Below are 72,089 nucleotides of genomic sequence, written 5' to 3'. Positions count from 1 at the left end.
TAGAGACTAAAAGAACTTTTAAGTTTGTAAAATATTTTATATTGTAGTGTTATTAATGTGTGATCTTGGGGATGAGCAAGAAAGGAAAGATTGTGGCTTAACAGTGATGTGTTTGTGTCAAGTTTACAAAAGGTCAGCTGTGCTGGATAGTTTCATGTCTACTTTACACAAGCTAGAATTATCTGAAAGGAGGGAACCTCACATGAGAAAATGCCTTCATATGTTCTGGCTGTAGGCAAGCCTGTAGGGCATTTTCTTATTTAGTGGTTGATGTGGGAGGGCCCAGCCCGTTGTGGGTGGTGCCATCCCTGGACTGGTGGTCCTGGGTTCTATAAGAAAACAGACCAAGCAAGCCATGGGGAGCAAGCTAGTTTGCAGCACCCCTCCATGGCCTCTGCATCAGCCCCTGCCTCCAGGTTCCAGCCATGCTTGAGTTCCTGCCATGTCTTCCTTGATGAACTGTGACGGGGAAATGTAAGCCAAATCAATCCTTTCCTCCCAAGTTGCTTTGATCATGGTGTTTCATCACAGCAATAGTGACCCTAACTAAGGCAGCATTTGGAGGATGTGTCTTGTCCACGGCCCTTCTTAACCTCTGTTTCTTATTGCTGGCTTGCTGTGCCCTCTAGCCTGCCTTTGTGCCATGTCATTTCTACTAAAAGTGTAAAATTAACAGAGCCAGCAAGTCATGCACCAAAGCCTCTATAACCATGAGCCAAAATAAAGATGGTCTCCCCCCTCTGTCTCTTTTTGGTCATAATGACCCAAAACTGACTAACGTGACTCCATCTGCCTGACTTGCTGTGTGTCTCTGGGCTAATGAAGTCCTTGATTTTGTTTCCTCACTATTAAAAATGACAGCCTATCTGCCATGTGCCTGTGGAGAACAAAGATGAGATCTGTCTAGGGGTCACTATGTGGCATTGACCTGATGTGACACTTGTCGAGGGGGTGTGATGGTTTTAATAAGAATGGTTCTCATAGGCTCACATTTTTGAATGATTAGTCAAAAGGAATTGGCACTATTTGGAAGTATTAGAAGGATTAGGTGTGACCTGGTTGGAGGAAGTACGTTCCTTGGGGTGGGCTTTGAGGTTTCTAAAGCTCATGCCAGGACCAGGCTTGCACTCTCTGAGAACAAAAACAAATGGGACCCCATGAAAATGAAGAGCTTCTGTATGGCAAAGGACACCATCATTAGGACAAAGTGGTGGGCTACAGAATGGTGAAAGATCTTTACAAATGTATGCATCTGATAGAGGGTTAATAGCTAAAATTTATAAAGAACTAAAAGACTGAACACCAAGAAAACAAATCACCTAATTAAAATGGCATATAGAACAAAACGGAGAATTCTGAAAACCTGAAACACAAATTGCTGAGTAACACTTAAGAAATGTTCAACATTTTTGGTCATTAGGGAATTGCAAATTAGATCTACTTTGATATTTCATCTTATACTAGTCAAAATGGCTAAGATCAATAAAACAAATGACAGCTCATGCTGGCAAAATGTAGGGGTAAGAGAACACTCATTCATTGCTGTTGGGAGTGCAAACTTGTACAGCCACTATGGAAATAAGTGTAGTGGTTCCTCAGGAAGTGGGGAATGGATATAACTCAAGATCCAGCTATACCACTCTTAAGCATATATCCAAAGGACTCTACATCCTACTACAGAGACACTTGCTCATCCATGTTCATTACTGCTTTATTCCTAATAGCCAGAAATTTGAAACAACCTAGATGTCCAAAAGTAGATGAATAAAGAAAATGTGGTACATTTACACAATGGAATATTGGTCAGCTGTTAAATAAAAGAAATCATGAAAATTTCGGGTAAGTGGATGAAGCTAGAAATAAAATCATCCCAAGTGAAATAGGTAACCCAGACCAAAAAAGACAACTATGGTATGTATTCCTTTATATATGGATGTTAGCTTTTAAGCCTTTGATAGGAATGCTATTATTTGCATAATCATAGAAGTTGGATATACAGTAAATGATTGAGTGAAGGGATCTCCCAAGGAAGGGGAAAAAGAACATATAGTTATGGAGAGATGGGAGGGGGACTGGAATGGGAGAATTAAACAGGAGGGAAGAAGTGGGTAAGGGAGGGAATATGGTGAAGGACAGCTAACAGGGCCACTGGAGAGGTCATATGGAGACCTGCTACAGTAGAAGCTTCTTTATATATATATATATATATATATATGCAAGAAATATAAATGGAATCACCAAATAACGGGGGAGAACAAAGCCCCAAATGGACATCTTTCACCACCAAATGCAACCTCCAGGGCCAGAAATGTTACAGCTAATTGAGTTATTATGCAACAAATAATTCAGGTTGATGCTTGTTTGCTTGATTGCCAAGCCTCTTGGTTGCTCTCTACAAACTGCTAGTCCATACAGCCCTATTGCTGCAGGCAACACCTACGTATCTCATTGAACCTGGAGAAGTTGAACTGGTGCCTACCTAGAGCCGTCACCCCTTCCGACTAGTGTTCGTGGTACTGGAAGATAGTCCATGTGCTACCAGGGAGAAAGCTAAATGTCAGTCCAGTTACTGAAAGGGAAAAATCAGTAGCCATCTTGAGAGATGCTTCCCCGCCCCCTCCTCCAAAGGTATTTGCTGACCAGCAGTTTTAGAAGTGACCAGAAGTTGAACTTATAAGGCTGGGACAATAAATCTATGTATCTTGGACTTGGCAAAACAAGATGTGTGGAGTAATGGGCTTAACTGACCAGAAGTTGACCTTAGAGGAGAGTAGGACTGGAACAATAAACCTGAATGTGTATATCCTGGGTTCAACAAAAGTAGGATATAGGGAGTAAAAATTTATGTCTCTGTAGTTACCCTGAATCCTGTTAGCCATCAGTAACCTCATGCTTATAGTTCAGCCAGTAACTTCAAAGAACTACCTCACCCCTAGCCCCCTCGTCCAATCCCAAGCTGCATGTAAACCTTTCCTATATAAACCCCTTAAAGTGAGTGCTCGGGGGCATTCTCCTCCACCCGCTGTGGTGGATGTTGGACGCAGACCAAGCTTGCTTGTTTGGTTATTAAAAACCTCTGTGTGCTTGCATCGGATATTAGCTCTGTGGTGGTCTTGCTTGGGGGTCTTGCGACCTGGGCACAACACTACACACCCTGCACTCTACAATGGTGACCTGCCTGCATGATATGCTGGTGCAGAATGGCACAAAAGTTGTGGGAGTGACCAACCACACTATCTGACTGTATTAAAGGCCCACTCTGTGAGATGGAACCTATGCCTGACACTGCTCAGGTGGCCAAGAATCTGAAACTACATAGGCCATAGACATAGGGGAAAACCAAATACTACTGTCCTCCTAAAGGAGCAGAGCAATAGAATGACTCCTACTGACATTCTGTTATGTCCATGATCAGTGTGTCGCTCAGCCACCATCAGAGACACTTCCTCCTGCAGTAGATGGGAACAAAAACTGAGACTCAGAACTGGAAAATGTGCTGAGAGTGAGAAACTTGAAACACTCCATTCTAAATGGAATGTCTTTCTCAAACCTCTCCCCTCAGGGCTCAGGGAGCTATGCAGAAGAGGAAGTGGAAAGACTCTAAGAGTCAGTAGGGATGGAAAACGCCAAGCAAACAGTGTCCTCCAGACACAGCAGGACTGATGCACATTTGAACTCACAGAGACCGTGGCAGCAAGCACAGGTTTGCACAGGTGCAAGCCAGATGGGGCCTCAGTGCTGAGAGGGGAAGCAGACACGAGTCCTCATTCCCTACCAAGAAGCTATCACCACTGACTACTGCTCACAAAGGAAAAATTAGTTTTCTCCAATGGAGTTTCACTGGGTAGACAAACCACACTTGAGGCCCCATGCCCATCAGTAGATGGCCAACACAAAACAAACTCAATTCAATGGTACTTTTGGAGATTTTTTTTTTTTTGGTCTTGTAATGCTTTGGGTGGTTTTTTGTTTTGTTTTGTTTTTTAACCTTACTGGTATTTTGTTGTGGAATATTATTTTAACGAGGCAAAGATGTGTTACATTTGTTTATGCTGCACAATATTACTTTAACTGTGTAAAGCTGTGTTACTTTTGTTTATGCCATAGTTATTTAATTATGTAAGGATGCGTTGCTGTTTTACCTGGCCTGCCTAAGGCACCTGACTGGTCTAATAAAAAGCTGAATAACAATAGCTAGGTAGGAACATGATAGGCAGGGCTGCCAGGCAGAGAGAATAAATAGGAGGAGAAATCTAGGATCAAGAAGAATGGAAGGAACGAGAGAGAGAGAGAGAGAGAGAGAGAGAGAGAGAGAGAGAGAGAGAGAGAGAGAGAGGAGAGATGCCCAGGGCAAGAAACCAGGCACACACCAGCCAGCAGACATAGAGAAGCCGTGAAAGTAAGATATACAGAAGTAAGAAAAGTAATAAGACCTGAGCAAAAGGTAGAGAAAGAGAAACAGGTTAATTTAAAATAAAAGAGCTAGCCAGAAACTGCCTAAGCTAGGCTGATCATTCAAAACTAGTAAGTCTCTCTGTCATGATTTGAGAGCTGATTTGTGGCCTAAAAGAAAAAAGCCTGGTACAATCTTTTCTTATATATTATGGTTTCGATTTTGTGATTTTATGATATGTGTGTGTGTTTATATGTTTCTCATGCTTTTTCCTTTTTAATTTTCTATTTTTTTGTTTTTGTTTTATTGTGGGTCATTGTTTTCCATTTGTTTTCCAAAGATAGAAAAAAGATGAGGAGTTGGATGGGGGTGGGGGATGGGAAGGGACACATGAGGGAGCAGAAGCTGTGATCAGAATATAATGTATGAAAAATTATTTTCAATAAAAACATAAAACATAGGAGGGAAAAATTAAAAAAAAAACCACACAGACACCAACAACACACATACAAATAAACAACAAAAACCCCCAAAGCTCTGAGCTTGGACCTAGGGCTCACTGTGGGTGGAGTTAGCAGGGAAAAGGCAGTTAAGGAAGAGGACGCAGGGAAAAAGAGAAACTTCTCACACAGTGCTTGGACTATAAAGAGAGACAACACTCCCACTTGGGAGCTGGGATTATCTCTTAGAGTCAAGGACCATCCTGGCCGAGGAGATGTAGTGATGGGAGAAAGAAAAAACAGGGATCCAAAGAGGGAAAGTCTAGGGCCCTACAAAAGACCAACCCAGAGTCCAACTAGACAGTCCACCAACCCTGGAGACTCGACCCTTCTCGACAGAGAATGTTCTGCTCTTTGCTCTTTGCCTCAGTAAACAGCTGTTCGAATTTTCTAAGTCCCTGGGTGTCTGGTTCTTTCTTTCCCTCAGGGAAAACCTGGACTCCTGGGCAGCTGCTCTATGGCACCGACACCCCTGTTACAGCTGGACTTGAGCTACCCCACTACGTACTCCACCAGCTATGTTTACTTGGGGACCCCTCGTTAATAGTCCTAGGTCTTGTCTTAGGAGCTTCTCAAAGTCCCCTGAGAGACAGGAGGCCACTAATCTCTGGCCAGAGCAAGGGTGAAGAGCCAGCAGCCAGAGTTCTGGGAGTGGAGGGGGGGGAGGGGGAGACGAGGGCTGTGGATTCACCAAGCAGCTGTTCATTTAAAGATGGGCTGGGAAGTACTGAAGCCTCCTTCCTGCCTAGGGACCACCAGTCAAGAGATTCTTGGCCCTACCCACTTTAAAAAACAGAACCCCCAAACTGCTGGGGCTCTGGGCTCTGCAGAGTGGCCGAGTGGTCTTCAGTGTTGAAGGGGTACACACCTCAATGGCCTGGAGGGGCTCTGCTCACTTCCCCTCCGGAGGGTTGGGGTGGTTTGCAGCTTACCCCATCATTCCTGCTTGCATTTGCTTTTAACCCATTGGCTTATTTACCATGTACCTAATTTTTTTCCCCAAAATTGCACAGAAATTAAAAGGAAGTAAAGGATACCTAAGCAAATGGGGCAATACCTGTGAGCAGCAGGACCACTAAAATGTTCTCCAGACTTGATCCAACCCCTATATGCTATGCAGGAGGCAGCCTCAGTCAGGCTGGTGATTCCAGACTTCCCTGACAGCATTCAGCTGAAATCTCTGTTGATTTCCAAGAAACTTGGTGCGTCTGCGTGGCTTGGGAGTCCATCAGTGGGCTGCCCAGCAAATGGGATTTCAACTTGAAGTTGAGACTATACTTGGGTCATTTAACACTAACTACAGAACCCAAATTTGTGTTCTTAGGCCTGTGTGTGTGCCTATGTGGACTGCAGAGTTGTCTGGCATAGGAATGGCTTGTATGTGGCCTTGGTCACACACATAAGGCTTCTTACCTTCCTCCCCAGTCCCCTGTCAAGTTAGATGAAGGCCGTCAGAAAGTCAGATGCTGTTTCCTGTGGGCAGGGGGGTGGGGGGGAGTGGGGGCAGGTGTGGAATCAAGCCGACCTCTAACCAACTTGTTCTGGAATCCCGAGCACTGTGCCTGTCTACTCCAGCATCCTTACTTCCCACTGGAAAGATGAGACCATCTAGCACCTCACTCAGAGGTATTCGTCTGGAGGCCAGGTTTGCCCTCAGGCTCCACCTGTGAGATTGTGTACAACAGGTAGTGTGGGGTGGAGCATGGCAGGCTCTGTGTCCTGCTGTGTGGAGCAGCTGGAAGCAAGAAAAAGGTACCTCCCATTTCAACTCCCATCCATGGCCTGAGCTCCTTGAGCAGGAGGCATGCCCAAGGCCATCCTACAATAAGGTTGCTGAGAAATCACTCATGAGGAGCACTGGAGCCAGGACTTTTGAGATGCGTCTGAATGCGATGGTCATGCATGGCCTCTCTGGCACTGGTCAGCTGACTATGGACTCCTGGTCACCTTTGATGAAAGATTCTTATCACACTCCTGTCTCCAAGGTCTTCCTCTGAATAATATCTGTTCCAGGCAGGTCACCCTCTGGTCTGGGCTCCTTCCCCTCCCACCTTCAGGTGTCCAGGGTTAGGCCTGGGACGCTGGTCATGTGACTTCCTCAGGGCTCTGACCTGGGCGCTGTCTGCACATCTGCCCTCCAGTTTCCAACTCTGTAAGGCCACTCTTCCTCTGCCTTCGTAGGACTGGGCCCCCAGCCACATCCTTGAATCTCCCAAGCCATTTAGCATCTAGCATCTGCCAAAATCTTGGCCCCTCAAGTCCAGGCAGCACCTGGGGCTGGTGTGGCTAAAATGTTGGTCTGTGTTGTTCTTGCTTTATGGAGGTGATGTGTCCTGGAGGAACAGACAGCTTGTAGAGGGGGAGAGGTACAAACACATCCCAGATACACTGAGGACTTACAGGCGAGTCCACCTCTCTGTATTTTAGTTCTCTGATTTTAAATGCAAATGAAGAAGACTCTATCTCTAGTAGCTGTGAGGGTTAAATCATAATGTAGACACACTGATCCTGCTACCTGGATGCTACATCAGTCAGCTGAGATACTGAGATCAGTACTCAGACACTGGACTCTATAAAGGTTTGGGGGGAGGAAGGAGCTCTCAGTTATAGCCACTAGCGTGGAATACTTGTTAATGGCCAGAGCTCTGGAGTTGGTCATCATGGATATAAAGTCTCTGTTACATGACGGACCTTTTGCAGCCTGCCAAAGCGCCCACTACTCATCAGTCAGCAGGTGAGTTCTGACTTTGTGTATCCTCACCAGAGGACACTCTGCAAGAAGCTGTGTGCCTGGCCCCTGGTGGTCACTTCAGAACAGGTGTCTGTAAGTGAGTGAGTGTGGCTGTTGTTACTGTAGACGAGTGTGTGATGAGCAGCTATCGGTTACTGTGATGATGAAGCTGCTCTCTGGCGTTTGAGCATAAAAACTGTATTTCCTATCATTCTTTACAGGCTGAAGTAGCCATGATGGTTCTTGTCCTTGGAAACTTGTGGAAGCCACCACTTGGGTCACTCCCCTTCCATGCCCTTCTCTCAAGTAAGATTATGGAATGGAATGGGAAGACTGTGGTCCATGATGGCCTGGTGAGCACCATGACAGCCTACACTACCCACCTTGGGGCTTGTTTTTCCAAAGGCAAGGAAAATCTCTGAGTTTTGGTTTGTTTTCCCTAGTGAAAGGACACCAAGCATTCCATTTCCTCATTGCCCTCCATTTCTTTCTTAGTCCAAAGACTATAAAAACTCTAGGCCAGAGGATAACATTCGAGATCACCGATTCCCTTCAGAGGCTGGGATAGAGGCACCACACCTGCCCAGCCATCTCCCGAGCCCTGTCCAGGCTGCTCTAACTCCTCAGAAGAGAGTCTCTCCTCCAGGTGCCAGGGCCCAAGCCCAGGCTCCCCGGACTCCTGTGGCTCTCCTGAGCACTGTCTCTAGATCAATGCTTCTCAGGATTTCCAAGCTGCTCTGATTTGCCAGGGGCATTTGGACATGGAGCAGACATTGCATTTCCCATCTACGAAGCAGAGCTGGACAACTAAGAGAGACCCAAAGAACTCAGACAGGGAAAGTCAAGGTCAGGATGGTGACAGCTCCTTCAAATAATCAAATAAACCAAGACTAGGATGACATGTCCAAGGGGAGGGGCATGGCAGAGCTGAGCATTGATGCCAAGTCCATTGAAGCAATGTGTTGGGTGCGGGCATGGAAGAAGCAAGAGGGACTGGAGTTCCAAATCCTTCCGACCAGAGAGAGCGCTAAGATCAACAGAACATGCACCTCAAGAAGGGAGAGGACTGATGTCTCTTAGTGTCCATCATCTTGGGGACATCTTGTGACAGGTGTGCAATTGGGTAACAAACCCGTGTAAAGTGAGTAACTGTTTCAGTCCACTCAAATTTGTTTATCTTGTATTAGATTCGAGTGAGAATAAGTTTCACACATTTAATTTTAAACCAGCACGCTCAGCGCGATCTTTGCTATTTTTCTTTTCCTCCCTCCTACCCTCACCCTCATCTTTTCATTCTCATCCTCTCTTCCTTCCATATTATGTCTATACACATGTCTGGAATGATACTACTTAATACAAATTTGGGGGTTGAGGTAACGATTCCTTTTCCTGTTTCACTTTTGCAGTAGAGCTTGAATTATTTTTTTAATTTTAATTTTTTATAAATACTTTTTATAAGATCTTTTTTCTTTTTTTATTAGTTCTGTGAGAATTTCTTACACTTTATTTTGATCATATTCACCTCCCTCCCCTTACTCCTCCCAGACCCAGCCCCTCCCCTTCTCACCCAACCACATGTTCTCTTTTTTTAAAATAAATTTTTTAATTAAAAATTATTTTATGTGTATGGATTTTTTGCTTGCATGCTTGTCTGTGCACTTCATACGTATCTGGTACCCAAACTGTCCCCACGGAACTGGAATTACAGTTTGGAGTCACTATGTGAGTGCTGAGAATCGAACCTGGGTCCTCTGGAAGAGCAGTCAGTTCTCTTAACCACTGAACCATCTCTCCTGCCCCTCTTTTTTGTTTTTAAAGCCATCAAGCAGAATCTGTGCTGCATATACACTCTTAAATGTCTGGTCTTCCACTGGTTGACCTACCTAGAGCTGCAGCCTTAAAGAAAACCGACTTTTCTTCTTCCGGCAGCTATCAGTTCCCAAGCTCCTTAGCTAGTGCTGAGACTCCATGCCCATCTTCCCTTTCCATACGAGGATTTTGTCGGTTTGAGTTTGTAAGGTCTTGTGCATGTTGTCCCAACTGCCAGGAGTTTGTGTGTGCAACCACTCTACAGCATAGGGAAAACTTTTAGTCACCCCTGCCTCTGACTCTTACAGTCTTTCTTCACCTCCTTCTGCAATGACCCCTGGCTCTTGGGAGAAAGGTGTGGATGTCCCATTTATCTATCTATCTATCTATCTATCTATCTATCTATCTATCTATCTATCTATCTATCTTTTTATTTTTTATTTTTTTATTTTTTTTGAGATAGGATTTCTTTTGCGTAGCTCTGGAGCCTGTCCTGGAACTCACTCTGTAGCCCAGGCTGGCCTCAAACTCACAGAGATCCACCTGCCTCTTGCCTTCTCAGTGCTGGGATTAGAGGCATGTGCCACCACCTCCCGGCCAGATGTCCCATTTATATCTGAGTATTCTGAAGTCTCTTATTCTCTTTATCTTTATCAGTTGTCTCTGTGTTAATCTCCATCTACTGCAAAAAGAATGATGATTGTTGAGGGACGAGGTTTGAGTAGTACACTGATCTGTGGATAGTTGTCCTTAGGAAGTGATTTAAAATGCTCCTTTAGCACAGTAGTAGTATTAGATTCTCCCTCAGAGCCTATGATTTATCTACCTACAGGTTCTTTAGCCCTGATACTTGTGCTAGGTATAGATTTCAACTTGTGGAGTGGGCCTGAGTCTAATCAGGTAGTGGTGGGTTACTGTCATAGCATTTGTGCGGAAATTGCACCAGCAGGCATGTCTCCCTGGCCTGTGCATTGTAGTTTACAGGGTTCACAGCTATACAAAATTAGTGACTTTCTCCTGTGGTGATGTGCATAGCCCTTTCCATATCCATGAAAGGTAGTTAGTCGGGATGAAACTTCTAGGTCAGTAACAGCTTGATTTCCCTACATTCTATGACTCAAGTATGTGGTGTCCTCAGCAATAGGGTCTTACCATCAAGTTTGGGGTAACTAAGAGCATTACGATACAGTGTCATGTTTTGAGGTCTATGGGACACCACTGGCCAACAACTCCAAAAGAGGAAACCCATTTTTGGCACAGGGATTTTTATTTGTTAGCCTGTGGAGTATTGTTGCTCCATTATAGGATAACTCCATAATATATATTTTTGTTCCAATATTCCCCTTAAGCACTTTATACCACTGCATTCTGTCTTTCTTCCAATCCCCCAGTCATGACCCCTTATTAATTTCCTAACTTCTCTGGATATTCTAAATTGAACACACATATCTGGAGATTCGAAGTTAACATTTACAAATTAGAGAAAACACATAGAGTTTGTCTTTCTGTGTCTAGGTTACCTCATTCACAATGATTATTTCCAGCTCTATAAGTTTATCTGTGAAATTCATAATTTCATTCTTTTTAAGAGCAGAATAATATTATTAAGTGTATCACATTTCATTATCACTTCATCAACTGATGGACATCTAGGCTGTTTGCATTTTCAGGCTAGGGTAAATAGAGCAACAATGAACATGAGCGAGCAAGCATCTCCAGAGTAGGATAAAAAGTCCTTTGGGTATATGCCCAAGAATGGTATGGCTGGCTCATGTGGTAGATCTATTTTTAATTAGACAAGATTTTACTTTGTAGTGCTATCTGGCCTGTAACTCACTATGTAGACCACGTAGCTCTCAAACTCACATAGATCTGCCTGCCTCTGCCTCCTGAGTCCTAGGACTAAAGGCATGGCACCACATTCTGCTACTTCTAGCTTTTTGAGGAGCTCCACACTTATTTCTACAGTGTGCACCAGTTTGTACTCCCAGCAACAGAGAGCAAGTGTTTCCCTTTCCCCACATCCATAGCACACCTCATCTCAAGGACAGACATCGCCTTAGGGTAAAAAGATATAAGAAGATATTCTAAGCAAATTGAACAAAAAAATAAGCAGACATAGCTATTCTAGTATCTGGAAAAAATAGATTTCAAGCCAAAACTAATCATGACAGGAAGGACACTACATACACATTAAAGAAAAATCCATCAACAGGGGATTACAGTCCTAAACATACATGCACCAAACACAGGGGCAACCAGTTTCACAGAAGAGACACTAGTAGATCTAAAACCACAGATTGACCCCAACACAATGAGAGTATGATTTCAATACCTGACTCTCACCAATAGGCAGGTCATCCCCCCAAAACAAACAAAAACAAAAGAAGACAACAACAATAAAATAACAACTGTAGCATTAAGTAGCATCATAAATCAGATGGATCTACAGAAAATTCCACCCAGACACAACAGAATACCCATTCTTCTCAGTAGCTCATGGAACTTTCTCTAAAACTGATTACATATTAGGACAAGAAGCAAGTCTTCACAAATACAGGAAAATGGAAGTCACATTCTGCATTGTATCTGATCAAAATAGAATAAAGCTGGATATTAAAAGAAATGGAAACTACAGAAAGTACACAAACTCATGGAAACTAAGTAACACAGTACTTAATGACAAATGAGCCAAGAATGAAGAAAAGAAGGAGATGACCAAATTCCTAGAACTGAATTAAATTGAAAACACATCATACCAGAACCCATGAGACACAATGAAAACAGTACTAAAGGGAAGGAGTACGGCCTTAGGTGCCTACTCAAGCAACCAACCAACAAATAGAATGAAATCTCTCAAGTTAATAATGATGCACCTGAAGACTGTGGAAAAGTAAAAACAAGCAAGTCCCCCCAACAAAACAAAACAAACAAACAAAAAACCAAGAACAAACAAGTTAGTCAGGAAGAGACAACTGAATCAGGGATGAAGTTAATGAAATAGAAACAGCAACACAATGCTCAATGAAACAGAGTTGGTTCTTTAAAAAGATTAACAAGATTGGTAACACTTTAGTCAAATTCATTAAAAGAAAGAGGAAGGCTGGAGAGATGATTCAGCAGTTGAGAGCTCTTGCTGCTCTTACAGAGTTCCTAGGTTCAATTCCCAAGATTCACATAGTGGTTCACAACCATTTATAATTCCACTTCTAGAGAATCCAAAAGCCTCTTCTGGCCTCCATACGCACCAGGAAACTCATATGGTACATAGACATACATGCAGGTGCAATGCCCACACACATAAAATAAAGTTAAAAAATTAAAACTCTGTATTTCACCAAACTGAAAAATCTATAAGAAATGGATACATTTCTAGATATATACAGCTTACCAAAGGGAAATAAAGATGAAATAAAATTCAAATAGATTCATAACATCTAATGAGACAGAAGTGGTGATTAAAAATCTCTCAGTCCAAAAAAGCTCAGACCCAGAGCTATTTGGTGTAGAATTCTACTAGATCATTAAAGAAGATCTAACACCAGTACTCCTCAAATTATTCCACAAAATAGAAAATGAGGGAACATTTCCAAATTCTTTTTACAAATCTGGTATTAACCTGATACCAAAACCGAAGGCCCAACAAAAAATTATAGGCCAATACTTTTGATGACTATGGATGCAAAAATTCTCAATAAAATACTTGTATATTAAATGCAAGAACACATCAAAAGGATTATCTACCATGACCAAGTTGGCTTCTTTCCAGAGATGCAGGAATGGTTCAACATTCATAAATCAATAAATGTAATTCACCACATAATTTGACTCATGGACAGAAACCACATGATAATTTCATTAGATGCAAAAAAAAAAAGGAAGGAAGGAAGAAAGAAAAAAAAAGGTCTTTGACAAAATGCAACATCTTTTTACAATAAAAGTCCTGAAGAATCTAAGGATACAGAGGATACATCTCACAGGGTATATCTTGGAGAAAAAAAATTACAAAATTTCACTAAAATCAGAAATAAGACAAAGATATTCACTCTGCCCCTCCCATTCAGCACAGGATTCAGAGTTTACTAAAGCAGTAAGGTAAGGGAAAGAAATCAAGGGGATACAAACATGAAAGGAAGAAGTCAAAATATCCTCATATGAAGATGATATGGTCCTACATATAATTTGAATTCTTTATAATTGCTTCTGGCATTTTAATGAAATAATTCAACAAAATTTCAAGGAATTCTGTAATATCCACTTAGTAGGACGGGGACACTGAATTGCTGGACCAGACAAGCACCTGGCCTAGGACGGCTCGCACAGTTCTAAGATGGCCGGGGCCCTTTTCTGGTGATGTACACGCTGTTCCTTCTATCTGTAATATCCTTCCTCCCTGCTTTATCAAATTTCTGTTCCTTTTAGACCTAGCTCAATGTGACACATATCCAAACCCCCTACACCCGGCCAATCAGACCCTCTCTAGAGACTGAGAATCTGAGCAGTGACAGAGGAACAGCAGAAAGCTTAGCGTGCACTCACAGGCGGCAGTGTGCAGAGAACACTGTTCAGGGATTGGCACCAAGTCCACATGGTGCAGCCCAGCTTCTGCTATTGGACGTGGCCCAGGGACTTCCCTTATCCCGGGCCCTCAAGTTAGTTTCTCGTGCTTGCTTGAGTGCCCACCTGCTGCCCTGACTTCCAGTGCTGCATGTGTGCTGCAAGAGAATTGCAGAATGGATTGAGGTTACCCAAAGATCATTATGAGAGGGCCAGTACTGTCAGCAGGGACATTTTTCAGATGGGACAGACTAGTCAGAGCTGAGAGGACAGCCCCGAGTTTTGATGTGGGAGCCCAGGATTCTCCAAAGCCCAGGTTCTCTCAGCTGTTAGCAATCCCATGACACCTGTCCTGTGTCTTCTTTCTGGAAAGAGCTCCCAGGGAGGCTAGTGTGTGAGGGGGGCGCAGGTGCACAGGTGGGCTTGGTTGACTGAAGAGGAAACAGAAGCAGTATTGGTTGGGCTGAGCTGTGTTGGATGTGATTCTAATTGTGCCCAGCAACACCATGCAAATGAGGCGGACAAGAGATTTCAAGATGGGTGCAGGCAGCAAAAAAGCAGAAAAGATGGACAGGCTAGACAAGTGAGCAGGGCTATGAAGTGGGGTTAAGCGAGGGGCTCAGCTGAAGTAGTGGTTGTTTTCAAGGGATGGACAGGAAGAAGAAATGGGCAGAGCTAAGATGGGGGGGGGGCTTGGGGGAGGGCGGGGCTAAGGGGTGGGGGAGAAGGGATTGGCAGAGCTAAAGGGTGGGAAAAAGAAAGGATGGGCTAGAAGAAGGGTTGGAGAAGCCAGCTGAGCCAGCTAAAGAATGAGCAGGGCCCATAAATGGAGTAATAAGAGGTGCTGAGCCTGATGGGTGACAGCGCTGGAAGATGGACCAGTGGGAGTGGGCGGGGTCAGTTGGCTGTGGCAGCACGGGCTTCCGGTGGAAGTGTCGGAGGCTCAGCCTCCTAAACGCACCCGGTTGATCAACCTCTTGTCCGCTCAGTGGAGACCTGAAGGGAAAGGTGCAGGGAACTGAGGGTGTCGAGGCCGCAAAGTTCCCTGAAGTAGCAGCTGGAACGGGCGGCTGTGCTTAAGTCACACGGTCATCGGAGAGAAGCAGCTGAGATGGGCGACCGCGGTGACGTCACGCGGTCATCTGGAGAGAACACTGGAACCCGCGCTGTCAGTCCTGAGGGGAGTAGCAGGACCGGCTGGGTAGACACCTCTCTTCAACAGCCCGGGCCGCGCGGACGGCGTCTTCTTTATGCCTTTTCCGCGTTTGGGATGGCTATGAAGAAGATGGTATCGGTTTCCAACCCGCTACACCGGTGTCTCTGTAGAAATCCGTGTCGCAGGCGCAGCATCCCAGGTGACTCCTGAGAAAGGGTGCGTTCTGGTCTGACCCAAGAATCCCAGGGTGACAAGGCGTGGGGCTCAGACCCCATCAGAAGTCAGGCTGTTTCCACTGCAGAGTTATTCTACAAGTCACCTGCCACCTCACTGCTAGAAACGCATGGCTCTGATCGAGCCTCCATCAGGAGCTGGCCTCCCCTACTCTCTATTGCACCACTCCATCCCTCTCCCTAAATTTCCAGAACACTTAGGTATTCACTCCTCCCTGTGCAAACTTCAGCGGTGTGGTTTATTCCTTCTTAAAACTGCCGACCTCCCATGTGACACTAGGTGGCGCCAGAATGTGCGTACTTAAGGTTCTGGCTAATATTCTCTTGCATGCTGGCCTGCTGGTCCACTGGCTTGGTTACAGGAACTTTTAGAAAGCCCCTGACGTTAATTTTTATAAGCAGCGTATACTTTAGTGCAGCTGTCAGTGAACACTGTGTGGAATTAATTTTCTAGGAAAGACAACAGAGGAATCATTAAGGCATTCAATCCCCATCATGCTTCAATGCACCAGAGCCAACCACACGGTTTTTCTCAGAAGCCAGGTGAAGGTCTGAATTCGCTTCTGACTTTCCTACTATTATTGCTGAGATGTTTGGGGAACTCTCCTGAGGTGCAAGGTGTTTTGTTTCTTTCAATGGCTCTGAGTTTTATAAGCCTTGTAACAGAAAATTCAGTCAGTATTCTTCCACCAAAACTCCATTATTTTCTACCCAAGCTACTATTAGGTAAAAATCAGATACTCTGTTCTTGTTTCTCAGCAAAATTTCTTATAAATCAAATGTGTGAGGTTTCATTTTCTCCTCAGGCTTAGTTATAGTCTTCCTACGTGTGTGTGTGTGTGTGTGTGTGTGTGTGTGTGTGTGTGTGTAATCTCCATGTTTCACAAACTAGGAAAGAATGTCCATCATTACCAGCTGGGAAGGCATGGTGGCTGGAGCACCAAGCTAGCCCATCACATTGTGGCTGGAGCACCAGGCTAGCCCATCACATAGCATCGGATATCTGGAAGCAGAGAGAGTAAATGTACGTGTGTTTGCCCTTAGCTGCTCTGTCCTCTGCAGATCGGGATCCCTTGCCCAGAGGAGGGTGGCAGCCACAGTGGGAGGATTTTCCTAGCTCAATTAATGAATCAAGACAAACTCCCACAGAGAGGCCCACAGGCCATCCTGATCTAGACAGTCCCTCACTGAGACCCAGTCCTACATGATTCTAGAGTGTGTCAAGTTGACAAAACTAACCATCCCAACTCTACCATTTATCACCTTGACATAAAAACACATCACTTGTACCATTTTCCCCCAAGTGCTCATTTTTTATTATTAAAATTTAAAATTTATTTTACATACTAACCAGTTTCCCCTCTCTCCTCTCTTCCATTTCCCTCCCCAACTTCCTGTCTACTTCCCCCTCCCACTATCCACTCCTCTTCAGTTCAGAAAGGGGCAGGCCTCCCATGGGAGTCAACAAAACATGGCATATCATGTTGAGGCAGGACCAAGCTGCCTCAAGGCTGGGTGAGGCATACCAGCATGGGGAATAGATTCCAAAAAGCCAGCTCATGTGCCAGGGACAGATCCTGATCCTACTGCTAGGGGCCCCACAGACCAAGCTACACAACTGTCTGCCACATGCAGAGGACCTAGGTCAGTCTCATGCAGCTCCCTAGCTGTTGGTCCAGAGTCTGTTAGCTCCAAATGCTCATGTTTATTTCATAATGTAAAATATACTCCAACTTTAAAAGTCCCCACAGTTTTGGGCCGGGTGGAGGTGGCGCATGCCTTTAATCTCAGCACTTGGGAGGCAGAGACAGGCGGATCTCTGTTAAGTTTGAGGCCAGCCTGGGCTACAAAGTGAGTTCTAGGACAACTAGGACTGTTACACAGAGAAACCTTGTCTCAAAAAATCAAAGAAAAAAAAGACCCCACAGTTTTTAAAATTCCAATACTTTAAAAGTCCAAGGTCTCTTAACTGTGAGCTCCTATGAAATTAAAAACAAGTTATGTACTTCCAACATAAAATGGCACAGAATAAACATTATTATTTCAAAACAGATGAATCTGGGCATTAAGTAATAAGTCAGGCCCAAACTAAAAGGCAGCAGGGTAAAGACAAAATCCTACACCTTCATGTCCAGCATCTGGGACTCACAGTGTAATAGGCTATCAACTTACCACAATCTAGAATCATCTGGGAAGGGTCTCAATGAAGGACTTCTCCATGCAGGCTGTCTGTAGGAACGTCTGTAGGGTTTATATGGACTGTGTTAATTGAGGTGAGAAACCCTCCACCGCAGGTGGTGTCATTCTCTGTGCTGGAGATCCCAAACTATATGAATAGGGGAAGTGGCCTTCTTCATCTCTTCTAATTTTGAAGTCTACTTTATCAGATACCAAAAGGCTACAACAGCTTGTTTTCATCTTCTGCTTGCTTGATAAATTGGCTTCTATCATTTGACCCTCATTCTGTGGATACTTGTCAGTCAAGATTTATATATATATATATATATATATATATATATATATATATATATATATATATATATGGTGTTGTGAAATATTATTTTAAAGTGTGTTACATTTTTCCTACTGCTTTTGTTAACAATGCAAAGATGTGTTACATTTATTTGATTAAATAAAATTAACCTGCGAGCAGGAGGCTGAGTCAGCAAGTAGCTGACAGGAAGTGGTAGGGAGGAACCACATATAGCTAAGAATCTTATTTTTTAAAGAAATTATTTTATTCATTTTAACATACCAGTCACAGATCCCCCCTTCCCTCCTCCCACCCCTCTAGTCCCCCCCCCTACAAGAAGGTAAAGCCTCTCATGGGGAGTCAGCAGAACCTGGTACATTCAGTAGAGGTGGATCGAAGCCCCTCCCCCTGCCTCAAGGCTGTGTATAGTGTCCCACCATAGGCACTGGTCTCCAAAAAGCTAGCTCATGCACCAGGGATGGATTCTGATCCTACTCCCAGGGGGCCCTTAAGCAGATCAAGCTACACAACTGTCTCACTTATGCAGAGGGCCTAGTCCAGTCTCGTGGAAGGCTCCACAGGTGTTGGTCTAAATTTCATGAGTTTCCACTAGTTTGCATTGGTTGTCTGTAGGTTTCCCCATCATGATCTTGATGCCTCTTGCTCATAGAATCCCTCTTCTCTCTCTTCGACTGGACTCCTGGAGCTTGGCCTCCTGTTTGGCTGTGGATCTCTGCATCTGCTTCCATCAGTTGCTGGAGAAAGGCTCTATGGTGACAGTTAGGGTATTCACCAATCTGATTACTGAGATAAGTCAGTTCAGGTACCCTCTCTACTATTGCTAGTAGTCTAATCTGGGGTCATCCTTGTGGATTCCTGGAAACTTCTCTAGCAATCAGTTTCTCCCTATCCCCATGATGTCTCCCTCTATCATGATATCTCTTTCATTGCTCTCCCACTCCATCCCTGTACCAGCACCACCAACCCATTCCCTTATGTTCTCATTCCCCATTCCCTACCCTCCATTACCCACTCCTCATCCCCACTTTACTCATGGAAATCTCATCTATTTCCCCTTCCCAGGGAGATCCATATGTACCTCTTTGGGTCCTCCTTGTTAGCTAGCTTATCTGGAGCTGTGGGTTGTAGTCTGGTTATCCTTTATAGCTAAGGATCTTAAGTGGAGACTAAGAAGAAGGATGGGAGAAAATTAGCTACTTGCTATTCAGCCTAGCTGAGCAAGCAGAATTCTACCTCAACCTTTGAATTGTGAGTTCTTTGGAGGGATAGAGACCTAGATAAAGTTTCCCTTGATAGCTTTGAGCCAGTGCTTGAGGGAACAGAATTCCTTCAGGCTTTGGCCCTTGCAGCTGAACTGCTGCTGGTAGTGGCAGAGTTGCAGTCTCTGATTAGTACAGCAGTTGCTTAAGGGGTCAGCTGTAGTCCAGTTTCATAAGGACAAAGTTGTCAGGTGTCTGATTTGTTGGACCAAGGTTATATGCACAAAGCAACTTTGGTGCCAGCTTCTCTCTTGCTAAAGTCTGGCTGATAACATAAGACCAATGATTAACTCCCTGCACAAATTCCTCAGCAATTAACTCTCTGCATGAACTCCTAATGTTAGTTTTATGATGCAAGACTCAAGGTTCAGCTAACTAACTGTTTATGTTAGGTCCTGAAATTTATGTGAGTGACAGGAAAAGCAATTAACCAGGTCCAGAGAGAAATAGCTTTTGTCTAGATACATTGTGGGACAAGTTTTCTCAACTAGCCAGGGCTACAGAGGATAATCTAACTTCACAGCCCTGAAAAAGAGTTACAAGTTTCCTTCCTTGTAATCTGGGGTTGCATGTAGCTAGAGTTTTCCTGCCTGGCCCACAGTCAGGACAAATCTCTCTCACCTGCCAGTCCCACAGCCACTCAAACCCGACCAAGTAAACACAGAGACTTATATTGCTTACAAACTGTATGGCTGTGGCAGGCTTCTTGCTAACTGTTCTTACAGCTTAAATTAATCCATTTCCATTCATCTATACCTTGCCACATGGCTTGTGGCTTACCGACATCTTCACATGCTGTTTGTCATCGTGGCGGCTGGCAGTGTCTCTCTAACTCAGCCTTCTACTTCCCAGCTTTATTCTCCTCCTTGTCCCGCCTACACTTTCTGCCTAGCCAATGGCCAATCAGTGTTTTATTTATTGACTAATTAGCAACACATTTGCCATACAGAACATCCCACAGCAGTTGCACACAGGCTAGGAGAATATACCTTAAGATTTGGGATGCTTTTTTTTATTTTTATTTTTTTATTTTGCAATACAATTCAGTTCTACGTATCAGCCACGGATTCCCTTGTTCTCCCCCCTCCTGCCCCTCTCACTTCCCCCCAGTCCACCCCCCACTTTCACCTCCTCCAGGTCAAAGCCTTCCCCGCGGACTGAGATCAACCTGGTAGACTCAGTCCAGGCAGGTCCAGTCCCCTCCTCCCAGGCCGAGCCAAGCGACCCTGCATAGGGATGCTTTTAATGTCACTGTCCCTTGGAAAGTGCCGAGCAATCTGCACCCTACCCTCACCTTCACTGTACAGACTGCACACCAAGGAGCCTCCAAGCCAAGTGTTGCCATGGTTATTCACTCCCAGCTGCACCATCTGCAATCTGCATTTCTGTCAGCAAAGTGCTCCAAGTCTGAGAGAAATCAACACCTTTTCAATTTTTAACCTCAAAATGTTAGTTTAGAATGTTTCTTACACTTAGATATATAGAACATAATGCACAATTTCTCTATTTTCTAGGCTCTCCAATAGTTTAACTTTATAACCCCATTTATAGGCTATCTACTTAGTAGATAATAAAATGACTGGATCTTCCTTCACAGCTGCAGCTGCCCCACTAATTAGAAAGCTGACAGATTTATTTCATGTATGTTATCAGGATGATTCTGCTCCTTATCGTTTACTCAAGAAATGTAATGTGACCCTCAAATGTAACCTTTTTTTTTATTGCCTAAAGCTTTCTGTTGGATGTATATAAGCAGTGTAGAACAAAGAAAGAGAGAATTCAACTTGAGAGAATTAAAGTGAGAGACCATCAGTATTCATGTGAGCCTTATTCCCGTAGATAGAGAAAAATTATTCCTAAGTCCTGCTACTCTGTTGCATTCTTTTTACCACCCTGGAGCAGCCCTGGGAGCTGGTCTCTTGGACTGCAATAAGTATAATTTCATATTCATATTTCAGGTGATAGTTCAGTACACTTAGGGCTTTAAACTTCCTTTGGTTTTTGCTCTTCCACTCTCCAACAATGAGAGTACTTCTTCATGTTCTTCTTGTCACCACCATCCACCTGTTGTTCAACCGTGGCAGCAACCTTGAGCATTAACTCCTACCTCTGTAAGAAACGCATTTGCTGCCGAGAATCCGTGTTGGTATGGAGTCTCACAGCTTAGGTTAATTATAGATTTATAATTTTCAGGAAAAGCATAATTATCAATGATTCTTATGTCTGTTTCTTTTTTTTTTAAAGATTAAAACCTTGAGAATCACTCTTTGTAATATAAAATTGTATATATTTTTAACAAATATATATACTTGTCCCCATGTCCTTATCAAATACAGAATAGTCTATCACCTTGAGATTTTTTTGACTGCACCTACTTTTATCAACTCATCTATCCCTGCCCTGACCCTCACATCACTCATCCTTTGTCTAACCTATAATGCTCCTTATAAAGAATGTTATATGAGTGAAATAAACCACAGTCTTTGCAGTCTGTAACCCTTCACTTGGTACATGTAAGATGCATTTTGTTTTGTAGGCATTCAATGTCAACTCTATCTGCCTGTGTGTTCCTGTGCTGAAGGCCTTTATTACTCACACTTGACAGTGACTGTGAAGAGTGCTGCTGGCAACACTCACATACCGGGAGCTGGGGGGAGAGGGTAAACATGTTTTCAGAGAGTTTGGGTGCAACCTAGACCATCTGTTTGTTTATTATTTAGCCAAAGGAGTTATTTTAGAATTATTAATTCTAATAATAATTTATTTATTACCCAGGTATACAGGCACAAGCCTGTAATCTTAGCACTTAGGAGGTAGAGACAGGAGGATCAGGAGTTCAAAGCCATCCTTGACTACACAGGAAGTCTGATGCCAGTCTGAGCTACTTGAGACACTCTCTAAAACAAACAAACAAACAAACAAACAAGTAATCAAGCCAACAGCCAAGATCTTGCTGCTAAGAGTACACTGTTTATATGGAGCTGCACAGTGTCCTTCACCTTTGACCTCATTATTTCTACAGGAAACATCACTTATGGTTGGCATTTGCTTTGGGCCATCAACCAGCTCCCAAATAAAGATACAGATACTTATTATTAATCATGAATCAGCATTAGCTTAGGCTTGTCCCTCTATCTCTTTTTACTTAATTTAACCTGTTTTTATTAATCTACATTTTTGCCTCAGGACTTTTAAACTTTCATTCTGTATATCCTGCTTCCTGCTTCCTATGTGTCTGTCTGGCCCTGGTGTCTACCTGTCATCTCTTTTTCTTTCTCCCCTGAGCCTAAATTCTTCCTCCTCATTACTTTCCCTGCCTGGAAGTACCGCCTATACCTCTTACCTCACCATTGGCCATTCAGCTTTTTATTAGACCAATCAGGTACCTTAGGCAAGCAAGGTAAAACAGCAACACATCTTTACATAGTTAAACAAATATTCCACAATATAAACAAATGCAACACATCTATGCATAGTTAAACAAATATTCTGCAACAAAAGTTACTAAAGATTCTTTTTTAGAGTTTATAAATGCTGAGGTTCACCCTCTGTGATAGGAAATTCTATGTGTTTGGACAAGTGTATAGTTATGGACCCATCTCCATGTCAAATACAGAACAGTCCTTCACCCTGAAAGTCCCTGGATACACCCCTTTTTCTTCATTCATGCACCTCCCTTGCATCTGCCATCAACACTCACTTATCTGTTGCCTGCCCACTAATGTTCCTTTTAAAAACTATCTTATGAAGTGACCCAGTAAACACTGCCTTTTCAGTCTCCTTCCACCTAATAAGATGTATTTAAAGTTAATTTGTGTTGATTTATCATCAGTCTACTCTTCTCTCTTGCTGCACAGGAATTTGTTGTATCATCTGTCCTTCTATTCCTGTGCTGGGGCATCATCACTCTTCACACTTTTCAGTGACTGCAAAGAATGCTGCTGGAAACACTAACATGCAGGACTGTGAGGGTGTATATTCTCATATGATTTATGTAGAACTGGGAGTGTGATTGCTGGTTCATATGTACTGGGGGCACAAAGGTCTTTGTATCTACAAATCACCAGGGAAACCAGGAATGTTAAGTACTCAAGGTTGTCTTTTCAAAGAAACATATGTATAACCTGTTTATACACCCAGAAGGCTGGGGGAATTAGGGGTTACTAATAGCACAGTGTGGTGGTTTGAAAGAAAATGACCCTCGAAGGAAGTGGCACTATTAGGAGATGTGGCCTTGTTGGAGTAGATATGACCTTGTTGGAGGAAGTGTGTCACTGTGAAGAGGGGCTTTGAGGTCTCATATATGCTGAAGCCATGTCCAGTGAGAGAGACCACTTCCTGTTGCCTGTGAGTCAAGATATAAGAACTCTCAGCTCCTTCTCTAGCACCATGTCTGCCTGCACGCTGCCTTGCTTTCTGCCATGTTGATAATGGACTAAACCTCTGAACTGTAAGTGAGCCACCACAGTTAAATGTTTCCTTTATAAGGGTTGCCATGGCAATTATGTCTCTGTCTCTAAGACAGAAGTTGGTCCCAGGGACTGGAGTATTGTGAAAGGCCTGACTATGCTTTTGAGTGAAGGAATATGGACCTTGGGACTATGGATTAGAAAAGCAGCTGAATGCTTTAAGTGCTGCTTAATGGGCCATACCAGTAGGAGCATGGAAGACATTCTAAGAGTGATTTAAACTGTGTGTGTGGGGCTTGCTCAAGAGGTTCAGAGGAGAAGAATTTTAGCATGTTGCCTAGAAATTGTTCTTGTGATATTTTGGTGAAGAATGTGGCTGCTTTTTGCCCTTGCCTGAAAAGTTTGCCCAAGGCTAAGGCGAAGAGTTTTGGATTAGTTCCCTTGGCAGAAGAAATCTCAAAACAGCCTAGTATAGGCCCTGTTGTGTGGTTACTAGTGTTAACTCTAATGAAGATTTATAATGAAAAGGAACAAGCAGGGCAAGGAAAAACATTTGAGGAGAAAAGAAGCACCAGGAAGTGGGATGGAGCTAAGTCCTGTGTTCAAGGAGAAAAACAGATTAAGAAATGGAATAAAGGGAGTGGTGACCTCAGGGCAAGATCCTGCCCAGCTAAGTTTCCAAATTGTGAAAAGGAATTAAAGAAAAGCTTAGAGCTGGGTGTGGTGGTGCACACCTTTGATTCCAGCACTCAGAAGGCAGAGGCTGGCACATCTCTGAGTCTGAGGACAGCCTGGTCTATAGATCCAGTTTCAGGACAGCTAAGCTTAGGCAGTGAAGGAAGCCATTGAAAACAGAAAGTTGGTGAAGGTATAATTGAACAAGGGGGCCATGTTCCAGACCCAGTAAGTAGCAGAACTTGGCAGCGTCAGCCATGTGATATTGGCTTTAGAGCTAAGGATAGAAGAAAAAGTCTATGGAATTTGCCCCACAACTAAGGAAAGCTGCTGAGGCCAGGCATATGTCAGGGGTTTCCCTGATGGAGGCCTAAAGAGGCCATTGGATGAAGCTGTGAAGTTGAAGCCTGGATTGCCTTGGAGACCCCAAGATGTTAGAGATGCCAGAGTCATGGGATACTTGCTGAGGAGAGCTGCTGATAAGGAGTGGAACCAGCCCAAGAGAAAGAAGTATGTTGCAGTCAACAAAGCTGAAAGGTGTTGGAGATCTGAAGAGCACTTTGACATCAGACATGGAGATGTATAGTTTGGAGTTTGCCCAGCTGGTTTTCAGTCTTGCTTTGGTCCAGTATTTTCTCACTATGCTCCCTTCCTGTAGCACAAATTCTAATTGGTCTTGATAATAAAAACCCAGAGCCAGATATTGGGGTAAATGCTGAAAGATCAGAGAAGTGAAGGAGCCAGCCACTAGAGAGACTTCTTACCTCTAGGAATCTTCAGACTGAGCTCCTGCCTCCTGCCTTATAGTCCTCTCTCCAACAGGCATATCACTTCCTGTCTCCAACTCCCAAGTGCTAGGATTAAAGGTGTGTGCCACCACTGCCTGGCCTCTATGGTTAACTAGTGGCTAGCTCTACACTCTGGTCTCCAGACAAGCTTTGTTTGTTAGATCACAAACAAAATATCATCACACCTTCCCTATGTTTTGGAATGGTAATGTATATCCTGTGCCATTATATCTTGGAAGTATGTGATCTACTTTTTACTTTTATTTTTAGGAGATTACAGTCAAGAGATTGCATGAATCTCAGAAGGGGCTTTGAACTTTAGAGTTTTAACTAAGTATGAGACTGTAATAGACTATAGTGATTTTTGAAGATGGATTGAATGTATTTTTGCACTATGATATGGCTACAAGCCTTTGGGGACCAAGGAGTGGAATGTGGTGGTTTGAAAGAAAGTGGCCCCCAAAGGAAATGGCACAAATTAGGAGGTGTGGCCTTGTTTGAGTAGTTGTGGCCTTGTTGGAAGAAGGGTGCCATTGTGGAGATGGGCTTTGAGGTCTCATATATGCTCAAGCTAATCCCAGTGAGACAGACCACTTTCTGCTGCCTGTGAGTCAAGATGTAAAAATTCTCAGCTCCTTCTCTAGCACCATGTCTGCCTACATGCTGCCTTGTTGCACCATGATGATAATGCACCAAACTTCTAAACTGTAAGTGAGCCACCACAATTAAGTGTTTTCCTTTATAAGAATTGTCATGGTCATGGTGTCTCTCCACAGGAATGGAAACCCTAACTAAGACACACAGTGATCTTCATTATCGGAGGGAACAGGCCATATCAAGCTCCCACAACTAGCACAAGAGATACTTAATAGTCTATACCCTTACATTATCTTATAGCCAGGGCCTCCCCCAGACTCTCATAAGCAGGACCAGAGGTGGCTAATAACCCAGATGACCTCTCCACTATCTGTATGACCAAGACCACACCAGAACCTTCTCAGGGCCCTTAAGTTAATACATGTACCCTATCTCTAGAACCATCTTCTTGGAAGAAATGACATGTACTTTGAGTTGAGTTTCAATTCTGCTTCCTTGTGCACTGGGGATTGTATTACATCGGAAAACTTTAACCAAATTGTGCTGTGCTTAAATATGTTTATCATAAACCACCTGGTATCAGACTCCAGAAGTTTGAGCTAGCCTGTCTGACTAAAAAAAAAGTTTTCCTTTTTGCCTTTCCATGCATTATTTTCCTGCTGGCTATGACACTTGCAGAGACCCCCTACACTAACGCAACCCTGGAGTCCAGTTCCCTGAACTGCTTCAGGGCTGTGAACAGAAGACCTCAGAGTAGCGGGATTTTAGGAAATGTTTTTATCTGAGGGTCTTTAGAAATAAATGTCTATCTGAGGGGAAAATAAGGAAACACACTGTTAGGGAATGTTGTCATTCAGAACCACCCTTTGGGGACCCGCCCAGCGTCCTGACCACATCATCCCCTTTAAGAGAAAACTCGTCCTCCCTGCTTCTCTTTCTCTCAATTCCCATGAGGTGTGCACCTCCTCCCTCCCCCTTTCTCTCCTGTGGTGGTATTGTGTTCCCCAAAATATTGTGTACCTTAATAAACTTATCTGGGGTCAGAGACAGAACAGCCACTAGATACAGAGGCTAGAAAATGGTGGCACTCATGCCTTTAATCCTAGCATTCCAGAGACAGAAATCTCTCTGGATCTCTGTGAGTTCAAGGCCGCATTGGAAACAGCCAGGCATGGTGACTCATGCCTTTAATCCCAGGGAGTGGTGGTAGAAAGCAGAAAGGTTTATAAGACGTGAGGACCAGAAACTAGAGGCATTTAGCCTGGTTAAGCATTTGGCTGGTTAAGCATTCAGGCTTCTAGCAGCAGTTCAGCTGAGAGCCACTGGGATGAGGACACAGAAGCTTCCAGTCGAAGGAAACAGGACCAGCTGAGGAATTGGCAAGGTGAGATAGCTGTGGCTTGTTCTGATTCTCTGACCTTCCAGCTTTCACCCCAATAACTGGCATCGGGTTTGATTTTATTAATAAGAACTCTTTAAGATTCATGCTACACTCTCCCTCCCTCCCCCTCCTTTTTTCCTTCCCTCCCTCCCCTTCTCCCTTTCCCCCAATAAAACTTTCCATGTGGATGCTGTGTGTGCATGGTGTGAGCAACTTTCTGCCATGCCCCCTTGACCACTGCCCACATGGCATGTCTCCTCTACTCAAACCTGCCAAGGCCTCTCGCATGTGGTTTCACAACATTGGTGCTCCACGACTTGGCAGGCCCTCCTGACGTTTCCTCCTACCTGCCGGCAGTCTGAGAAATGCTAGAACCTGTACCTCCCAACACCATCACTTTTCCAATTGGAGGATTGCTGGGACCCTTCATCCTATTGATAAGCCCCTCCCTTCTGGCCATTTTCCACGAGTGAGGATTCGTCTTGTCTCAACCGTGGTTTCTCACCTTTCGACCCTGTTGGTAAGCCCTGGTACCGGGCACATGTCTCTTGGGCTTAGCTTAGCCCTGGCCCCTGCTCTCTGACGGAACTTTGAGCAGCTTGCACCACTTCAAACGATCCTTGCATAATCTCCAGGATGTCAGAGATCAAAAAGCCATTGGATCTTGTATTTCTCTACCTCACTCATGGAAAATTCGCCTAACACCACATTCAGAGTTGGTCCCATGTCCTTTATCCATTGGTCTCCCACGGCTTTGGAAGCATCTACCCCTCCCCCTTTCTATTGTGCTTATCTGTCCTGTTCTCTCCTCTCCCAGCTCTAGCCACTGGATGCCTCTCTACAGCCTGCTCCCTGTTTCTGTGTCTGCTGGCATCTCATGCTCTTGCTCAAAATGTCCTGTTCTCCTGTTCTGTTCCTATCCACACCCCAACCCCCAAGGCTGCCACCACCCACACCTTCTTGCTCCAGTTCGTTCTGTTAAAAGTTTATTTCATATGTGTGAATGGAAATGTGTGACTGATGTGGCCACATGACTATGTTTTTGACTGATTTTGAACCCTTGAGATTATGTGTTCCATATCTCCTGTGTCTCCTGTGCCAATGGGTTTGAGATTATTTCCCACTTTCTCTTCTATCAGGATCATTGGGCTGATTTCCAAAATATATAAAGAACTCAAGAAACTAGATATCAACAAACCAAATAATTCAATTAAAAAGTGGTGCAGATCTAAATAGAGAATTCTCAACAGAAGAATAGCAAATGGCTGAGAAACACTAAAGGAGATGTTCAACATCCTTAGCCATCAGGGATATGCAAATCAAAATAAATCTGAGATTCCATCTTACATCTGTCAGAATGGCTAAGATAAAAAACACAAACCACATTGGCACAGGAGACCACTTCTTAAATATAACACCAGTAGCGCAGACACTGAGAGCAACAATTAATAAATGGGACCACCTGAAACTAAGAAGCTTCTGTAAGGCAAAGGACACCATAAGTAAGACCAAATTGCAACCTTCAGAATGGGAAAAGATCTTCACCAACCCTACATCTGACAGAGGGCTGATCTCCAAAATATATAAAGAACTCAATAAACTAGACTTGAAGTACCAAATGATCCAGTTAAAAATGGGGTATAGATATAAACAGAGAATTCTCAACTAGAAGAATCTCAAATGGCCAGAAGACATTTAAAGAATAGCTCATTGTCCTTAGCCATCAGGAAAATTCAAATTAAAACAACTCTGAGATACCATCTTACACCTGCCAGAATGGCTAAGATAAAAAACACTGATGACAGTCTATGCTGGAGAGGATGTGGAGTAAAGTTAACATTCCTCCATTGCTGGTCAGAGTGCCAACTTGGACAACCACTTTGGAAATCAGTATGGCAGTTTCTCAGAAAACTGGGAATGAATCTACTTTATGATCTAGCAATACCACTGTTGGGCATATGCCCAAAGGATGCATATTCACACCACAAGAACATTTGCTCAACTATGTTCATAGCAGCATTATTTGTAATAGCCAGAACCTGGAAACAACCTAGATGCCCCTCAACTGGCGAATGGATAAAGAAAATGTGGTACATTTACACAATGGAGTACTACTCAGCTGTTAAAATCAATGACATCATGAAATTTGCAGGCAAATGGATGGAACTAGAAAAAACCATCCTGAGTGAGGTAACACAAGCCCAGAAAGACAAACACAGTATGTGCTCACTCATAAGTGGATATTAGACATAAAGCAAAGGATAAACAGGCTACATCCACAACCCTAGAGAAGCTAGATAAAAAGGAAGACCCTAAGAAAGACATGTACAGATTCCCCTAGAAAGGAGAAATAGATAAGATTTCCTGAGTAAATTGGGAGCCTGGGGGAGAAATGGGAGGAGATAAGGGGAGATGGCAGGAGAACATGAGGGAACAGGATGGTTGAGTTGGAGAAGGGACAGAGAGGGAGAGCAAGGAAAGAGATGCCTTGATAGAGAGAGCCATTATGGAGTTAGGGAGAATCCTGGTGCTAGGGAAGGAAATTCCTAGGAACCCACAATGATGACCCCAGGTAAGACTCCAAGCAATAGTGGAGAGGATGCCTGAACTGGCCTTCCCCTGTAATGAGATAGATGACTACCAAGTTATTATCATAGGACCTTCATCCAGTAACTGATGGAAGTGGATGCAGAGATCCACAGCCAAGCACTGGGTGGAGCTCCTGGAGTCCAGTGGAAGAGAGGGAGGAGGGATTCTATGAGCAAAGGGGTCAAGATCATGATTGGGAAACCCACAGAGACAGTTAACCTGAGCTAGTGGAAGCTCACTGACTCTGGACTGATGGCTGGAGAACCTGCATGGGACTGAACTAGGACCTCTGAATGTGGGTGACAGTTGTGTGACTTGGGCAGTTTGTGGGGCTACTGGCAGTGGGACCAATATTTATCCCTAGTGCATGAATTGGCTTTTTGGAGTCCATTCCCTATGAAGGGATACCTTGCTCAGCCTTGATACAGGGAGAGGGGCTTGCTCCTGCCTCAACTTTATATGCCAGACTTGGTTCACTCCCCATGGGAGGCCTTACCCTCTCTGAGGAGTGGATGGGGGTTGGGTGGGGGAAAGATGGGGGGTGAATGGGAGAAGTGGAGGGAGGGAACTGTGGTTGGTATGTAAAGGGAAAAAACTTCTAAATAAAAAGAAAACTCAAATGACAGCTTATACTGGAGAGGGTATGGAACAAGGGGAACACTCCTCCATTGCTAGTGGGAATGTAAACTTGTACAGTCACTTTGTATAGTGATAGTGTGTTACCCAAAATATTGTGCACCCTAATAAACTTATCTGGGGTCAGAGAACAGAACAGCCACTAGATAAACATAGAGGCCAGCAAATGGTGGCACACATGCCTTTAATCCTAGCATTCCAGAGGCAGAGATCCATCTTGATCTCTGCGAGTTCAGAGCCACAGTGGAAACAGCCAGGCATGGTGACACATGCCTTTAATTCCAGGAAGTGATGGCAGGAGGCAGAAAGGCAGAAAGAATAAGTCGTGAGGACCAGGAACTAGAGCTGGTTAAGTTTTTAGGCTTCTAGCAGCAGTTCAGCTGAGATCCATTTGGATGAGGACTCAGAGGCTTCCTGTCTGAGGAAACAGGATCGGCTGAGGAACTGGCAAGGTAAGGTGGCTGTGGTTTGTTCTGCTTCTCTGATCTTCCAGCATTCACCCCAATAACTGGCTCCAGGTTTGATTTTATTAATAAGACCTTTTAAGATTCATGTTACATCTGGCGCCCAACATGGGGTGGTACGAATTCACAAAAAAAGGTACTTACCTGTGGCCTTGTGGGCTTCAGCTCAGACCTGAGCTACACGTTGCTGGTTGTGGTGGCACACTGGTTGGATTTGCTTTAGGAGGCAGAGGCAGGAGGATCCCAAGTTTGAGGCCAGCCTGGGAGGCTTGCTAAGGAGAAGCTGTGGCCAGGGCAGAGCCACAAACAGTGGCAGTGGGACCATGGAGGCAGCAGCTGCTGCTCTGAGTTGCTGGCTCCTTCTCATCGTGTTGGTGACTGTGGTAATGCTGCTACCTGGGATGAAGGGTTTACTGTTGCTTGTTCAGAGAAAAATTGCCAGGACCATTGTGTTATAAGAAAGCATCAGCAAAGGTCAGTTTGGAAAATTTGGCAAGACAAACGGTGGGGAGAAATTGCTATGAAGATTTTCTCTTCTAGGGAAGAACATTCATGGTTCTGAGAGACAGACATTTATTAGACTGTGATTGCTCCAAACCACAGAGGAGGCACAAAAAAAAAAATTCTGCAGAGAACCATGATCACTCTGAACAGCAACTTTAAAATCTTCAGAAGGATGATGGAACCCCACAAAGATGATTCTACATGGACTATTGTAAAGCCATTAAGCTGATTAACACCTCGGAAATATTGACTTTGGACTACAAATTGCTCAGGACAGTTTCAAGATGGCTAGCTGAGATGATCCATATTCACAGACTACTTGAGCAAGGACTTGAGCCAAGCCCTGCACTTTCCCATTATGCAGATACTGAACAAATGATACAATTAACTCTCTCAGGACTTGACAATTAACCCCAAGAATTTCAGGATTTCCTAAAGATGTCTTCACCTCCAGAAAGCCAGGAGTAATTTTAAGAACATGATGCCCACATTCCCAAGAGGTGGGATGGGTGTTTCTTGGTTGTTCAATGGCTTATGGATAATTGTCATTGTTTACGATGGTTGGTTACAAGTTATTAATTGTTAAGGGTCCAAAAAAAAAAAAAGCTAAACAAAGGAGATTAGACACAGGGTTCTTGTTTAAAAAGAAAAAGAAAACAGAAGATACAGAAAAGGGTAGATCATTGAATCTACTCTGAAAAAAAGGGAAGATATAGAAATGATAAGATAAAAGGTAGGTTTTTAGATCTACTCAGAAAAGAAAAAAAGAGAATATGGATATGATAAGATAAAAAGGGAGATTATTGAATCTACTTTTAAAAAGGAACTACTAGTTTTTTTTTTAATTTTAGAAATCTATATTACTTTTTTTGCAATACAATTCAGTTCTACATATCAGACACAGATTCCCTTGTTCTCCCCCCTCCTGCCCCCCTCACTTTCCCCCCAGCCCACCCCCCATTCCCACCTCCTCCAGGGCAAAGCCTCCCCTGAGGACTGAGATCAACCTGGTAGACTCAGTCCAAGCAGGTCCAGTCCCCTCCTCCCAGGCCGAGCCAAGCGACCCTGCATAGGCCCCAGGTTTCAAACAGCCAACTCATGCAATGAGCACAGGACCCGGTCCCACTGCCTGGATACCTCCCAAACAGATCAAGCCAATCAACTGTCTCACCCATTCAGAGAGCCTGATCCAGTTGGGGACCCCTCAGCCATTGGTTCATAGTTCATGTGTTTCCATTCGTTTGGCTATTTGTCCCTGTGCTTTATCCAACCTTGGTCTCAACAATTCTCGCTCATATAAACCCTCCTCTTTCTCGCTAACTGGACTCCCAGAGCTCCACCCGGGGCCTAGCCATGGATCTCTGCATCCAGATCCCTCAGTCATTGGATGGGGTTTCTAGCACGACAATTAGGGTGTTTGGCCATCCCATCACCAGAGTAGGTCAGTTCGGGCTGTCTCTCGACCGTTGCCAGCAGTCTGTTGTGGGGGTATCTTTGTGGATTTCTGTGGGCCTCTCAGCTATACCACTCTTGGGCATATACCCAAGGAATGCTCAATCATACCACAAGAGCACTTGTTCAGCTATGTTCATATCAGCATTGTTTGTAATAGCCAGAACATGGAAACAACCTAGATGCCCTTCAACTGAAGAATGGATAAACAAAATGTGGTACATATACACAATGGAATACTACTCAGCAGAGAAAAACAATGACATCATGGGGTTTGCAGGCAAATGGATGGATCTAGAAAAAATCATCCTGAGTGAGGTAACCCAGACTCAGAAAGACAAACATGGTATGTACTCACTCACAGGAGGATACTAGGTGTGGAACAAGGATGACTGGACTGCTACTCACATCACCAGAGAGGCTACCTGGAAAACAGGACCCCAAGAAAGACACGGGGATCGCCCAATGATGGAGAAATGGAAGAGATCTACATGAACAGCCTGGACATGAGTGGGGGTAATGAAGGGCGAGGGTTGAGGAAAAGAGAGCTTGGGGGAGCAGGAGATCCCAGCTGGATCAACAACAGAGAGGGAGAACAAGGAATAGGAGACCATGGTAAATGAAGAACTACTAGTTTTAAATAGGATAAGTAATGAAAATTTTTTACCTGAATTTGTCAAATGTTAATGGACTGGACATTGTTAATATATATATAATTGAGTTTTTTGTCTGAATCTGTCAAATGTTAATGGACTAGACCTTGTTAATGTAATTTTTGACTGTATATATTGTATATACTTACTGGATATAGTTTTTCTTGTATTAGTTATAAGCTTTTTTGGCTTTTTTAACTGGCTCCAGGTTTGTTTTTATTAATAAGACCTTTTAAGATTCATGTTACAACTTTGGAAGTCAGTGTGGTGGTTCCTCAGAAAACTGGGAATCAACTTACCACAAGACCCAGTTATACCACCCTTGGCCATATACCCAAAGGTTGCTCAATCATACAACAAGGACACTTACTCAACTACATTCATAGCAGCTTTATTTGTAATAACCACAACCTGGGAACAACCTAGATGTCCCTTTTTCAAGGAATGGATAAAGAAAATGTGGTACATGTGCACAATGGAGTACTACTCAGCTGTTAAAAACAAGAACACCAGGAAATTTGATGACAATGAATGGAATTAGAAAAAAAACATCCTGAATGAGGTAACCCAGACCAAGAAAGACAAAAATGGTATGTACTCACTCATAAGTGGATATTAGCTGTAAAATAAAGGATAACTATGCTACAATCCACAGACTCAGGCAACAAGGAGAATTCATTGGGGGACATCTAGATCTCCCTTGGAAGGAGAAATAAGAGATTTTGAGAGTGGACTGAGGGCAGGTGGATATGGGAACATAAAAAATCAGGTTGGGGGACATGGAGGGAAAGAATGTTGTGGGGGGACTGCTTGGAGGGTATTATGGGGTCAGGTGGAAGCCTGGTGCAGGCGAATCTGCCAGGAGTCTATGGTGAGGACTCCATCTTAGACTCCTAGCAATACTGGGTAAGTAGCCTGAACTGGCTGTTTTCTGTGATTAGATTGGTGTCTGGCTGAGTTGTCATTAGAGAGGTTTCATCCAGTAACTGATAGAGGCAGATGCAGAGACCCACTGGCAAACATTAGACAGAACTTCAGATACTTGCCAGAAAGGAGGAAAAAGGAGTGTAGGATCAGAGAGGTCAAGGACTCCACAGGAAGGCTCACACAGTCAACTAATCTGGGCTCATAGGGGCTCATAGAGACTGAAAACCAGGAAGCCTGTATGAGACTGACCTAGGTGCTGTGTGTATAAGTTACAGTTGTGTAGCTTGGTCCTCTTGTGGGACTCCTAACAGTGGGAACAGGGGCTGTCTCTGACTCTTTTTCTGGCTTTTGGGACCCTACTTCTCATACTAGGTCACTTTGCCCAGTTTTAATACATAGGGAGGTGCTTAGTCTTACTGCAACTTGATATGCCATGTTTTATTGATATAGGAGATCTGCCCTTTCCTGGATGGAGACAGAAGAGGAGGTGTTTGGGGGCTATGAGAATAGAATGGGGGAGAGGGACTAGGAGGAGAGAGAGAGGGGAAGGTTGCTAGCTAGGATGTAAAATAAATAGATGAATAAAAAAATAAAGATGTGCTTTTTCCAATCTTGGTCTCAACAATTCTCGCTCATACAATCCCTCCTCTTTCTCACCAATTGGACTCCGGAGCTCCACCTGGGGCCTGGCCGTGGATCTCTGCATCTGCTTCCATCAGTCATTGGTTGAGATTTCTAGCATGACAGTTAGGGTGTTTGGCCATCCTATCACCAGAGTAGGTCAGTTCAGGCTTTTTCTCTCATTCATTGCCAGCAGTCTCTTGTGGAGATATCTTTATGGATTTCTGGGGACCTCTCTAGCACTTTGCTTCTTCCTATTCCCATGTGGTCTTCATTTATCATGGTCTCTTTTTCCTTGTTCTCCCTCTCTGTTCTTGATCCAGCTGGGGTCTCCTGCTTCCCTAAGCTCTCTTTCCCTCGACCCTTGCCCTTCATTACCCACCCCCACCCCCCACCACGTCCAGATTGCTCATGTAGATCTCATCCATTTCTCTGTCATTGGGTGATCCCTGTGTCTTTCTTAGGGTATGTTTTCTAGGTAGCCTCCCTGGAGTTGTGAGTAGGAGTCTAGTCATCCTGTGTTTTACACCTAGTATCCTCCTATGAGTGAGTACATACCATGTTTGTCTTTCTGAGTCTGGGTTACCTCACTCAGGATGATTTTTTCTAGATCCATCCATTTGCCAAATAGCCAAACTAGTGGAAACACATGAACTATGAACCAATAGCTGAGGAGCCCCCAACTGGATCAGGCCCTCTGGATAAGTGAGACAGTTGATTAGCTTGAACTGTTTGAGAGGCACCCAGGCAGTGGGACCAGGACCTGTCCTTAGTGCATGAGCTGGCTTTTTGGAACCTGGGGCTTATGCAGGGACACTTTGCTCAGCCTGGGAGGAGGGGACTGGACCTGCCTCGACTGAATCTACCAGGCTGAGCTGAAATCCCCAGGGGAGTCCTTGCCCTGGAGGAGATGGGAATGGGGGGTGGACTGGGGGGAGGGCGGGGGGGGGCGCGGGAGGAGGGAGGACAGGGAATCCGTGGCTGATATGTAATATTAAATCAAATTATAAAAAAATAAAATAAAAAATAAAGATGTGTGTAAATTTTAAATGCGAATCTAAAAAATGAAATGAAATACAGAGAAACAGAGACACAGCTCAGAGCTGGTGTCACGGGCAGATGGAGCACAGCTCAGAGCTGAGGTGTCACGGGCAGATGGAGCACAGCTCAGAGCTGAGGTGTCACAGGCGGATGGAGCACAGCTCAGAGCTGAGGTGTCACGGGCGGATGGAGCACAGCTCAGAGCTGGCGTCACGGGCAGATGGAGCACAGCTCAGAGCTGGCGTCACAGGCAGATGGAGCACAGCTCAGAGCTGGCGTCACGGGCAGATGGAGCACAGCTCAGAGCTGGCGTCACAGGCAGATGGAGCACAGCTCAGAGCTGAGGTGTCACGGGCAGATGGAGCACAGCTCAGAGCTGGTGTCACGGGCAGATGGAGCACAGCTGAGGCTGACCCATGCCTGAGCTGGACTCCGTTCCCTGAGGAGTAGGAATGGCCAGCCTTATTCTCCCTGATGAGACAGGAAGAGGCCATGCTTTGTCTGAATGGAACACTGATATGCCCTGTGCTTCAGTCTCCTGTGCAGACATGGTGCACACACCTGCACCCAGGACTCAGGAGAGGGAGGCAGGAGTGTGTTTAGTTCAGGAGCAGCCTGGGCTACTCAGACACCTTGTCGAAAAAAGCAGTCATTTCAGGGAGACCCTCAAATAGGTATGAGAATCAGAAAACAGTACCTTTTTTTTGGTGGTAGCAAATTTATTTAGTACTTTTTCCATTCCACATCACCAGAAGGACTGGTCCAGCTACATTAGACCAGCTGTTTACATGACTTGTCTAAACCTGCATCACCGCAAGCTTCTCATTCTTTTCTTTATCTCACCAGGCACTGCATCCCTGGATAATGAGATGATGGATGCAGGTACTTTTCATCAGCTGTGAACTATTTCTGTGTGGGCTCATCTCCTTTTCTGCTTCTGGCTTTTTCATTTCAGTTTCAATCTCTGTTGAAAGTACTTTAACTGGCCTCTGCTCTCGTTTATAGGACAAAACCATCTCACTTTCAAGTTGTAATCTTCTCCAGAATGCAGTTTTACTAAAGCCAACAATGCCTCTCTGGAAAATTCTGAATTTACAATATTTTTATGAACATTCTGATTGTAAGTGTGACCATCACTCGATATTCCAGTTGATACCAGTCCTTGATTTTTGACTGAGTCCTCTGAGAAGCAGACACCACACACACACACACACACACACACACACACACACACACACACACACACACACATACTTAGGAAAAGAAGACCTGGAGAGGTAGACTCTCCTGCCTGTAATCACACAGCAAGTCATAGTAGAGCTGGCATGTGTGTTCAGACCTCTCCAGCTTCTCCAAAGAGCAATTCTTGGCTCCTCCAAATAGTAGTCTCACCTACAGATCCCCATCTCCAGAGTTTCCCAGGGACTGTATGGGGACAGAGTACCAGATGTAAATGGGTGATCTACATGCCACACCACGCCAGAGGGTAAGACAGAAGTCTGGTCTGCTACAGGCAGAGAAGTGCAGGGTCCAGGATGAGGCTGGACTGTGGTGACCCTGTTTTCCCAGTAACAACAGGCTGTGGGCTTCCTCCTTCCTGGATGAGCCCTTCCTGATTACATGTGTTCAAAGGGTTGTTCAACAACTTACTCTCACTTCACATCCAAAAGCTTCCATTTAATCCTCTCTTCCCGACAATGGGCACTTGCCACCTTGATTAGGAGATTTCTGGTGCTTCTAGAGTTTCCAATCCTCCCAGACCCATCCACGGGCAATTTTAAACTGTAGATGTACAGTCTTTGGTCCTTATGTTTCCTTTAGTTCCTCCTAGGTTTGCAGTTCTCTCTGGAAGTTACCAATCATTCTATCCATTATGTCTGTATTAATATCAAACATTAAGAAGAGTTGTATTCATGTATTGTTTTCTAGGAAGTTTCAGTAATTCCTAGGCAGTGGCTCTCAACCTTCCTAATGCTGCCACTCTCTAATACAGTTCCTCATGTTTTGGGGACCCCCAACCATAAAATTATTTTGTTGCTACTTCATAACCACAATTTCGCTACTGTTATGAATCAAAATGTAATAATCTGATATAGGACCCTAGGGGGTCATGACCCACAGGTTGAGAACCACTGCAGTCTTGGGGCTCGTGGTGTTGTAGCAGGACCTACAGTGACCCAGCAGTTTTTCCAGAGCTTCTCTGATGCTCTGACTGATCAGAACCCTAGCTGGTATTAGAGGAGCCAAGCTAGGCTTTGGAATGGGATGCTGGCTGTCTAAGAGTTTATTGTCACTTTCCTCTTGGTGAATACTCTAATGCTATTGCCTATGTGAAGATGTCTCTTGAATTCAATCCAGATAATTCCATTGTGAACCCAAGGAAAAGGATGCATGAATGCCGTGTGTGTGTGTGTGTGTGTGTGTGTGTGTGTGTGTGTGTGTGTGTGTTTGTGTGAATATAGACATCTATGTTGCATGGTATGTAGCAGTCAGAGTTATGATGGTCGAGACTTTCCACTTGGTCTAAGGCTGGGTCTCTTGTCATCTCCAAGGTGTGGGCCAGACTAGCTGCAGTGGAGAGTCTGGGATTCTCCTCCTTTCCAGCCATAAGAACTCTGGGATGGAAGATGTCCAGTGCCCTGTTGTCTGGTGTTATATGAACGCTGGATATCTGTACTCAGGACCTTGTTCTGCAGTGAATCCTATATCCACTGAACCTCATGGGGACTGGAGAGAATGCTGTGTTAGCTGCATGAAGATAATATGTCTTTTATTATAAGGAAGCACACAAAACATAAGATGATGTCTTTGGATATTCTAGCCACACAATTGAGTGCTAGTGAGCATGAAACTTCGTTGTGTACCAAAACTGCACATATCTGCATTTGTTTACCCCTTAATTGAAATTCTGTCAATCAAGAAAAAACAAAAAACAAAAAACCAAACAAACAAAACAAAACTCAAAAAAAATCTCCATTTGTACCCTTTCTTTGAACCTCCAAAATGACATTCATTGTATTTTGTCTCTCTGAGTCTCACTACTGTGTTCCACCCTCTCTCAGGCAATCCATATAATACTTGTTTTTCTCTCACTGTGTTATCTTACTTTGCACAGCAACATCATGGTTTGTCTGTGTTCCGTTGTTGCAGAAAACATCCAAGGGCTGAGACACCCAAGCTGAAGCCAGGAAGCATTTATTCTATGGAAACAATAGACCCACAGGACAGCAGTCCAAAGCTGAACCCCAAGTTAATTTAAACAAAGCTTTTTATGCTCCCTATGTTCCTGTGTCCCCCTACATAGCAATCTACAGTGACACATATTTGATTGGCTTATTAAGCTTCTGTAATAGAGTTTGCTAAACTGCCTCATAAGCAGAAATGTTTGCCCAAGCAACAGAATTTACCACAAGCCATTTAAAGTGCAGACAGGAGGGAGGAGATTGGGGTTTGTAAGAGATGTGGGGTAGAGTCTTGAACCTCAAGGGAGCTGATCAGTATGGTGTGGCTATTTCTTGTTTTTCAGGATCCCAAATCACAGCACCCTGTGTTGGAATGACCTTGTTACTTGAACAGTACCCCACATCATACAAAGGCTGTGTTTTGTCATATGTTCTGATAATTCTAGACAGTTGTTTCCATCTCTGAGAATTTGAAATCCTGTTACTGTTAGCATCGCTGAACAATGTGTCATTGTGTGGTTTCTTGCACATAGTTCTGTTTAGAAAGTTATGTGTGTAATTCCCTTTCTTTTGGGTCATATGACTATTTATGGCAAGAAATGCTTTCTTATTTAATTTGTAAAAAGAGTTATAACAGAGGAAATTGAAATATTGAAAAGAGTTAGAAGAGGTCACATACTTAAAAGTAGTATGGGCTATCCTAGGCCATGGTGTGTGAGAGACACTTCACAGGACTCCCTTTAAGACTCACTGTTATGTATACATCATAAACTGATGAGTATAATAATGAGTTAAATATCATATGGATCATATATATAGGATATAAGATATATAACTTACCATTTCTCAAAGGGCATATGGTTTAATTTTCTGTTACATGTTTGATAGCACATGGGTTAAAATAAATAATATTAAGAGGAAAAACACAATTTCATATTTTCATGTACACCAAAGCACATAGACACTATGCCATGACTGACAGTTCTAATGCCAGCACATTGGCTATTCTTAAAGGAACTTGCCCATCATTAAATATTCAAACATTTATCACCCTCTTTTACACATAGACCTCAACAAGTTACCTATATGTTTTTCAGTGCTCATAAATACAAAAGGACTGATTGTGGCATAGATATGGACCACAAAGAGTTGGATATAGTAAGATGTTGGATCATTCAGGAACATAGTTCTTGAGCAGGAGATAATGCTGTCCAGGATGGTCATCAGCACAAAGAAGCTCATGAGCATCAGGATGGTCCGGGTGGCCCTTTGCTCTGGAGATGCTTTTGGAGAAAGGCTGGTGCTGTGAAGATGCTGGGACTGCTTCTTGTGCCTGCACAGGAGGGTCATCATGTAGCAAGTCGAGAGGACCATAAGACTAATAAGAAAGGTTTCCCTGAGGGCCAGCAGTGTGGAAAATGTGCTTTGCATGAGGTAACTCATGGGTAGAATAGAGCAGGATTGAGTAACATACATAAAGTTATTCAAGGTCAAATTTGGTGTGGCGATAATCGATACTAAGAGGTGACTGCTAATGAACATATAGAAGATACTCAGGAAAAGAAGGGCACATGACATGTGATAGGGAGATATACGCTTGAAATTTGCCAAACAGGAGTTTCTGGGACTGAGGATGATAGCCTGGAGGACACTCAACAGACTAGTGGTACAAAGGGAGAGACCTCTAAAAATTCTGTACATGTATATAATGAATTTACATGTGCTGTCATTCCATTCCCTCTGAGTAATAAAAATGTCTGTGGCTATGAATGCTGTGATCAGTAGCATCAGTAGGTGGATTAGGGCCAAGAGACCAATGGGCAGGTCAGTAGGTTTGGACCTGTACCCAGAAGTGAACTTGAGGACGTGGAAGAGAAGAAGGATGCTGTTGGCTGAGATACCAATGCCAATTTCAAAGAAATGGGTGTTCCTTATGTGGGAATTAGTGTGGTGTTCGTGGTTCTTATTCATCTTATATGGGAACAAACAGCGGCTGAGGAGGAAAGTAGATCAATGACTCATCATGGACACAACCCCACAAACCACTGCAGACAGCTCTGCTGTGTCAGGGAAACACGCAGATGCCCACACACACTTATTCCACTGAAGACTCAGTTCCACCTCACGTTCCACAGACCATCCTCATGCTAGCATTTGTCCTAGTCTTCAGAGCCAAGGCTGGATCCTGTGTCCCAGGGTGGCTGCATCAGTGTGCGAGCTTCTTCAACATTAAAAACTGCCTCCATCAGAAATGATGTCTTTTCATATTTCACCTGTTGGGGTTTTGCTGGCGCAGGAGCAGCTTCTTACTGGGTTTTCATTCACAACCTCTTGATTTCCAGGTACATTATAGATAGAGTTTTACTATTTAGGGTGAATTTGAATGAGGACGATTGTGTAATGGAAGAAACCAGCCCTTTGCACTGAAAGAGGTCACATGCATAGGGCATGCACTTAATCTATTCAGGGCTGCCTTTACTCTATTTGTTGTAAAACCGAATTTCTTAATACATTTCTATGGAAATGATGGTAATTGTGAACTATCAGTCCAGACAATTTACATTCCACCCATGATGTGCTGTTTCCTCTGAGTGTGACCTTTTGCACTCTAAAGCTGAGTTCCAGTCACCTCCACTGGAACATATGAATTGTCATGTGCCTGTTTGATGAGACACTAGGTGTGGAAGAACATGCTTTATACACACAAAACATGACAGTGTTCCAGCACATAATGGTTTCTGTCAGTGTTTCAGCTGCTGGTTTTCCCATGCAGAGCGTATGTTTGTGCTCAGGGAGAGTTAAGGTAGCTCACAGTGGCTGTTCAGCTCCATCCCTGCCTGAAACAGAAGAGAAATGATAAATTACACAACAGTAGCACATTGGAGTGGAGTCCTTTCCAGAGACTCTGACGGACAATTCAGTTCCTGAGCTCTGCTCTGTAACTGCATCTTCCCTGCTTCTAATCTCATTCCAGAGCCTCCTCCATGAGAAGAGCAAAGTGGGCAAATGTCAGCAGGAGCATGTTCCAGGTCCTTCTTCAGCATGTGAAGTCAGGGGGTAAATGGAACTACAGTTATAGCAGACTCATGGCTATCCTATCCCATTTTATAAAATTAATTAAAAGAAAATGGTCCAACTCAGTCTTTAATGATGGGCTCTATAGGATTCTAAGGTTCTCTGTAACCTTCATTGAGCTGTGATACTTTTCCAGATTCCAGATATGCCAACTTCAAGTTTATATTAAGAAATATGATGTATATGTTTTTAAATAATTGCAGTTTATTTTATTAGACACTGACTAATTAAAATACCATAACCAAAAATAAGTTGAGGAGGAAAGTCTTTTTTTCATGTTATAGCTAATAGTCCATTATCCAGGAAAGGTGGGGAAGGAGCTTAAGGTAATTACTGGGAGGCAGGATCTGATGTACAGGCCATGGAAGAGTGCTCTTTCCTGGCTTGTGCCTCATGGCTTTCTCACTCTGTGTTCTCAAGCACCCAGGACTACTAATTCAGGAGATGCACTCACAGTGAGTTGGGCCCTCTTACATTGATCATCAACCAAGAAAATGCACCACAAAGCTTGCCCATAGGCCAATCTGGTGAGTGTATTTTCTCAGTTGAGTTTCCCTCTTCCCAAATGGCTCTAGCTCATGTCAACTTGACACACAAACACACCACTGTTACAGTATAACTTTTCTTCTCTTACTGTTCCCAAGATGTCATTTTAATATCAACATCACAATATAAAACAGATTCCAAAATTTAAGAGTTCCACATTCTTTAAAAGTTAACTCTCCTTAAAACATCCAAAGTCTCTTCTGACGTTCAAAGCCTCTCCAAAATAGTCGAGTCTCTAAAATACCAACGTCTCTCTAAAATACCATCATCTTTCTAGAACAACAAGTCTCTGTAAAACACCCAGTCCTTACCTTCTATGAGGGGTGGATGGGGTTGAGATGGGGATAGGTGGGTCGGGAGAGCTGGAGAAGAGGAGGGAGGAGGAACAGAGGTTGGTATGTTAAAGGAAAGAAACTTTTTTAAAATAAAAAATAAAAAAAGAAGAAAAAAGTTCAAAATCTCTTAACTGTGTAGTCCTGTAAAATAAAAATGATCTAAATGTTTTTGTATCCCAAAAGGTAAGAACAAGGGTACAGGGAAAATCAAGTTCAACAAAGTCCAACATTGTGAGTCTCAGTGTCAGACTTCTGGGACTCACTAATGGTCTTCTGGGCTCCTTGACAGTGCTTGGAAAGCCATCATAGCACACACAGCTGTCTTCTAGGCTAAAAAAGGCTTCACCCCACAGCAACTGCTGTACTTGTTAGTTGTTCCACGATACTGGCATCTCTTTGGCTCTCTGATGGGACACTAACCCTGCCACATGGTGCCAATCCACCATTCCACTCCATGATCCCTTTATGCATTCAAAACCAATACCACCTAAGAGACTCTTAAGCTGCCAGCTTCAGCTGCCTGCATGAGATGCAGCCTCAGCAGTATCTGGACCACAGTGTCTGTTTGCTGAACTCAAGGAAAATGCCTCTCAGCAGATTTTAATTGTTTCAGCATGGCAAAGGTTTTGATTTATTGGTTCTTATTTCAAAATATGAATGACCCTCATAGGGAGTCTCAGACTTCCCTCTGGAACTTCTTAAGTCAAGCCTCCATCTTCTGCACTGCTCTCAGCATTATATTTTTAAGATCACACAGACCAACCCTCTAAGATATCAGCGTTCTATGGATTTTCCAGTCCAAAGTTTCAAAATCCTTCCACAGTCCTCCAAAAACACATGGTCATGTCTATCAAAGTAATACCTCATGACCTAGTACCAATTTCTTTCTGTCTTTGTTAGGATTTCTGTTGCTGTGAGAAAACACCATGACAAGAAGTAAGTTGGCCAGAAAAGGGAACATTTCACCATGCAGTTCGTTCATCCTCCAGGGAAGTTGGGGAATGTAATTGGAGGTTTCTGTCTTGCCAGCAAGTCCCAAATACCCAAGAACTGCTTCCCAAATAACTGATTCAGAGACTTAATATTACTTATAAATACTCAGTGGGTAGCTCAGTCTCATTAGTAACTATCTCTTGCACTTAAATTAGCCCATAATTCTTATGTATGTTCAGCCACAGGCTTGGTACCTTTTCTCAGTATGATATTCTCATCTTGCTTCTTCTATATCTGACTGGTGACTCTCTGACTCTGCCCTTCTTCTTCCCATCATTTTTAATTTGGCTTTCCAACTTAAATTCCTGGCCAGCTACCAGCCAATCAGTGTTTTATTAAACCAATTTGAGTGACAAATCTTTACAGTATACATTAGGATTATTCCACAGCACTTCCCCACTTTTGTCTAATTAAAAGGATGGCTTTATCTTTAACATAGTAAGATTATATATAACAAAAACATTTATTAAATAAGAATTACTGTAGCACTATCTAATCCATTTGCATTTGGCAAAATTAGAGTAAATATTTATCTATTTTATCTTTGTGAGTCTAAAGTTTTATATCTAATTTATCTTTTATTATAACTAAAATAAACTATAACTATCTATTCTTCAACTCCATCAAAGACCCCAAAAGGGTAAAATGTTACCAAATGATAGGTACCTCAAGTTTCCTAAACAGTCACTTAAGATTCCTCTGCAACATTGGGGCATCCAACTTTGGGCTACAGGCCATTAATGTCTGACAGACTTTCCTTGTGAAGCAGGTAATTCTGAAGAACTGTCCTACCTTGTCTTGGCGAAGATCAGCAGTCACCTTTCTTGTGTCCTGCTGGTCCAGTTTGGACAGTAACTATCAGCAATTGAGGCAAGGGCAGTTTCTTTGCCTAAATTGCTAGCTTTTGCTATAAAGAAAACAAACTCCACATGGTGTTTCTTCAATTCCCATCATCCTCTTTGAGTAATTGGTGCTTCTAGGAGCAGATGTGTCTAACTGTCAAGAAAACTCTAAGTTCTTAAAACATTTTAAATGCCATATTCTGTAGGTCTTTGAAGTGTTTGAAGATTACCTACCTAGAAAACCTAACTAACATGACTGTAAGTTTGCTATTATAGATGACTAACAATTAATCTGTATTTTTAAATTAAACATTATATTTAAGATGAGCTGTATAAAATAATATGTTAAACAAAAGTAGAAATATACATACAGTATAACAAAATTGAATTTAAATTTATAATAATAAACTAAAATCCATAACAACATAAATAACAGTTCTTTGTTTGGATTAAAGTAGCTTCAATAATCTACCTTTTTTTCTATCATAATTCCCCCTTTCTTCTTTTAGAAAGAGATTAACTATGACCACTAATAACTTATAACCAACCCCCCTTAAATGAAAACACATTCATGAGAAATTTTTTTTGGCAATTTGGGCATAGGTCTCTAGACTATTCCCTGCCAATGGGGTGCTGGTAATCTCATAGGGACCCTGAAGAAATTTGGAATTATGGTCAAGTTCTGACTGGGGTATTTTGTGAGGCTGGTCCATCTTAGTCTGGATCCTTGAAGCTGTTTTGGATGCTTGATCATCTGGGCCATCATTTTTATTGGTGTCTGGTTCCCTTGCTCTGAAAATATATAACCTTTTAAAGGTAACATACATATCTGTATTAATACAAATATAAATTGTGCATTGTATACAAGTCAGTCAAAGATAATTTTTTGTTTTATTTCTGAGCAGGTAAAATATACATCACATGTCTTGTAGTTACTTTAGGTTTATTTTCCCATGTCTGTAGTCAGGATTTCAGGGCGTCTTCATCTATCAAACCTGATTTTTCTTAACCCAGAATGAATTGATAGCCTCTCATTTTCTGTAGAAATAAAATAGAACCTCTTTCCCCATGTACTATATCTAATTTAGCAGCTTTTATAATCAAATGTCTCTCAGCAGTTAGCTCATTAACAGTGAAAAAATCCAAAGAAAACACAATAGCATACATAATCCAGACTCTCTGTGTATTTTCCATCCTTACATGGCTCATTTCCTTTATATTACTTTGCCCCCTTTATAAGGACTTTATTATTTTAAATGTATATTTTTAATCTAAGGCTTTAAAAATATATCCTTTCTCTTTTCTCTCTCAAGCCTATTGTAATCCACTTAGAGGTTTTTTGTTTTATCTGAATCTGTCTTTACAGAGTATCTGTAATCCTTTTCTGACCAAATGAGTCTTTAAACTGTTAAGCAGGTGTGGCTATGAACAAAGCCAATAGCTTTGGTAGCTGGCTCTGCCCCAGTAGGCTTACTAAGTGTCTAGTTTCATGATGGAAGTACCAGTGAGAGTCACAGTTAATGTCCCAAATCTGGGAAGCTGTTGGGTCCATGCTGCCACCAAGTAGCAGGTAGCCCACCACCCACAAACCCCATTCAAGTGCTCTGTAGCAGGACCTCCTAAAAGAGCCGGCCATGCTGCCAGCAAGAACCAGGAAGCCATGTCATAAAGGAGCCTTGCCTCTGCTTGCCAGTAGCAAACAGAGCCTACCCAAGAAAATGTTGCTACCAAGAAGCTGTGCTTGACTCTGTTCTTTTGTGTGTTTAGAATCCTTTTTAAAAGCTTTCTCAAGTTTTATGTAGAAATTCTTACTGAACATTTGGGTGTCATATGTAATCATAAATTTCTGTCCCACCAGCAACTCCCTAATCCCCTGCAGCTCCTTTCAAATAATTGACTTGGAGGCTTAATGTTACTTAAAAATTCTCAGCCAGTAGCTCAGGCTTATTACTAACTAGCTCTTACACTTAAATTAACCCAAAATTCTTATTTATGTTTAGCCACTTGGCTTGGTAACATTTCTCAGTACAGCATTCTCATTTTGCTTCCTCTGAGTCTGACTGGTGACTCTCTGATTCCACCCCCTTCTTCCCATCATTCTCAGTTTGCCTTTCCTACCTACCTAACTTCCTGCCCAACTACCAGCCAATCAGCATTTCATTAAACCAATTTGAGTGACAAATCTTTACAGTGTACAAGAGGATTATTCCACAACAGGGGAAAGAACTCAAGACAGGAACCTGGAGGCAGAAACTGATGGAGAGGCCATGGAGTAGTGTTGTTTACCAGCTTGCTTCTTATGGCTTGCTCTATCTACTTTCTTACAGCATCTAAGACCACCAGCCCAGTGGAGTCACTGTCCATAGTGAGCTGGGCCCTCCTATATCAAATCAATCATCAATCACGAAAATGTACCAGGTGCTTGTCCACCGGCCAGTCTGGTGGGGACATTTTCTTAGTTGAGGGTTTTTGTTCTACAATGATTGTAACTTGTGTCAAGAAGACATAAAACTAGAAAGCACATAGCTGGGTGTGGTGGCACACACCTTTAGTCCCATCACTTGGAAGGCAGAGACAAGTGGATCTCTGAGTTCGAGGCCAGCCTGGACTACAGAGTGAGTTCCAGGACAGGCTCCAAAAGCCATAGAGAAACCCTGTCTCAAAAAACAATAAATAAATAAATAAATAAATAAATAAATAAATAAATAAATAAATAAACCTAGCAAGCACAGACACCATGCATATGGAGCATATAATTTTGAAAACAAATTCCTGTTACATAGTAAAAATATATTACTAAAAGTCAAAAGTGTAGGTTGAAATTGTTTGATACTTATTTAGACCATGTAACGTGTATTGGAAGATAATAAGGAAAGGCAAAAGGTGATAAAATTCACAAGTACAGGATGCCTTTTAAGGACTTAGACCTAGGGCAGATAGTTGGTGAAAACATTTCACAAAGCAGATTTTCTGAAATAAAAATTCTATATCATTGTTAGAAAGGGTTAATCCTTTATAAGGTTATGGACCATGTATTTTAGATAGCAGCAGAGTGTTGATAAAAATAAGTGGTGCTTAATTATTTCTATTGAATTATGAAGTTCTATATGAAGTTTATGGGTATTTTTTCCAAATCCCTGTCACAAGGATGAGAATACTGTAAGGAGGGAGGGGGAAGAGGAAGAGCAGTGTGACATTTTCCAGTGATCAGGTAAAATGGCAGTTTTCTCCACTTTGAACAACTCAAGCATTTGAGTTGTGTGTTGATAACCCAGGTAAATAAAGGAGAGAGTAAGAGAGCTCCATTGTCTCCAAGCTTTATGGAACAGATGTCATTGGGAGCACATGCTCTGAATGGCGTATTGTGATCTGTGGGCATTGAGTAGCAGGTGCATGTGTTATACACTCATTTCATGGAAGAAAACACACACCTGTGGAGTTTGAAATAGTAGTTTCCATCATGTGCATATTAACACAGGCTAAGAAGTAAAATAGTTCAAAAATGTTTTCTCCTGTCATTTCTGGAAATGTGTGTTTTTCCTTAATTCCACTGAACTAGCCAGAAAAGAAAAGAAAGGGAACTTGGTCTTTATGAACACAACACATTGTGAGACTGCCCAGGCTGTATGTGTCAGCTCAGTAGAGCAGAGCATGGGCTGTTTTCAGCATCCCTTCAGAAACTGCAGCTCTGAAAAGTGAGGCAGGTGCAGAGGCCATGAACCCTCAGTGATGTTCTCAACATCATGACTTCAGAAATCCCTGCTTTGATTCTGTGAGAAAATCTGATTTTCTGAAAGTGGAATTCCATAGTAGCAAAAGAGAAAATTTACAGTGACATGACTGTTTGTCATCATGAACACTAGCTTGCAAGGAGAGACAGAGACAGCAGTTCTGGAGTCATCTTGCCACCCCCAAATTACATGCACCATACAAATACGTGTAAATTTAATATAAGAACCAGTAAGACACATAGAGTCTGGACGGTTGTATAATTTTATAGAAAATGTTCTATTGAGTATGAACCCTTCTTAAGTACAAGCCACAAGGAATCCTCTAGCTTGTCCACTCCTAGCTGAACTGCAAAAGCTCTCACCTCCCTAGCTGAGAATGGTTAGGAGACCAGAAGATAAGACTGATACTCTCAGATCTACAGAATGGATCAAAGGACACTTGTCTAACAGAGAAGGCAGGAGAGAGTGAACTGTGACACTGGGATAGCCTAAAATAGCCTATCACATCATGCACTGTGATGGATTTTACACAATGTAACAAAACAGGCTGCTTTCCAGAGACTTGAAAATCTGTCCATAGCACCAGGAAAAGTCACAGATTCTGGAATAGCTCCCATTAGAAGAGGCTGTATTGGAGAAGAGGAAGGGAAGACATTTGGAAGATTAGGAAAAGAACACATGCACAGAGCAAGAAATGACAAAGGAGTTGAAGCATTCCTCAGTTCAAGCTGATTGTGAAGGCTGCAGCTGCTCAGGACAGCGGAACTGAAACCCCCTGTCTGTCTGAATCAAGGAAGCCATGACTTTAGACTTTGTGTCACCCCACACTTACCCAAACCATGGACAACCCACAGGCTCAGCAAAGAGAGGTTTGGTAGGCGACACTGGTCCTGCTCCATGCAAGTGATTGAGGATGAGCTTACTCAGTCAGGATGTTTACCTTTGGCAAAACCCTAACTTTAAAACTAGAAAGACAGTAGGGAGAAATGGCTGGCACACGAGGAAGAGGAAAACCGTGACCAAGGACATGCCAGAGCTGTTTTCAGAGATGCCAAAAATAAATGAACTGTGGGAATGTGATGGGCAAATCACAAAGAGCCTGGGGGCTAAGGAATGGCAATTGTCTGAAAAACTGAGAATTGTATTTTTAAATTTTGAAACCTTTGAAGCTGCATCTCTGGGCTCAGACTGGCAGCAGGAATGTCACCCAGTGTTTCCAAATCAACCTGCAGAAATGGCCAGCGCAGATGTCCCAGAGGAGCAGCATGGGACAGACTCCAGCCACCAACACTGGACCCCACACAGTGCTGTAGCACAACCTGCTTCCCTCATCACCTGAGAGTCTCGGCTTTGCTGCAAAAGGGCTGTGACCTCCCTGCCAGAGTGTTCATTGCCTCAGGGACAAGAGAAGGGAGTCGGTTCCTGTCTCTTCACATAAGTTCATGAAAAGATGAGGTTTGGGAGAAACCTGAAAACCAAGTAGAGGCAGCAGAACAGGATGAGGTTCAGGTTTTCAAAAATTTACCAAAAGAAAATGAGATTCAGGTTTCTCCACTATAAAAAATTATATACAGTGCATGTGAAGAACATAGAGAATAGGTAAAACATGTAAACATTCTTCCCAGGATGTCCTATTCCTGAGTCTCAATAAGTCTGGTTAAAGGATCCTGCCACTGTATTCACTGTAATTTAATAATGATTGTCCTGGCAACCTCATCATCATAGTCACTAGTGTCAGTTCCTACCAGGCTGGCAGAGGCTAAGGACCAACAGCACAAATTCATGATTTCTGAGATTGAATTGGAATGAATAGTGACCATGAGCAAACACTAGCAGGCAATTTGCAATCCTGCGAGGTGGTCCTCTGCGGGATGTGGTTTAGAATCTACAGCCTCTATTCTTTACAGAGACTTTTTAAGCTTTGCTAACTCAAACTCAGAAGAACTTACACCAAAATGGTACTGGTATGTGTGCCAAAGTGAAAATTGCACAACTGAGAACATTTAATCAAAGTGAGAATTCCCAACCTTTCAATTCTATGATAGTTTATTTTAGGAATAGGTAAGCCAGTAAAATGTTTGTGACTTGATAACTTATCCAACTATTCACTGTGAGTTATTTACTTCATAGGGATAAATTTGGATCCTAAATTAATCTTGAGAGACGCCAAACTAAGGAAATGAATATTCTAAGAAGAAAACATCCTCGTTCTCCATTGTGTAGCACACAGTTCCTGTGCCGAGGGGCTGTCAGAGCTCAGCATCTCCTCTGCAGATGCTGAAAACTTCCCTGAGCCCCACTGCTCCTCCTCCCACAGCCTGCCCGGGACCCGACCACCTGTTGATTCTGCACTTGGGTGCAGAGCACTTACCCAGATGGAAGGGGCAGAGAGGACTCTGCCTGAGGAGATCTGCACAGGCTTAGGTACAGGGTTTTCTTAATGCATCTCTGTGGCATGTTATTTTAGTGTCTGTTAAAAGTGACAGGTTCCATTGGGGAGCATGGAAATGTGGCATCCCAGTGGAGCACCATACCTGTCTGCCACAGAACTTACTCTGCCCTGAATAACAACATCTGGGGAGGGCTGAGTACAAACTTTATCTGAAATCCCTTGCCACACTTTTGAGAAGAGTCAGAAAATTTGCACCATTGGACAACCCTAACTTTTTTCACTTTACCGCTTAGACTTAATTTGGAACAATTCCATCACCATAATGCCTCTCTTCTGTGATGTGGGCTTCTGAGGCTCCTATGAGTTCCCTGTCATAGGGGAGTTCTCCCTCTTTAGTTCATGACATCCTCTTCTACCTGGGTCAGTCTTCTCAGGGAGCAGAAAGTTTGCACCAAATAGACAACCCTAACTTTGCTCACTTTACTCCCTAGACTTGATTCAGACCAATTTCATTCACAGTGTTTCCTTTCTGGGCTGTGGGACTCCTGGGCCTCACATGACTTCCCATGGCTTTGAGGGTCCTCTTCCAACAGTGTAGACTGTCAGCCAGTTCCAGGGTCAGTCCTCTCATGGAACACCTGGTTTCCAGGTGGTGTTGATTCTTTGTTCCCTGATTTCTAAAATCTGTTTGAGCATTCAAGATGTGTTTAAATTTTGGATTTAAACCCCTCTGCCAGAAGTTGGTTTGGTGAAGATCTTTTCCCATTCTGTAGGCTGCCATTTGTCCTATTCATGGTATCCTCTGCCTTACAGAAGTTTTCAGTTTTATGAGGTCCCATTTATTAATTGTCAATTTTAGTGGATATGCTATTGGTGTTCTGTTCAGGAAGTTGCCTCCTGTGCCAATGGGTTTGAGATTATTCCCTACTTTCTCTTCTACCATGTTCATTGGACCAATTTCCAAAATATATAAATAACTCAAGAATCTAGATATCAACAAACCAAATGATCCAATTAAAAAATGGGGTGTAGATCCAAACAAAGAATTCTCATCAGAAGACTATCAACTGGCTAAGAAACACTAAAGGAGATGCTCAACATCCTTAGCCACCCGGGGAAATGCAAATCAAAAGGACTCTGAGCTTCCATCTTACATCTGTTAGAATAACTAATATCAGAAACAGTGATGACAGCCTATGCTGGAGAGGATGTGGAGTAAGGGTAACACTCCTCCATTGCTGGTCAGAGTGCAAACTTGGACAACCACTTTGGAAATCAGTATGGCAATTTTTCAGAAACCGGGAATGAATCTACCTCATGATCCAGCAATAACACTCTTAGGCATATACCCAAAGGATACACACTCATACCACAAGAGCATTTGCTCAACTATGTTCATAGCAGCATTATTTGTAATAGCCAGAACCTGGAAACAACATAGATGCCCCTCAACTGAAGAATGGATAAAGAAAATGTGGTACATTTACACAATGGAGTATTACTCAGCTGTACAAAAAATGATGACATCATGAAATTTGCAGGCAAATGGATGGAACTAGAAAAAGCCACCCTGAGTGAGATAACAAAGACATAGAAAGACAAACACAGTATTTCCTCACTATTAAGTGGATATTAGACATAAAGCAAAGGATAACCTGGCTACAATCTACAAACACAGAGAAGCTAGGTAATAAGGAGGACCCTGATAGAGACATGCATGGATTCTCCCAGAAGAGAAAATACATAAGATCTCCAGAGTAAATTGGGAGCTTGGCTGAGGAATGCGAGGAGATAAAGGGAGGTGGAAAGAGAACAAAAGGGAATGGGATGATCAGGTTGGGGGAGAGACAGAGAGGAAGTCAAGGAAAGAGATGCCTTGATAGAGAGAGAGCCATTATGGAGTTAGGGAGAATCCTGGTGCTAGGGAAATTCCTAGAAATCCACAAGGATGACCCCAGGTAAGACTCCAAGCAATAGTGGAGAGGATGCCTGAACTGGCCTTCCCCTGTAATGAGACAGATGACTACCAAGTTATCATCATAGGACCTTCATCCAGTAACTGATGGAAACAGGTGGCAGAGATCCACAGCTAAGCACTGGGTGGAGCTCCTGGAGTCCAGTGGAAGAGAGGGAGAAGGGATTCTATGATCAACCAACGGGGGTCAAGACCAGCATGGGGAAACTGGATCATTGTTTCCACTAGATTAGTGGGGCAGTGAGGTCCCCTCTTAGTGCTTGGATTACAAGCATGTGCACTATGGTGATATTTTATTTGTGCTGAAATGTAATTTCATTTGTATGTTAATAAATAAAGTTGCCTGGTAGTCAGAGGTAATAACAAGCCATTTAGCAGAAGTCTGGCAGTGGTAGCACATGCCCTTAATCCGATCACATGGCAGGCAAAGTTTCTGTGTGTTCAAGGACACAGCGAGCATGGTGACACACACCTTTAATCTGAGTACCAACCATAGAGACCTGGAGGTCTGTACAGACAGGCAGTGACAAAGAAGTCATGTGGTTGGGTTTAGAGCCAATGAAAAGGCAGAACAGAAAGGCAATAAGAAGACAGACACACAGGAAGTAGTCTCTTTATCAGGGGAAGGACGGCAGTGAGTGGTAAGAAGGTGGTCTTAGCTCTTGGCTATTGCTCTCTGATCTCTGGGCTTTTAACTCTGCATTTGGCTCTGTGCTTCTACTTAATAAGACCTTTTAGCATCTTATCTACAGTGCACACATACCTGAATCTCCTTATATGTTGAAGATCTGTCCTCTGAACCACATGATGTATAATAATCATTTTACCCAGTAAGCCAACTCTCGATCGCTCCCTGATGTAAATACAGGAAAATTTACACCGAGGATAAAACAAGGTGGATGGCACAGTATACTAATGTCTGGACTCTATCACCTCTGGATTAAATAAGATTCTGTGGAGAGCAATATGTCATTCACAGATGTTGGGTTTCATAGAAGCTTTCAGAGAAGTCCTAGAGTGTAGCCATTAGGACTTGTTAATGGCCAGAGCTCTAGAGTCATTCAGTATGGATATGAAGTCTCCTCTGTTACATAATGATGGAGCTATGAACAGATCTGCAGTATGTCAGGTCCCCATTTCTCATCTGTGAGATGAGTAGGACAGGGATTGCTCCCAGGGTGTTGTGGGATTAAGGAAATAGTAGATAGTAGGTTCTTTGTACCCAGAGTGCTTTCTAAGTAATCCTGGGGAGTTCTGACTTTGTGTATCCTCACCAGAGGACCCCCTGCAGGAATCTGTGTGCCTGGTCCATAGTAGACAGTGTAAAAGATATCTGTGTGAGAGAACATGAGGCTGTTATCATTGCAGACAAAGCTGTGGTGGGAAATATCAGTTCTGAGATGATAGAGCTGCTCTCTGGCTTTTGACCGAGCATAAAAACTACATTTCCCAATATCCTTTGCAGATCCGAGGAGGCATGGGTGTTGTGGACAATGCTAACTAGGCTGAGGCCAATTGGGCTTTGAGTTCTCTTTATTTTTCTGCCCCCAGCATCACTCTTGACATTTTAGTACTTTAGTGGTTAAATCCCATTTCATTGTGTTGACATGTGACCTGTTGTCAGGCAACAAGGCTCATTAAACATGGAGAAAGTACATGGTAACCTAATCTTCCACCAGCTTGTGTCCTCTCATCACCCAATGTTTGAGTTATTTCCTCAAGTAAAAATCCTAAAAACTGGTGATATACAAGTATAAACAGTGGTTTATCCAGGTGTACAATGTGAGTTTAGCAGTGCCACATTTCTGTGACTTGGTCTTTTAAAACATTCAGTGACTCACAGTACTGACACCTGTGGAGATATATTTTGTACCCTAATAAAGCTTGCTTGAGGATCAGAGGACAGACCCAGCCGCTAGATTAGACATAGAGGCCAGACAGTGGTGGCACGCACCCTTAATCCTATCACTCGGGATGCACAGATTCATCTGGATCTCTGTGAGTTCAAGGCCACACTGGAAACAGAGCCAGGCAGTGTTGGCAGATACATTTTATCACAGTACTGGGAATCACACACGCCTTTAATCCCAGGAAGTGATGGCAGTTCAGAGTAAGGTATATAAGGTGTGAGGAAGCAGAACTACAGCAGTTCAGTTGAGGCCCTTTCAGGTGAGGACTCAGAGGTTTTCAGTCTGAGGATTCGTGAAAACAGGATTGGCTGAGGAGCAGGTGAGGTGAGGTTGGCTGTGGCTTGCTCTGCTTCTCTGATCATTCAGCTTTCACCCCTGTATCTGATACCAGGTTTTTTATTATAACACCATTTAAGATTCAAACAACATGTGGTATCCAACTTGTGGGGCATGAAGTCACAAAAAAAGCTGCTTGCCTGTAGCCTTGCAGTCCCCGGCTCAAGCCAGAACTACAAGCGGCCAGAGTCTCCACCCTACATGCATCTGAGTCCCTAACCAACTAAGTTTCTGTTGCAGCCTCTCTGCAGCAAGCTCCCCAGGCTGAAGGTCCAAACACCCCAGAATTAGCTGCTTTCATGTATTTCCCTGTGCAGAAAGCTGGCTTTTTGGCTTCTTTCCTCTCCTGGCGGGGTTCTGGCTTTCCTTTGGCCCCCTCCTCAGGCTGCTGCCACACTGTCATCTGAATCATGATTATCAGCAGCTTTGATGAGTCAATTAAGATTTCTTTCTTTTCTTTTCTTTTTTCCCCCCTGAGACAGGTATTCTCTATGTAGTTTTGGTGTCTGTCATGGATCTCACTGGGTAGGCCAGGCTGGCCTTGAATTCACAGAGATCTGCCTGGCTCTACCTCCTGAGTGCTGGGATTAAAGGTGTGTGCCACCACTGCCTGGCCAATTAAGATTTCTTAAAGGGAGGAATTAGTTAAAAAAAAGTTTTTTCCCAGATTTAAAATTGGAATCATTTTTACAATGGAGAATGTATGGTCTCTGTTTGATAGTACGATTGACATTTTGAAAATGGAATAATTAAATGAGAGGATAATTAATGTTAATGGGATAGACGTAATGTCAATTATAAATATTTTGGTTTGATCATTAAAAAAGTTGGTTAATATGAATGCCAAGACAAAAGATTGGAAAAACTTGTTAAAACAGATCATAGAGATATTCAGACACAGACAAAACAATTTATAGGTGAACCAATCTCAGCATTGCATTATACTGTTACAGAGAAAACAGCCTAAGGTTTTTAAAGAGCCAACCTTAATCTATCCAGTCACCTTACAGGAACTGTCAAATGCCCAAGGCTATGTAAGAGCTGACTGGACTTTTATGCAAATGTTAGACTTGAGGAGATTCAAAGAAGCTATGGTGTCATATGGTATATATTCCCTGTTTGTGAAGCAGATGTTAAACTCATGGTCAATTTTTAATAGAATTATGCCTCAAGACCGGAGAGATTTGATTACTGCTGTCTTAGAAGCTGGTCCCCAACTGCAATGGAGGACCTGGTGGAAGGATGAGGCTAAGACCTATGAACAACAAAGTAGGGCTAGAGTTATGGAAGTCCCCAAGATCGACTTCTTGGAGAGGGAGATTAGGCTAATAAAGAAAGGCAATCTCTATATGATGACCACACCCTAGCTTTATGCCAAATGTCAACCTTGAATGCTTGGGACAGAATTGAAGAAGTAGGAAAGAAAATTGAGTCATTTACAAAATTTATACAGTGCCCAAATAAACCTTCACTGTTTTCTTACAAAGGCTGTCTTCAATAGTAAATAGAATAATACCAAATTCAGAAGCTAGAAAGATAATAATTTAATCTCTGGCTTTTGAAAATGCTAATGCACAATCAAACAGGGTAATTAGATTGTTAAAGGCAAGAATAGCACCCTCGGAGGAATGGATCCGAGAGACAATGAATAGTGAATCTCATGACCATGATGGTACTTGGATAGGAGAGGTGAATTCCAGAGGTTTGAAGAAAAAAATAGTAATGTCAGATGTTTCAGTTGGGGTAAACAAGGTCACCTAGAAAGGGGCATAAGCAGGGCATTCCTAGAAACATTGTTTTTTCAAGGAACAATGGCAACAGAATGTTCCTCTCCTGGATTACGCAGAAGGTGTGGCAAAGGCAAACATTGGACTAATGAATGTAGATCAACAAGGGACAGACAAGGTAATCCTTTGCCTTTGCCTTTGTCATTGGGAAACTCCCTGAGGGGCCTCTCAGTTGGCCCCCTGACAAATTCAGTTCATTCCTTTCCTGTCATCATGGAAGAAACTCCTTCCCAGAGCAGTTAATGAACCTAATGCCTATTGTAAAGTATCATACTGTTTAGGGTGATAAAACAGCTACAGATGAGAGAACAAAAAATTCAGGAGAAACCATAAAGCAACTTTTTTTGGTAAACTTGTATAAATTAACAAAGACCAAAATTAAAAATATGAATAAATGATGTACTCATTGAAGGTATAGTAGACACAGGTGTGGACATAACAATAATTGTACCACAATACTGGCATCCAAACTGGCCTCTTCAGGAGGTAAATGTTTAGCTTATAGGGATTGGAACATTGTCTCAAGTGAAACAGAGCACGAGATGGGCTGACTGTATAGGGCCAGAAGGACAGAGATGAAAATTAAAGCCATATGTGGTTAATATTGCTATGAATCTATGGAGCTGTGATTTATTACAACAATGGAATACCCAGATTAACAGTCCTTCAATCTCAAAAACAAATCATAAACTAACATTTGTTTCTGAGAAAAATATCAGAGGGTATTATAAAGAACAGTCACCAACCATCCAGATTTTACAAGAACAGGGTACAACAACTGCTGATCTTTCAAAGACACCAAAGCCCTACCTTTAAAATGGTTAACAGACAAGCCTGTATGGGTTCATCAATGGCCTTTAACAAAAGAGAAACTACAGCCCTTAGAACAGCTGGTACAAGAGCAATTAAATGCTCAGTATATTGAAGAATCAACCAGCCCTTGGAATTCTACTGTATTTGTTATTAAAAAGAAATCTGCCAAGTAAATAATGGTAACAGATCTAAGAGCTATTAACAAGGTAATTCAGCTAATGGGTCCTCTCATAATCTGGAATTCCTTTGCTTACTCTGTTACATAAAGGATGGCCTCTTATAGTTATTGATTTAAAAATTGTTTCTTCTTAATACTCTTACAAGAAAAAGAGAAAAATTTGCCCTCACAGTGCCTACTTATAATAATTCTCAGCTGGTCAAGGGATATGAATGGAAGTTTATCCCACAGGGAATGTTAAATAACCCAACCCCATGCCAATATTTTTTATGACAGCCATTGGAAGTAATACATAAACAAGTTCCTCAATCTATGGTTTACTAATACATGGATAACATTTTACTAGCTGATTCAAATGCAGATACTTTAGAAAGAATGTTTGAAGAAGTAAAGAAAATTCTGTCTTGTTTGAGATTACAAATTGCTCCTGAGAAAATACAAAGAGGAGATTCTATTAATTATTTAGGATATAAAATGATCTACAAAAAATTATACCCCAAAAGTGCAAATTAGGAGAGATTGATTATGGACTCTTAATGACTTTCAAAGATTATTAGGAGACATTTCTAATCTATGGACCACTATTGGGGTAAAAAATGATGAACTGAGTAATATGTTCAAAACCTTAGAGGGTGACAAGGACTTAAATAGTCCAGGAGTATCATCAGCTGAGGCTGAGAGAGAATTGGCTTTGGTGGAAAAGAAAATACAGGATGCACATGTGGATTGTTTGGACCCAAAGCTTGATTGCATTTTGGTTATTTTATTCTCTAAGCATTCTCTTACAGGAATTTTAATGCAGAGGGAAGATATCTTAATGGAATGGATATTTCTACCAAATAAACAGAGTAAAAATTAAAAGCTTATGTGGAAAAGATCTCTGAATTGATTTTAAAAGGAAAATTAAGACTTTGTCAATTAGCAGGAATAGACCCAGCAGAAATTGTAGTACCTTTAACTAATGATGAAATTGACAAATTATGGGCAGAAAGTGAACTTTGGCAAAGAGTTTGCAGTAATTTTTTTGGAGAGATTAATAATAAATATCCCAAAAGCAACAGAATTAGACTTACAAAGAGAGCTATCTGGATCCTGTCCTCATTGTATGGGAAACACCAATATCTGGAGCCCCTACATTTTATGCAGATGCAAACCAAAAAGGAAGGCAGGTTACAAATCAGAAAATCCAAGTAAAGTGGTTCAAGTTTCTTATAATTCTGTCCAAAAATTGGAATTATATGCCGTTCTGATGGTATTAATGGGTTTTTGGGAAACTCTCAACATAGTTACTGACTCTCAGTATGCCTAAAGAGTGGTCTTACACATTGAAACTGCTAAATGTATCTGTAGTGAGTCAAAATTAACTTCATTATTTATTCAGTTACAAGAAATAATCAGGAATAGGAGTCATCCCTTATATATAACTCACATGTGATCTCACATGGGTGTGCCAGGTCCTCTAGCACAAGATGATGATGAGATTGACCAACTATTGATAGGAAGTGTGCTAGAGGCCTCAGAGTTTCATAAGAAACATCATGTCAACAGTAAGGTTTTAAAAAATGATTTTTCCATAACCTGGCAACAAGCCAAGGAAATTATAAGGAGATGTCCTACTTGTTCTTTATACAATCAAACGCCACTACCAGCAGGATATAACCCAAAGGGTACTCACAAGAATGAAATATGGCAGATGGATATGTTTTATTTTGTAGAATTTGAAAAATTTAAATATGTACACCACATCATTGATAACTATTCAGGATTTCAATGGACAACTTCTCTGAGTTCTGAAAAGGCTGATTCTGTAATCACACATTTGTTAGAAGTTATGGCCATCATGGTTATACCTGTGCAAATTAAGACTGATAATCCTCCATCATATGTCTCTGGTCCAATAAAACAGTTTTTTGCTCATTATAATATAAAGGATATTACAGGTATATCACATAATCCTACAGGCCAACCAATCATAGAAAGATCAAATCAAACTCTAAAGTTTATGCTAAATAAACAGAAAGGGTAACAATCCCCCCAAATAGATTACATAATGCTTTATTAACTTTGAATTTTTTCAATGCCAATGAGAAAGGAACAACAGCTGTGGAGAGACATTGGATAATTGAAAAAAATTACAGGGTTAAATTAGCCTATATACTTTAAAGATGTGCTGACCTCAGAATGGAAACCAGGATATGTTTTACATTGTGGAAGAGGTTTTGTTTTTGTTTCCACAGGAGAAGAAAAGCTATGGATAATGGCAATATTGATAAAGGTTCAATTTGAGCAAGAAAGACCTCTTAATTAGAAGAGGTGATAGCTTATCAACCAATGTGACCATACAATTTAAATTAACTTATACAACTAATAAATGCTTGTCATTTGATCAGATATAACTTGCCAAAAGGAAACCTCCCAAAAGTTAGGGTTGGGAAGGGTTTTGTTTTTGTCTTTCAGGAAAATAAAAACAACCATCTTTAAGAGTTTAAAGACCTTTTAACAAATAAGCATCCAAAGAAAAAGTGAGAACTACATGGAAAAAATTACCAAGAAAAGGAATAATCTGACCTAATTTGATCTCTGTAGTCTCCAAAATGATGATGGCATCCCACAATGACAATTTCACACAGACTATGATAATGCCATTAAGCTGACAAACATCACCCAAAGATCAGCTTTGGACTACAAACTGCTCAGGACAATTTTGAGATGGCTAGTTGAGATGATACAGCCTCACAGAATACTCAAACAAGGACTTGAGACAAGCTTTGCGTTTTCCTATTATGCAGAGACTGGACAGCAAATGATACAGCTACCTCTCCCGGGACCTGACAATTAACCTAAAATTTTTATTTTCAGGATCCTCTAAAGGTACTGTCACCCATAGACAGAAGAAGTAATTTTAAGAACATGATGCCCACATTCCCAAGAGGTGGAGTGTGTGGTTTTTAGTCATTCAGTGTGTTATGCACGATTGTCATTGTTTAGGATGGTTGGTTACAAGTTGTTAACTGATAATTGTCAGGAAAAAAAGCTAAAAAAGGAGATTAGATTCTGGGTTTTTGTTAAAAAGAAAAAGAAAGAAAAAAAAGAGGATATAGGTAAGAGGTAGATTATTGAATCTACTTTGAAAAAAAGATATAGAAATGATGGATAAAGGGTAGATCATTGAATCTACTCTGAAAAGAAAAGAGAGAGAATATGGATATGATAAGATAAGGTAGATTATTGAATCTGCTTTTAGAAAGCAACTACTAGTTTTAATATTTTACATTGGATTGGATTTTTGTATATTGTATACAAATTTTGTATATTGATACAAATTTGAGATTAGTTCTGTTAGAAAATACTGTACACATATTTCCAATCTTGTTCAATGTATTGTACCTATACAGCTCATTTACCAATGTAATGAAAATTGCTAGTCCTTGAAAGTTATTATTACCAACTAATTAGGATATAAAGAAATGCAAGTTAATATTTAGTCACCTATTACAATCGAAAGTGTAGTTATATTAGATTTGTTTTCAAGGTCAAACAGAAATATATTTTAGATAAACAGGTCATCTTCAAGCACTTCAGAGATCTACAGAATATGGCATTTAAGATGTTTTAATAACATAGGTTCTTCTTTATGACTATGAGACATATCTGCTCCTGGCAGAACCAATCTACTTCAGGGGAGAGGATGGGCATCAAAGAAACTCTATATGGAGTATGCTTTCTTTTTGGTAAATTTCCCAGTGGGCAAGAAACTTCCCTTGCCTCGACTGCAGACATGATGTTGTCCAGATAAACAAGCAGGACACAAAAGAAAGGATTGCTGAACCTTCTGAAGATAAGGTAAGAAGGCTTTTTAGAAAATCCTGCTTCACAAATGAGTCTGTCAGATATGCTAAGCCTGTAGGCCAAAGATGGATGCTCCAACATTGCAGAGGAATCCTGGGTGACTGTCTAGGCAGCCAGTTGTTTCTTTCATTTCTCACAATTTTTATGTCATTTTATTGCACTTCCTGCTTACTTAGGTAATATTATTTCATTCTCAGGTCTCTGAGGGAATTAAAGATTAGATAGTTATAGTTTTCCTTGTAACTCACTGAAGAGGTATAAAGTGTATAAGATTGAAAGACATGAGAAGATGTTTTTGGTTGGTAATGCAACTTAGGATAAAACATGAGTTAGGTACAACACTTTAGACTCACAAAAATAGGATAGATAATGGAGTATTTTCTTGGAATTAGTCAAATGTTTATGGACTGGACACTGTTAATGTAACTTTTGATTGCATATATTTTATATAGTTATTGTACTTATTATATATCGTTTTTCTTATATTAGTTAAAAACTTTTATTATTTTAGGCACAAAAGGGGAAATGTGGTGATATATTGTGTACCCTGATAAAGCTTGCCTGAGGATCAGAGCACAGAGCTAGCCACTAGATTAGACATAGAGGCCAGACAGTAGTGGCGCACACCCTTAGTCCTATCACTCAGGAGGCACAGATCCATCTGGATGTCTGTGAGTTCAAGGCCACACTGGAAACAGAGCCAGGCAGAGGTGGCACACACCTTTAATCCAAGTACTTGGAACCAACCTGCCTTTAATTCCAGGAAGTGACAGCAGGGCAGAGAAAGGTATATAAGGCATGAGGAAACAGGATCTACAGCAGTTCAGTTGAGGCCCTTTCAGGTGAGGACTCAGAGGCATTCATGGAAACAGGATTGGTTGAGGAGCTGGTGATTTGAGGTTGACTGTGGCTTGCTCTGTTTCTCTGATCTTCCAGGTTTCACCCCAGTATCTGGTACCAGGATTTTTATTAAAAGACCATCTAAGAATCGAACAACAGACATCTATGTGAAACACACATGTGACAGAAATTGGTATTTGATTTCATGTTTAAAGTAAAAGCATATTACAAGCCCATGGATTTATGGATTGGTTAATATAGAAGATTTTCATGTCTGATCTGCGCTTTACAGTTGCAGTTTTGCATTCACAGGAAACTTCATCCAGGAGCTACAACACTGGAGCTGCCTATAGGGATGAGTGCCAGAGCTGAGCAGCACGTGGCACTGGCAGGATCTCCAGCAAGGGCTTTGCTTTCCCAGGAGAGACTGAGAGCAAGATTCAGACCAGCAGAGAACTGATCAAATGAATGTTTGGGACACATTTGTCAAAAGATTTTATTATTGAACAATTACATTCTGGTGTATTCAGATTTTCTTCACTTTTTAACTTTACGTGTGTGTGTGTGTGTGTGTGTGTGTGTGTGTGTGTGTGTGTGTGTGTATAGATATCTATGTTGCATGGTATATAGAAGTCAGAGTTCAACCTGTTATGCTGGTCAGACTTACCACTTGGTCTAAGGCTGGGTCTCTTGTCATCTCCATGGTGTGGGCCAGGCTAGCTGCAGTGGACAGTCTGGGAATCCCCTCCTTTCCAGCCATAAAAACTCTGGAATGGAAGATGCCCGTGCCCTGTTGTCTGGTGTTATATGAATGCTGGATATCTGTACTCAGGACCTTGTTCTGCAGTGAATCCTATATCCACTGAACCTCATGGGGACTAGAGAGAATGCTGTGTTAGCTGCATGAAGATAATATGTCTTTCATTATGAGGAAGCACACAAAACATCAAAAGATGTCACTGGAACATTCTAGCCACACAATGAGTGCTAGTGAGCACATACACATCATTCTGTCCCATAATTGCACATACCTGCATTTGATTATCCCTTAATTGAAATTCTGTCAATCAAGAAAAAACAAAAACCCAGAAAAACAAAAAACAACAACAAAAAAATCTCTATTTGTACCCTTTCTTTGAACCTCCAAAACAACATTCGTTGTATTTTGTCTCTCTGAGTCTTACTACTGTGTTCCACCCTCTCTAAGGCAATCCACATAATACTTGTTTTTCTCTCACTGTGTTATCTTACTTTGCACAGCAACATCATGGTTTGTCTGTGTTCCATTGTTGCAGAAAACAACCAAGGACTGAGACACCCAAGCTGAAGCCAGGAAGCATTTATTTTATGGAAACAATACTCCCACAGGACAGCAGTCCAAAGCTGAGCCCCAAGTTAATTTAAACAAAGCTTTTTATGCTCCCTATGTTCCTGTCTCCCACTGCATAGCAATCTACAGTGACACATATTTGATTGGCTTATTAAGCTTCCATAATAGAGTTTGCTAAACTGCCTCATAAGCAGAAATGTTTGCCCAAGCAACAGAATTTACCACAAGCCATTTAAAGTGCAGACAGAAGGGAGGAGATTGGGTTTCACAAGAGATGTTGGGTGGAGTCTTGAACCTCTAGGGAGCTGACCAGTATGGTGTGGCTATTTCTTGTTTTTCAGGATCCCAAATCATAGCCCCCTGTGCTGGAATGGCCTTGCACTTGAACAGTATCCCACACCATGCAAGGCTGTGTTTTGTCATATGCTCTGATAACTCTAGACAGTTGTTTCCATGTCTGAGAATTTTAAATCCTATAAGTGTTAGCATCGCTAGACAAGTCACTATGTAGTTCTTTGCACATAGTTCAGTTTTGAAAGTTATGTTTGTGATTCCTTTTCTGTTGGATTACATAACTATTTATGATGAGAAATGCTTTCTTATTTAATTTGTAAAAGTGTATATAAGAGAGGAAATTGAAATATTGAAAAGAGTTAGAAGAGGTCACATACTTAAAAGAAGTGTGGGCTATCCTGGTGTGTGAGACACCTCACAGGACTCCCTTTAAGACTCACTGTTATGTATATATAAATTGATATGTATTACAGTGAGTTAAATGTCATATGGATTATATATATGTATGATATAAGATATATAACATACCATATCTCACCTAACATATGGTTTAATTTTCTGTTACATGTTTGCTACCACATGGGTTAAAATAAATAATATTAAGAGAAAAAACACAACTTCATATTTTCATGCACACCAAAGCACATAGACACTATGCCATGACTGACAGTTCTAATGCCAGCACATTGGCTATTCTTAAAGGAACTTGCCCATCAATGAATGTTCAAACATTTATCACCCTCTCACACACAGACCTCAACAAGTTACCTATATGTTTTTCAGTGCTCATAAATACAAAAGGACTGATTGTGGCATAGATATGGACCACAAAGAGTTGGATACAGTGACATGTGGGATCATTCAGGAACATAGTTCTTGAGCAGGAGATAATGCTGTCCAGGATGGTCATCAGCACAAAGAAGCTCATGAGCATCAGGATGGTCCGGGTGGCCCTTTGCTCTGGAGATGCTTTTGGAGAAAGGCTGGTGCTGTGAAGATGCTGGGACTGCTTCTTGTGCCTGCACAGGAGGGTCATCATGTAGCAAGTTGAGAGGACCATAAGACTAATAAGAAAGGTTTCCCTGAGGGCCAGCAGTGTGGAAAATGTGCTTTGCATGAGGTAACTCATGGGTAGAATAGAGCAGGATTGAGTAACATACATAAAGTTATTCAAGGTCAAATTTGGTGTGGCAATAATCGATACGAAGAGGTGACTGCTAATGAACATATAGAAGATACTCAGGAAAAGAAGGGCACATGACATGTGATAGGGAGATATACGCTTGAAATTTGCTAAACAGGAGTTTCTGGGACTGAGGATGATAGCCTGGAGGACACTCAACAGGCTGGTGGTACAAAGGGAGAGACCTCTAAAAATTCTGTGCAAGTAGATAAAGAATTTACATGTGATGTCATTCCATCCACTTCGAGATATAAAAAAGTCTTTAGCTATGAATGCCATGACCAATAGCATCAGTAGGTGGGTTAGGGCCAAGAGACAAATGGGCAGGTCAGTAGGTTTGGACCTGTACCCAGAAGTGAACTTGGGGATGTGGAAGAGAAGAAGGATGCTATTGGCTGAGATCCCAATGCCAATTTCAGAGAAAAAGGTGTTTCTTAAGTAGGAATTAGTTTGGTGTTGGTAGTTCTTATTCATCTTATGTGGGAAGAAACAGTGGCTGAGGAGGAAAGTAGATCAATGACTCATCACAGACACAACCCCACGAACCACTGCAGATAGCTCTGCTGTGTCAGGGAAACACGCAGATGCCCACACACACTTATTCCACTGAAGACTCAGTTCCACCTCACGTTCCACAGACCATCCTCATGCTAGCATTAGTCCTAGTCTTCAGAGCCAAGGCTGGATCCTGTGTCCCTGGGTGGCTGCATCCATGTGCGAGCTTCTTCAACATTAAAAACTATCTCCATCAGAAATGATGTCTTTTCTTATTTCACCTGTTGGGGTTTTTGGAGCAGGAGCAGCTTCTTACTAGGTTTTCATCCACGACATCTTGATTCCCAGGTACATTATAGATAGAGTTTTACTATTTAGGGTGAATTTGAATGAGGACAATTGTGTAAAAGAAGAAATTAGCTCTTCACAATGAAAGAGGTCCCATAGATGAAACATGTACTTATTCTATTCAGAGCTACCTTTACTCTTTATTTATTGTGAAACCAAATTTCTTAATACATTTCTATGGCAAATAATGATAATTGTGAAGTATGAATCCAGACATTTCACAGTCCACCCACCATCTGCTGTTTCTTCTGAGTGTGACCTTTTGCACTCTAAGGCTGAGTTCCAGTCACCTCCTCTGGAACATATGGACAGTCACATTCCTGTGTCAGGGAGACACTAGTTGTGCAAGAACATGCTTTATACACACAAAACGTGACAGTGTTCCAGCACATTATGGTTTCTGTCAGTGTTTCAGCTGCTGGTTTTCTCATGCAGAGCGTATGTTTGTGCTCAGGGAGAGTTAAGGTAGCTCACAGTGGCTGTTCAGCTCCATCCCTGCCTGAAACAGAAGAGAAATGATAAATTACACAACAGTAGCACATTGGAGTAGAGTCCTTTCCAGAGACTCTGATGGACAATTCAGTTCCTGAGCTCTGCTCTGTAACTGCATCTTCCCTGCTTCTAATCTCATTCCAGAGCCTCCTCCATGAGAAGAGCAAAGTGGGCAAATGTCAGCAGGAACACATTCCACGTCCTTCTTCAGCATGTGAAGTCAGGGGGTAAATGGAACTACAGTTATAGCAGACTCATGGCTATCCTATCCCATTTTATTTTATTTTATTTATTTATTTTTTTTTTTTTGGTTTTTCGAGACAGGGTTTCTCTGTGTAGCTTTGCGCCTTTCCTGGAACTCACTTGGTAGCCCAGGCTGGCCTCGAACTCACAGCGATCCACCTGGCTCTGCCTCCCAAGTGCTGGGATTAAAGGCGTGCGCCACCACCGCCCGGCCTATCCCATTTTATAAAATTAGTTAAAAGGAAATGGTCCAACTCAGTCCTTAATGATGGGCTCTATAGGATTCTAAGGTTCTCTGTAACCTTCATTGAGCTGTGATACTTTTCCAGATTCCAGATATGCCAACTCCAAGTTTATTTTAAGAAATGTGGTGTATATATTTTTGAATGTTTGCCATTTTTTGTTTAGACAATGACGAATTAAAATATCATAACCAAAACCAACTAGGGAAGAAAGCCTTTATTTCATGTTATAGCTGATAGTCTATTGTCCAGGAAAGATGAGGGAGGAGCTGATGTGCAGGCCATGGAAGAGTGATGTTTACTGGCTTGTGCCTCATGGCTTTCTAAGTCTGTGTTTTCAAACACCCAGGACTATTAATCCAGGGGATGCACCCACAGCGAGTTGGGCCCTCACACATTGACCATCAACCAAGAAAATGCACCACAAAGCTTGCCCACAGGCCAATCTGGTGAGCCAATCTGGGTTGACTTTCCCTCTTCCCAAATGGCTCTAGCTTGTGTCGCCTTGACACACAAACACACCACTGTTACACTATAACTTTTCTCCTCTTGTTGGTCCCAAGATGTCATTCTAATATCAACATCACATTATAAAATTGATCCCAAAATTTTGAAGTTCCACATTCTTTAACATTCCTTAAAACATCTAAAGTCTCTTCTGCCATTCAAAGCCTTTCCAAAGTAGTCAAGTCTCTAAAATACCAAAGTCTCTTTAAAATAGCCATTGTATGTTAAGGACTCCAAAGTCTCTGTAAAGCACCCACGTCCTTTAAACATCTGAATTCTTTTAACTATATACTCCTGTAAAATAAAAAAAATGATTTAAATGTTTTCATATCCTAAAAGGGAAGAACCAGGACACAGTGAAAATCAAGTTCACCAAAGTCTAACCTTGTGAGTCTCAGTGTCAGACTTCTGGGACTGAGTTATAGTCTTCTGGCTCCTCCAAAGTGCTTGGAAAGCCATCATAGCACACACAGCTGTCTTCTCTGCTCAAACTGGCTTCACTCCACAGCAGCTGCTGTCCTTGGTAGTTGTGCCATGATACTGGCATCTCCACCTGGACTGAACATTCATCAGTAGCCTCTCCTTGCTCTCTGATGGAACACTAACCCTGCCACATGGTGCCAATCCACCACTCCAGTCCATGATCCCTTCAAAACCAATACCACCTAAGAGACTCTTAACACTACCAGCTTTGGCTACCAATGTTAGATGCAGCCTCAGCACTGTCTGGACCACAGTTTTTGTGTGCCGAACCAGAGAAAAATGCTTATCAGTGATTTAGATGTTCAAGCAAGGCAAAGGTTTCACTTTAGTGGTTTTTAATTCAAAATATGAAAGGCCCTCATAGGAACTCTCAAACTTCTCTCTGGAGCTTCATAAGTCAAGCCCCTGTCATCTGTACTCTCTCAGCATTATATTTTAAGATCATACAAATAACCCACTAAGATATCAGTATTCTAATGATTTTTCCAGCCCAAAGTTTCAAAGTCCTTCCACAATCTTCCAAAAAACACATGGTCATGTCTATCATGACCTAGTACCGATTTCTATCTTTATTAGGATTTCTGTCTACTGCTGTGTGAAAATACCATGACAAGAAGTTAGTTTGGGAGGAGAGGGTTCATTTAACCATGCAGCTTGTAGTTCATCCTCCAGGGCATTTGGGGAATGTAATCAGAGGTTTCTGTCCTGCCAGCAAGTTCCAAATACCCAAGAGCTGCTATCCAAATAATTGACTCAGAGGCTTAATATTACTTATAAACGCTCAGCCTTATTACTCACCAAATCTTACACTTAAATTAACCCATCCTTCTTATCGGTGTTTAGCCTCTCATGGCTTTGCTCCTTTACTCAGTACTACATTCTCATCTTACTTCCTCTGCATCTGGCTGGCACCTCTCTGAATCCACCCTCCATTTTCCCATCATTTTCAGTTTGGCTTTCCTGCCTAATTTCCCACCCAGCTACCAGCCAACCAGAATTTTATTAAACCAATTTGAGTGATAAATCTTTACATTGTACAATAGGGTTATCCCACAGGATTTCCCCCTATTTGTCTAATTAAAAAGGAAGGTTTTATCTTTACCATAGTAAGATTATATACAACAAAACAGCTATTAAGTAAGAATTACAGTAACACTATCTAATCCATTTGCATTTGGCAAAATTAGAGTAAATACTTAATTATCTAATTTTTCTTTGTGAGTCTAAAGTTTTGTATCTAATTTACCTTTTATTTTAAGTAAAGAAAACTATAATTATGTAGTCTTCAACTCCATCAAAGCCCCCAGAAGGATGAAATGTTACCTAATGACAGGACCTTAAGCTTCCTGGACAGTCACCCAAGGTTCTTCTGCAACATTGGGGCATCCAACTCTGTGCTACAGGCCTTACATGTCTGACAGACTTTCCTTATGAAGCAGGGAATTCTGAAGAACTGTCCTATTTTGTCTTGGCAAAGTTCAGCAGTCACCTTTTTTGTGTCCTGCTGGTCCAGTTTGGACAGTAACTGTCAGCAATTGAGACAAGGGTATTTTCTTTGCCCACATGGCTAACTTTTGCCATAAAGAAAACAAACTCCATATGGATTTTCTTCAGTGCCCATCATCATCTTTGAAGTAATTGGACCATATGTGTCTAACTGTCAAGAAAAGTCTAAGTTCTTAAAACATTTTAAATTCTTCATTCTGTAGGTCTTTGAAGTGTTTGAAGATTACCTATCTAGAAAACCAAACTAACATGACTATAAGTTTGCTATTATACATGACTAACTATTAATATGTATTTTTAAATTATACATTACATTTTAAATGAGCTAGCATAAACACAATACCTTAAACAAGAGTAGAAATATACATACAGTATAACAAAATTGACTTTAAATTTGGGGGGAAGGTGAGGGGGGCGGGAGGGGGAGAACAAGGGAATCTGTGGCTGATATGTAGAACTGAATTGTATTGCAAAATAAAAATTAAAAAATTAAAAAAATTTGTAATAATAAACTAAAATCCATAACAATGTAAAATATTTTGAGATTAACAGTTGTTTATGGATTAAAGTAGATTCAATAATCTACCCTTTTTCTATCATAATAACATACCCTTATTTCCCATCATTTCTATATCATATTTCCCCTTTCCTCCTTTAGAAAGAGATTGACTATGACCAATAACAATTTATAACTAGCCCTCTTAAATGAAAACAAACATTCATAAACAATATTTTGGGAATTCGGACATAGTTCCTAAACTACTCCCTGCTAATTGGGAGTGCTGGTAATCTTGTGCTGAGCAAATTTAGAACGATTGTAGTCCTGACTAGGGTATTTTGTGAGGCTGGTCCATCTAAGTCAGGATCTTTAACGCTGTTTTGGATGCTAGATCATCTGGACCATTGTTTTTATTGGTGTCTGGTCCCCTTGCTCTGAAAATATATAAACTTTTAAAGGAAAACATACATACCTGATTATTCCACAACAGAAGAAAGAACTCAAGACAGGAACCTGGAGGCAGAAACTGATGGAGAGGCCATGGAGTAGCACTGTTTACCAGCTTGTTCCTTATAGCTTGTTCCATCCACCTTCTTATAGCATCTAAGACCACCAGCTTAGTGGTGGCACTGTCCATAGTGAGCTGGGCCCTCCCATTTCAAATCAGTCATCAATCAAGAAAATGTACCAGGTTCTTGCCCACAGGCGAGTCTGGAGGGATCACTTCCACAACTGTGGGTCTTTGTTCTACAATAATTGTAACTTGTGTCAAGTTGACATAAAACTAGCAAGCACATACACCATGCATATGGGGCATATAATGAATGTTGAAAACGAATTCCTGTTACATAGTAAAATTTATCACTGAAAATCAAAGGTGTAGGTTCAAACCGCATTAAACTTATTTGGACCATGTAACATGTAATGGAAGATAATAAGGAGAGGCAAAAGGGATAAAATTCACAGGTACAGGATACTTTTAAAGGAATTAGACCTAGGGCAGATAGTTGGTGAAAACATTTAACAAAGTAGATTTTCTGAAATAAAAATTCTATAGCATTGTTAGAAAGGGTTAATAAAGTTATGGACTATGTATCCTAGATAGTAACAGAATGTTGATTAAATAAGTTGTGCTTAATTATTCTCATTGAATTGTGAAGTTCTTTATAAAGTTTATGGGTTCGTTTTCCAAATCCCAGTCACAAAATTGAGAACACAGTAAGGAGGGAGGGGATGAAGAGGAAGAGGCAATGTTGTTTTGCAGTGATCAGGTTTACTGTCATTTTTCTCCACTTTGAACAACTCAATCATTTGAGTTGTGTGGCAATAACCCGGGTAACCAAAGGAGAGAGTAAGAGAGCTCTATTGTCTCCAAGTTTTATGGGACAGATGTCATCTGGAGCACATGCTCTGAATGCCATTTTGTGATCGGTGTCCACTGAGTAGCAGGTTGTGTTTTATATACTTACTCCATGGAAGAAAACACACACCTGTAGAGTTTGAAATAGTAGTTTCCATCATATGCATATTAGCACTGGCTAACTAAGAAGTAAAATAATTCTAAAATATGTCCTCTCATGTCGTTTCTAGAAATGTTCATTTTTCCTTAATTCCACTGAACTAGCCAGGAAAGAAAAGAAAGGGAACTAGGCCTTTATGAACACAACACATCGTGAGACCGCCCAGGCAGTGTGTATCAGCTCAGTAGAGCAGAGCATGGGCTGTTTTCAGCATCCCTTCAGAAACTGCAGCTCTGCAAACATAGAGCACTTTGGAAAGACAGGCAGGCACAGATGCCATGAACCCTCAACACC

At 42.0% G+C, this 72,089-nt stretch overlaps 2 protein-coding genes across 2 annotated transcripts; both read right to left on the bottom strand.

Annotated features, from left to right (window-relative positions):
* Positions 1–40,098: 40,098 nt before the first annotated feature.
* On the bottom strand, positions 40,099–41,059 carry LOC131905997 (vomeronasal type-1 receptor 94-like). The gene has a single exon (XM_059256790.1). The coding sequence runs from the start codon at positions 41,020–41,022 to the stop codon at positions 40,099–40,101; it is 924 nt and encodes a 307-aa protein (XP_059112773.1). The 5' UTR covers positions 41,023–41,059.
* A 23,942-nt stretch (positions 41,060–65,001) lies between these two features.
* LOC131905996 (vomeronasal type-1 receptor 94-like) lies at positions 65,002–65,971 on the bottom strand. The gene has a single exon (XM_059256789.1). It carries the CDS (start codon positions 65,932–65,934, stop codon positions 65,002–65,004), a length of 933 nt encoding a protein of 310 aa, XP_059112772.1. The 5' UTR covers positions 65,935–65,971.
* Positions 65,972–72,089: the final 6,118 nt, after the last annotated feature.

Source organism: Peromyscus eremicus, chromosome 3, assembly GCF_949786415.1.
Source record: "Peromyscus eremicus chromosome 3, PerEre_H2_v1, whole genome shotgun sequence".
NCBI lineage: Eukaryota > Metazoa > Chordata > Mammalia > Rodentia > Cricetidae > Peromyscus > Peromyscus eremicus.
Note: the sequence above shows the minus strand (reverse complement) of the source record. Positions and strands in the feature narration are given on the sequence as shown.

Excerpts from the sequence above, each read along its gene's own strand:
- LOC131905997 (XM_059256790.1), bottom strand. The coding sequence starts at position 41,022 with ATGAATAAGAACCACGAACACCACACTAATTCCCACATAAGGAACACC.
- LOC131905996 (XM_059256789.1), bottom strand. The coding sequence starts at position 65,934 with ATGAATAAGAACTACCAACACCAAACTAATTCCTACTTAAGAAACACC.